The sequence below is a fragment of the Cinclus cinclus genome, chromosome 5 (genome assembly GCF_963662255.1).
Source record: "Cinclus cinclus chromosome 5, bCinCin1.1, whole genome shotgun sequence".
In the NCBI taxonomy this organism is placed as follows: Eukaryota; Metazoa; Chordata; class Aves; order Passeriformes; family Cinclidae; genus Cinclus; species Cinclus cinclus.
The window spans coordinates 13569707-13641795 of NC_085050.1; positions in this window are offsets into that span (position 1 = coordinate 13569707).

Below are 72089 nucleotides of genomic sequence, written 5' to 3' on the forward strand. Positions count from 1 at the left end.
AATTTAACATGACTGTCACTAACCAGAAGACCCTAGGATGATTTTAAATCATGACACTTTTTTTTTTTTGTGTATCTGTACCTGTTTCCAAGTATCTGTTCAAGAATTCTGAGTTTGTTTTTTCATTTTATTTTTTAAGTGTTGTTGAATTATGTTGAATAATTGGCTGCATTCTCCTTCAGTGTATGGTGATGAGTGACCCTGGATATTTGATGTTTGTCTCTCAAGATCAATCCCATGCTTATCAATCAGAGGGGTCAGCCTCAGGAATTCATACTTCAATCAAGCATGGCAGGACAGTGAGGAAAGAAGCTGAACCTAACACATTATCAAGAACACTGAGAAAAGGGACAAAGGCCTTGATGATCCAGTGACTGGGACATGCTAAGCATTACCAGCACCTTCTGCTGGTGCTCCTCTGAAGTCCTAATGTTAGGCTGAAAGCTCTTCCTTCTTGAAACAGATTTTTCCTCCAATGACACACCAATGCTGTTTGCACAACTCATTTGGCTTAGTTCAAGTAAGTGAAGACGATGGAATTATAAGAAAAAATATTATATACATATATTTATATATGTATGTACATATACACACTTGCAGAGGAATATATTACAGATTTAACTACATTGAATCCTACTTCATGGCAAATCAAACTGGGAAGGGTAAAATATTTAATGCCTGCAAATGTCTGGTCTTTTCCCCTCCAAGGCTTTGTGCCCATTTGGTATGGGCAAGGAAATGGGACATAAATACATTCCCTTATATTGAGCTTAGACATCACTATATCAAGCAAAACAAGATTGTAGTTTAACGTGGTACATTGTAAACAGACCGTTCAGATATTGCTATACATCCTGTCTGAAGAGGATAAATTCTTATTCAGTTTTAGGAATATATAAGAGTTACCGTAATACTTCCAGTCATCAAAGAGGTGGCTGAACACAAATGTACTATAACATGTCATTGTTGTCAAAATTACATTTAGCCACATTGAACTTCCAAACAGATCACTGCCCAGAAGTCATCTAATTTTTCTGAAGAATGTACCTGTGTGTGTTAGATTATATTATTAAAAGCTCATATCCACAAACACTGAGATTTAGAGAGTCACATTGGGAAGTGAGGAAATGATAATAAACTCGTTAGAAAAATGAGCCCCTTCCCTGGCTCCTCCCAGGGCTGTCAGAGGACAGCCATCAATGCTTTGGGTATGGCAGTCATCACCACCGGTCACTGAGAGTGCTTTCTGAATCTCTTCACAGGTTGTAGAGAGGAGGTGAGGTGAGGTGAGGTGAGGTGAGGAGGTTACTACCTACCAAGTTTGGGGGTCATTGTGGGATGCTGTGGAAGAGCTTCTTGGGATTACATGAGATCTCAGGATGAGATGTTTAGGGGAGGAACCAAAGGCATTGAATGGAGAAATCAGCATGCTCTGCAAAGGAACAAGCATGGAAAGAGAGGGATAAGAATAAAAGGGGCCAGTGGCATGTTAGCTGGCACATGTCCTCTGCCTGCACTGCAAGTCTCCTATGTTCCCATCAGACTCCATTTCTAACTATTTTATTGGATGAGGAAATCTATATTCTGGTGGTGTTGGCATTTGCTTGAGTTCAGATTTTTCTCTCCATGTTGTTCTGTGTGGCTGGCTGTGTGCACATGCACGTGTACTCCATGCAAGGGTGCCCAGGTGTGTATATCTGCATGCTCAGCCTCACTGTGGATGGACGTGAGGACACACCAATACAGCAGCTCTGCCACTGTAGGGTTACTGGATTTGGCAAGATCAAATGTTTTAATTTAACAAGAAACTAAAAATAACTTTGCTCTTAAGAGCTTCAATGTCTCTGGGGTCATTCATCACAGATTACTTCATGTGGGTATAGGCCAAGTCTTAGTAAGTTCCAGAAAAAAGGAAAAACAAAAAAAAATGGAAACAAAAGAAAGAGCGACATATCATACTGTCCCACTGAGACAGAATATATGAATATATAGAATAGAATATATGAATGATAGAATATATATCCTGTTAAATTGGCACATTAACAATGCATTTTCCACCAGGAACAAAGCCTGCTTTATGAACAAGTAGAAAAATATCTTTCTGTGAGGCAATACCATGTTTTGCCTGTACATGGTACAGGACCCCATAGTACAGTGGTGAAATCTTGTAGCACTGGGTGTCATGGCAAAAAAACCAAAGCAAACCAAAACAAAACAAAAGAAAAAACAAACCTAGAAACAGAAGTTGAGGGTTACTCTTTTGAAAATACATTATTGGGAGTTCTGGAAAGTTATGTGCATTATCATTAATATCTTGCAATTTCAATATGTAATCATATATCCTTGTTATTCTCTGGGTCAAAATAATAAATTCAAGAAAAGTGGAAAATTGCATTGAATGAATGTATTCTTGTGGCAAAATAGTTATGAGAACTGAAAGTCATTTACAAGACAAGCAAAGATCTGCTTTGTTCTGCTGCCTTATAAGGAGTAATCACAGCAAGGGATGAAATAGTTTAAATTGAAATATCAGAAAGAAAGGAAGTGCCTCTCTTCATAAAGCAAACACTTCATTGATCCCTTGAAATTGTATATCACAAAAGGAAAAGCTTGCAGCTTGAAGAAAACAAGTCTCATTTAAATGACTGTATGAGTGAGACCAAGTATTTCAAAGGCTTTATCTCCTTTATAAAGTTCTGTTGGCACAACTTTCTTTGTTCTTAATGAGTCAGATATCTAGCAGCAATGCCTGTAAAGCCTCAGAACGATGCAGCCATGGCAAGTAAAACTCCTTTTGGCAGTGGGCTTTAGTGGTGGCAGACTGATTTGTCTTCCTTGCATCAAACCTTCAGCTGAAATGCTGATAATTTCACATAACTTAAGTTTTGTAGCATAGTATAAACATATCTGCTGTATCCCAGTGCAGTGCTCTTCCATGATAGCTATGGTGGAAATATAGTTTTATCACAGAGGAAATAAGTCATCTTCAAAGTCAGTCTAAATGCAGAATTAACAAATTTCTTGTTCCAGTCATAGAACTCACATATCCCCCCAGGATAACACTCAAATCATTAGAACTACACGTGCCCATCTATCACTTCTAATTTACATTGAAAGAGACACTTCAACAAGAAGGCATAGAAAATACATGTATTTTTTACTTTTATTTGGGGAATCAAGCTGTTAAATTTTTCACAGGTGGTAGAATTGCATGTTTTCCTCAATTTTCTGGGCACACTCTGAAGCCTGATTTGCACAGGTGCAGAGTACACACAGCTGTAAGTGAAGTCAATGAAAGCGGTTCTGTGGACACATGAAATGGTCTATAATTCTAATCTGAATTGCATTTTGAACACTGTAACACCAATATTGAACTACTTCACTGGCTTTTTCTGGGATAAGGAAATGATGAGCCATAGATACACACCTGGAGTAAAATCTTTAATGAGAAATTGTTGAAATATGATAAAACTATATGAAAGCGAAAACTCAGGTTGTTTTATAACTGGGGAGTTTTAAGCATGCTTAAGAAAATGTGACATAGTCCCAGTCTGACTTATGGTAACTGTTCTCAGAATCCCTGTTGTTCATAATAAAAAACTTTGTACTCTGGCAAAAAAAAGTTTAGAGCCTACTAAATTAAGCCTATTTTCAATTCAAAACTAGCGGCTCAGATGTTTTCTTCCAAATATTAAAAGCACTTATAATATCAGAGAGGCTGACTGTCAAATTTACATCAGTTAATGGCATTTTATAGGTACTTAAGTTTAAAGAGATCCACATTCATTTTGCTCTGTCCAGCTCTTTGGGAGCCTTATATTCTCTCCTAATAAAAATTGCGTTAATTGAAGAGAGAAGAATATAACTTTTTTGTAAGGTAAGAAGCAATTGTCAGTGTGTTTAAACTATGTAATGGATTTTTAATTCTCATCCTTAATTGCAATTTATACTTATGAGACTCCTTCAAAAGATCAGTCATCTTCTTTGATAGTATGTAAATTTGATCTGTATATCTTCACCTTGCAAGATGATCTATGCATGCTCTGAGATTTGAAAATATGGAATATGTTTTCCCATAATGACATCATTTCATTGTTGCTGGTCTTTGATGAAGAGAATGGCTAGGACATCACTTTGGGCAAAGAGGGAGTTAACAAAATGGACTCTTGTAGAGCAAACTGCAAAAGAACTTTTGCTTTGGTTTATGTGGTTATTCTATAGTCTGCAGAGAATTAATTAGTATGAAAGCAGTATGGAAGTATGGAACAAGGAAGTATGGAATCCAATAATCTGAATTTCACAACTCAAAATTCCAGTCTAAGGTCCCTTGGGGTTACAGAAATTGAAGCTCTATTTTTGTGTTAAATGGTAGATTGCTTATATTTCATGGGATAAACTCATGGGAGGCCTGGTGATCATAATGATTCTAATGCCTGGTCTTACAGCTATTTTGTTCTATGGTAAGTTGCATGGTAGGCATTCTTCAGGCAACATTCAAGACAATGGACAGAAAACAAACTAAGAAAGGAGAATAAAAAATATAAGAGAAAAAGCAGGCAAACCAAGTCAAATACAAATCAGTACCAGTGGAATATACTAGGAGAATTTGCAGTTGTGGTAGGAGTACATAGTGTTATTATAGTGGCACAAAATACCAAAAGGCATCTCTTATGTATCTGTGTCTAAAGGGAATTAAACCTAAAAGAAGATGCCTCTTTGGGCCCTTTCTGCATCCAAATATTCAGGGTTAGACGGGACAAACAAGTTCCTTTAAAGCACACCCATTTGTTTCTTGTATGTAAGTATGAGACTTTTATGCAGTGTGTAACTATAATGGTTTTGAAGCACACCTTTTTACATAGAAAAAGTGCTCTGCTCCTGTTTGGAAGGCATAAACTTTGATTAGATTTTATTGTAAATACAGTCAGAGAATCATTTATTTAAAATTTCTTTTGGAGATTAAAAAGTGAATTTGCCAACAAATGAAAAGCTTTTTGCTACTCTTTATCATGTAATTCATTTGTCTTTTTAATTTCATGTCAGTGAAGGTCATATAGTCATATAATCAGAGTAGCCAAGTCAAGAGAGGGGAGGAAATACAGTGGGAAGGAAGAGGATATTTTCACTTGTTCATACATTCACTTCACTGACATGGAATAGTAGGCAACAGTTTCTTTATTTTGGAAAACTGTCAAATTAATCTCAAAAATATCTTCAAAAGGTATATCTTCACCAAAAGTGCTTTTGGTGTAGCCTGGACATTTCTTAAAAGGAATAAGGAATCATAACTCGTATTAATAATACTTAAGCAAATATTTGAGCATATTGAAGTATCAGTAGGAAATGCAAAATAATTTAAAACTTTTTTTATTTATTTCTTCTCTTTCTTTTTTTTTCTTTAAGAAAGCCTTAGTAAGTCAGGAAAATTCAGTAGAGCTTAAGCTAGCCAAGACAAGAAGAAAGGCAATTTACAGTGCAGATATTGGGAACAGTAAATTATAGGATGCTCTTGCCTCAGTCGATTTCCAGTTGATTTAGTAGTAAAGTTATCCTTCAAATGGAATCTAAAGGTATTGTGTTACTAATTTCACTTTATTTTCTACTCACTTATGATCTCTGACTAGTTATAGTTGAGGTAACTACACCAGCTTTAGAAAAAATTCCCAATGAGTTTATTTTACCAGGGGTGGGTTTGGAGCTAAAGCATAACATAATTCCTCTGGGATTCTGGAAGTCTAAGGCTTATTTTACTTTTAAAAGTAGAGGTGGAAAATACTCCTGATGTCTTTCTCTATCTTTTATTCTTCCTCTCCATGTCAGATTTGAAGTAGTAGGATTTTGGCACCCATTTCCATTGCTGTCTAAGCCTGACTAATAATATGGACAGCACAGAGATGCAACCTCTTCCCCAGGTAGATATTCAATCCCAGATATTCAACACCCATACAGCCCGGACTTCTAATTATTTTTGAAAAGAAATAATATTTGCAGATCTGGAGCCTTCCCCCAATGCCTAGGGCGAGAGTGGAGGAACAATGAGCTCTGAAATTCTGTAGTCAGGGCTAATGAGAAGGAAAAACGACTAAAGAATGAAGAGTGGTTTGCCTGAATTTTTTCTTCCTCAACCACCATGGTGTGGAGCCACAAAGTAGAATATCTCCATGAGAGTCACATTCTTCCTAGTTACAATGAGTAAATTAGGTATGTCTGAGCTGCCTGAAAGCTTCTCAGCACTGACACAGTGAGTGATACAGGCTCTACTGCTCTCCTCTGGATCTGCATCAGCCTTCTGTTCCCACAAGCACTGTTTTGCCTCATGACTTAGGAGTTCTGGTGTGGTAATTCCATATCTGAGATTAAGAACAGAGAACAATCTTTCATCTTTTTTGTCCTCTTCTGCCACCAAAAGCATCTTGAGAGTCACTTGGGACATGCAGTGCCAGATGGGGTACAAAACAGATGCCAAATTTTCCCAACTTTATTTTTTTTCACCTGGTCCAGACCAGTTTACTCCTTGCTTTGGTAGGAGATTTGGGAAATTCTACTTCTACTTTGAGGCAGCATCAGAGAGAGATGAGCTTCTTGAAAACCCAAGTCTCTTCTTCCAATTCTTGTTTGCTCTGTCCCAGCCCATCTGCCTCACACCTCCTGGCCACCAAAACAGTGGCATCAACTGTCTGGGTTTCATCAGATGTGAAGTCAGGTGTGATACATCAGTGTATGATATCAATGTATAGGGAGTATCTCCAAACTTTATATTACCCAGTTAATGCTCCCTGAAAGTGAAATTCTGTGCTTGTTACTCTTTCTGTGTGTTGTGTCTTGTGACAGTTGTACTCCACATTGCATTCCTCAGCTTGATGGTCAGAAAGGTATTGCCTCATGTCTACCTAGTGCCACCACCTGCAGCCAGAATCCTTGGGATCTATAATGATCCTTATGAAGTTTGAGTAGCAGAACCTCAGTAGATCATTATCTCAAATCTGAAACACAAGAAGTAATTTGAAGTGAAAATCTAGGGAATAACATTTTTGTTTTCCAAAGTGGTTGAACATTGGTCTCTGTTACCAAGGAAATTATTGAGACCAAAAATGTGACAAGATAAAAATGTGGCAAAATTAGAACAAGAATTTAAAAAAAAAGCCTGAATTTTGTATAATTGATATTAAAAGAATTTTGAGGAGACCTTAAACATAGCACTATACACTACAACCACTCTGAAGCAAGTGGTAAGCCATATATATGTCTTGGGGTTATTCTGTATGTTAGTTTTGTGGGTTTCTTTTTGTTTTAGGACATAAAGTGTATTAAATCTAATCCTATGATATCAATCGTTATGTTTCTTCAATGTGAACTTTTCTAGGACTTAGATGTTACCTTTTTGCTCTCCTTTTCAACAGTTTGCAGTGTTTACTTTGGTGTTTCAAGCAATTAAGAGACTGGTATTGTTACTTTCATTAAGTTCTACTGCTTTTCAAAGTTTAGAAGAAAGGACCCAGAGGATGAAGGGACTAATGGGAAGGAGAGTTGGAGCTTAATTTGTTTGTTATCACCCAGCAGTCCTGAATTCATTCATTATGCAAATTAACATCTGATCTTCTCTCTTTACAAAATGTTGATACTCTGACACATATTTGAGTGATGAACTGAATATTTCTTCAAGTATAAATATTATGTTAAGTTGCTTGAAAAGATCTACTTTTCAAATGATTTTGACTTTAATATTTGAAGACGCTACAGAATTAAAAAAAAACAAAAAAACCAAAAACAAACCAGCCAAAAAGCCAAACAAAACCCCAACACCATCACTGTAAGCATTTCACTGGGCAGTTTTTCAAATTAATTCAGTTTAACTATTACATTAACTTAATGGCTATTTTCCCCTACTTTAACCATGTTAAATGTGCCGGCAATAATGAGCTTCTAATGCTGTCTCTTTCAAGTCTCAGAGGCATCTTTAGAGCTCTGCTTATCTCCTGGATCATAAAGCTGCATAATTTAGTATTCAAACAATTAATTTAAAACTGAAACACTTTGAGTTCCCATAAAATTAATCAGAAAAAAAAATAAATCTTAGCATGCCCATTCTGTTTATCTCTATTTAGTAAATTTGAAAGTATGGGATGTGTAGGACTTTTCAATATTGTTTTCTACTTATGAATCAGCTGCTATAAGCATAAATTTATCTAAAACTATAAGGGATATTTTCAAAATATTTTGCAAAAAACTTTCTCGTGTTTATTAATCTAAGATGATTCTTTTGATGGAACAATGTTTTTAGATTTTTCCATACCATTAACTTAAATAGAAACATATTTAAAATAATCATTTCTAACCTGTTTCGAGATTTGCAGTACACAGAGGCAGCTGATGCATGCAATCAGAACTGCTACCTTATTAAGTGGCTAAATTCTAATAACTGTGTAACTCACAGTGGTATATCACTTAACATTTTCAAACATCTCTGCATTTAAATTTTTTATTTCCTTTGTTGTGCTTCTAAGTGGTACAAGTGTCCCTTCCAGGCTGGACTAAACAAGGAAGAAAATTGTAATAAGACATTTGATTTACTTCATGTCTGTATCATCAGTAAGACCTGTATCTAATAAAAGGCTGAGGTGCCTCATGTAGTACAATATCTTATCTAAGTACCCAAATAACAATTGTAAGTCCCAGATTTAGGCCTCTACTGCCATCACAATTTCCTGGGGACAACTAGTTACCAAAGTAACTTATCTTATTTGAGATACCTTTATCTGATCTATCTTTATCTGATCTAGTGTCTATCTCTGGTCCAGATTGTTGTGGAATGCAACTGACTTAATCTCTTTTGGGAAGATTATAGGTGACTATATGTGGTCAAGTGAATAAGTGAATCTCTATCCAGCAATCTTTTCTCTCCACTGGGAGAGTGTCTTAGTTACCAGGACACATAGGGATACAAGTTAAATCCTGTCCCTGTCCCTCAGATAAGCTATGTTATTCGTGGCAACAGCAACTCTGTGCACTCTGAATCTGAGTTTTCATTTTCCAACTATTTTTTTCAAAGGATTGAATAAGAATTTTTTCTATTTTTACTTATTTCTTGTTAAGTTTTTCCAGTACTTGTTTCATATAACGCAAGTAATCCTGAGTCACTCCAATACAAATATAATGTGGTACAGGCAATAAAATAACTAACTAGTAGCAAAGTCAAAACAAAGCACTGCATGTACAGTTCTTTGCCTAAGGAGAGAATGACAGAGAGAATGGATAAGACATGACTAAAATTACTTGGAGTGTTTAATGCAGTTCTGGAATCTGCTCTCACATGATATCAGTGGGGGCCCTGCAAGAACCTATAAAGTAAAGAAGTTGTTGCTTTTTATTCTTGCACCAAATTGAAACATCGTGTTTGTTTTCTATTTGTTATTTAGATTTCCCTGTGGCAATGTCTATATAAGCAAATAGCTTGATGCAAGAAGAAGAGATCAGTAGATCAAAGCAGTTGGTATTCAGCATCTCACAGCCACACTGCCTGTAGCTGGAGAGTTTTACTGAATTTCACCAGGTCCCACATATCCCAAATGTCTCCGTGTTCATCTGACAGCATGTGTCAGATGAAGCTGCCTTCAAGCTGTTAGCTGGAGTACATGTCCTCATGATCTCACATTTAGCAGGGCACCACAAGCCTAAGAGTTATGCACAACAGCATTTTGAGTAGGGGAGAGCCATGGTGAATCAGGGGTGACACATCCTAATCTGGAGAGCACAGCTAGATAATACAGGAGCTGTCTGATCACATGGAAACCACGAAGCTTCAGCAAATTGCAATGTTTCAGATGGCATCTATCATTAAATAATTTTCTTTGATTTCTTTATTGGAAATTAAAGACCTCAAAATTTAGCACTTTCAAAAGCCTTAGGAGAACTAGGAGGCATAAGCTCTAAAATTATTGTCTTTAAATTAGCAGTGAATATTTTGAAAAATATCTTGGATCTCGGTAACAGTAAGATAAACAGGATGGTAGAGAAACAACAGATGTTTATCTTAGGTCAGATAATAACATTTTAGGCTGCCAAAGTGTACTACGATTAACACTATTTGTGATAAAATGCACAAAATTAATATCCAGAAATATGCTCAGCTGTTAAATAGACCCACAGTATTAAATATGTGGTGGTTTCAACCAGAAAGTTTGCCATGCTCGTATTTATTGCGCTAAGTTATGGTCATGAGCCATACAGAACTATTAGAAAGCAAATGGACATTACAAAGATGGTGGAGGGTCTAGAGCTGTTGAGGAGCAGCTCAGGTCTCTCGGTCTGCTCAGCCTGAAGGAGAGGAGTCTGAGGGGACATCCCATTGCAGCCTGCAGCTTCCTCACGAGGGGAAGCACGGGAGCAGACACTGATCCCTTCTCTGTGTGACCAGTGACACGACCTGAGGGATTGTCAGGAAACTGTGTCTGGATATTAGGAACAATGGAACAGCCTCCCCAGGGAAGTGGTCAGAAGTCCAAGCCTGACGGAGTTCCAGAAGTGTTTGGACAATGCTCTCAAGCACATGGTGTCATTCTTGGGTCTGTCCTGTGCCAGGAGATGGACTTTGATGATCCTTGTGGGTCTCTTCCATTTCTGAATGTTCTAGGATTCTATGCTATGATTATTGTTTAGAACATAAAGAAAGGAGAATTATACTAATAGTACTAAGTGTACAGCTACCAAATAATTAGGGCAATCACCTATGAAACAAGACACCCAAAATGTATGTCCATCTAACAGAACATTTTCCAGTGCCCATATGTTCCCAGAAGGATATTTTAGCCTAGGAAAGAGCCATCCTACACCAAGTCTGTGAAAGTCACAGCAAAGAATGCAGCAGAAAGAAGAAACCAAACACTGAAGAAAAAAAATATTTTGGTGTTTGGAAAATAAGGATCAAACTTTTGATGGACTTTAGTTCCTGTGGGAGCTTTGAATACTTTTTTCTCCTAATCCGAGGAATTTAAACAATCAAAAGGATGAATTTAAAAAATTCTCTTCTGTGAAAATCTGAATATATTTACCATTTATTCCTGTCTGTGAAAAAACAAAGAAAAACTGGAATGTGTTATGGAGTTGAAATTGTAATTTGTATTCAGCTTTAGTAACCAAAAATATTGTTTATGTAATTCACTTGCTCTTTTCTGCTCAGCACCAATATTCCTCAAGTCCTTTTCCTTAAGCTTATTTGTATAGATAGAAAGTTTCAGATAATGACGAAAAAACTCAAAAAACAAAGTGAAAAACGTGTCTTTTCCATAATTTTGAGATTTAGAACATGGGTGAGGACAATGACAAGCAGCAGTTCACCCACAACACACACTTCTATTTTTCTTTCTGAATATATAGATTTGCAGTGAAAAATCAGGTGTGTCATTTCCTTCTTTGTCTTACAGACGCACAATTAAATTGATGCTTTACATCCAAAAAATACAGAGGAAGAAACATGGCTAGAAACTGCAAGTGAAAAGCAAAGGAAAACCATTAAAAAATCAAGGTTTTTTATTTTTTTTTTCCACCTAAACAATGTCAGTATGGCAAGTGCTCTGGGTCTTAAATTTCTGATTATATAAAACTTTGTGTTCCCTCTAAAATTGATGTTCCTGTCTGAAGGATGTGGCTCCTCTTGACATCCTTAGCTTTACTTCTAATTAAAAAAGAAGAAAAAAGAAAATACAATTCACTTGAATGCAGCAACCTTTACAATTGGTATTTAACTGTCCATAAAAATACTGATTCCCTTAATGAACCTGCTGCTACCATTGTTTACTACCTCGAAATTAAAGAGGGAGAAAGAACCAATCATTAAGCAAATCTCACTTTACTGTTTACCTACCTCTGTAGTCCCATTATCGTTTGTAATTACATATAGTTAATCAGTGCCAATATCTGAAAAAAAAGTTTACTGAATGGAACAAGATGAAATAGATGATACCTCAGTGCTCAAACTGTGACATATATCTAATGTAATTCCTCACAAAAAGTTAAATTATAAAGTTTATATTTAATTCAACCAAATGTCGCACTCTAAAATGTGCAGACCATCAAAATGTTTCTTAATGAAGGAAATTAATCAGTTGTCCAGATATTCAGGCTTGATTTAGAATAATTAAAACATAAGACAGAAAGCAGTTAAAGAGATTTTGCTAAATTCAAGTCTTTTCAGAGAATGTTTGACATGCATGATGACTAAATAACTTGCACTTCTCTATGGGAAGGTCTTCAGTGCAGGTTTCACAACTTTGTTTTTCAGAAACATCACTCAAGCTCATCTCACAATTCCTCCCAGGTACCACATGTATACAGTCAAGTAGGGCAAATGCAAAGCAACACAAAAACAGGAATTTAGGATTTTATTTTCTCCTCCAGTATCTTTTTTAATGAGAAAATGTTAACTGCTAGGAGGGTCCATCATGACAAGTTCCTATTTCTTTTTTACATGCCTACACATTTCAAAATTGCTGGCATGGTCCACTTCAGCTCATTATTGCCAAGACATTGCAATCATGAGATGATTCCATGGAGCTGCGGGAATCAGGAACTGTGTCAGATGGGGGACCACTCAGGGTCTTCATCCATTGGCATGGATGCAGTCCTACCATGCCTCAGCAGAGAAGGTCCAGTGATGGAAACCAGGGCCATCCAGCAGGACAGGGTTAGCCAGGCACCAGCAATACAGGTTATGACAAAAAGAACAGAGTTTAGGTTTGTTATTACAAAGAAATTTTTTACTGTGAGGGTGGTGAGGCACTAGAAGAGGTTGCTCCAGGAAGCTGTGGATGTTCCATTTCTGGATGTGTTCAAGGCCAAGCTGGATGGAGCTCTGAACAAGCTGGTCTAGTGGAAGGTGTCCCTACCCATGACAGAGTATTGAAACAAGAGGATCTTTAATGTCCTTTACAGCACAAACCAATCTATGATTCCACAGTTCAGGACCAAGGACAAGAAAGGGATGTAAAAACAGGGTCAAGGTCAGTGTGATGCTGGTGCAAGACAAGTCCCTGGAACCCTTCCCTACAGCAAGTTGCAGGTCCTGATCTTGCACTCGGCCCCAAGTGCAGGTGGAGAGCAGGAGGAGCCCCCTCAGTCCCTTCACAGCAGGCTGATCCAAGGTCCCACACGGGGCAGAGCTGACCTCCAGCACCATCACATGAAGCCTTGCTGGGGAAACACTCTTGGGAAGCTCATTACAGATAATGATGGTTACAACTCATCGGGGCAATTGGAGCTTGTTGGTGTGCTCAAGACAGCAAAGAGATTAAACAGTGCTTCAATCTTTGACTGAAATGACTACTCTTTTGAAATACAATCAAACATGAAGCTGAAAAATGTAAAACCATGTTTAGATGAAAAAAACTAAAATAAGAAAATTTATTTTACTCTGCTGAATATTATGTATTGTATTTTTAATTAACTTCTTCAAGATTTTGAATTTTCTTTCATAGTCAATATGGGTACTTGTTTGGTGTGGGGTTTTGTGTTTGGATGCTTTTTCATTTGCTCTCTACCAAACTCCTGATAAACATATGTATATTTTTATTTCATCAGGGTAATTACACAGAAAATTCTGGATAAAATATTTTCTTACAGCACTGTTTTTTCCCCTAACAGTTGATATGAGTTTTTTTAATGAATTTCTGCAAAATTTTGCATGTAGCTTTGCTGTGAGTAAAATGAACTGGAATGCTGACTCTGGCTTCCAGTTAATTGCCACACTTATAATTATAGAGTGGGTAATATAGTTATGAACTGCTTCTCACCTATGGCTCCTTTGTGGTTGCAATAACTGCAGAGGGATGTTTTTTCTTTTTAAACATGATTTTCCAGTGTAGTTTCAAAGCCTCTATAGACAAATCTGCAAAACACTTACTCTTACAACCAAAGATGAATCGGTATTTGGAACCTGTAATTTTGTATGTGTGTGTGTGTGTGTGTGTGTGTGTCTGTGTATATTTATTTATTTATTTCTGATCTTTTCCAAGTAAACTAAAATAATTTTTGTCAAATGAAAGCGATGAAAATTTTTCTGTATTTTGAGCTTTTTTTCTATACCACAAAGAGAATACTAAGAAATATGAACAAAATTGAATTCTGATAGCTTGGTTTATTGTATATTTAAAACATAAAAACTTACTTTTGTGGATTTGAATCTTTTGACTTTGTTTCTCTTTTCATGTATACTTGAATACAAACATCTTTACGCTTTGATGACATTTTGTTTCAATTTGAAACTCAAAGAATGAAATTGGTAGGTTATTTACTGGTTCACATACAATAAAGAAATATTTCTGTTCAAATTTATATTCACTTAATATTAATGTTCCCTTTCTTGATAACAGCTGTATATGATTAAATTTGAAAAGCAGTAACTAAAGTAAATGACTACGTTAAAAATCTTTTTTTGAATGTGTCATGGAAATGCAATACATTTTCAAACCAATCAAAATTCAACAAACAATAGAATTTCTCCAGTACTTATGCATTTGAAATAACTTCATTTAATTTTCTGGTGTCTATTGACTCTTTGCTCAAGTTACTGTTTTTTAAGCGATAAATAGACATGGAAAATATTTGTCCAGTTTGTCTCAGAATTTAGGCTCTAGCCAACACTGATGCTTCTTTTTGGGAAGGGGTGAAAATGATTTTCCAAGTAAATAGAATTCTTCAGGTGAGTACAAGCATGCATTTTTCTCTGGGAATTATGTGCTTCAGCCTAATACAATTTAAGAATATCAAGAGATCCCCAATAGCCACTGAACCACAGCTCCCCATGTTAGCCTCTAGCATACTATCCTTTTAATCATACTATAAAAATTACTAATAAAAAATTAGAATAAATATGGAATAGTGGGATCCATTTCAAATACTTTACATTGGACTTTGATAGAGAGAATAGCAAGAGAATTGTGTCTTCTTTATTCTGTATTTATTTAATGTGACATATAATTAATCTAAAACAGAGCAGCAAGTTTCTTTAAGTCTTGCTCTGCTGAAGCTTTGCTTGGCACTTCTGGTTGGTAAGGATAAGCAAGATATACAGCATACAAAGCATAGGACTTTTTCTTTTAACTGGTCCTCCACTTCAAGTGCCATCTCTCCTGGGTGAGCAGAGGTTTGTCCATGACCTGATCACTGTGTTACAGCCCTTGTTATCTATTTCTGACAGGCAAAGGTATTTACTAGCACTGGGACTTGAGCCTATATGGAAGGGTTTTCTACTGTTCCTGAGATCTTATGCCCTCCCAATGCAAAGCTGGATAAGAAAGGCAAAAAAAGGGAAAGAAGTCACTATAAAAAGCAAATTGCTGCAAGTTTTCTAAATATCACAAAGCAAAAGATGTAGCTGAAGTCCAAACAGACAAATTCATCTGGGTTGTCAAAATAGAAGCATTCTGTGTTGCAAGGACATCTATATATAGTGGCAAGGACTGCATCCTTTTTCTGTCACAACAAATACACTTAGCATTCTTCCTGAGGGAAAAACGTGTTAAATTTTGGATTGTTGTGCAGGGAGGTCTAGCTGACAGACTGTTTATGTATAATTTCTTATATCATAGATGCATATAGAACATCCATTAGCTGACAGTGAAACAGAGCTCAGTAAATATAATTTGCTGCAGGAGAGGAGCAGAGAGAATAATGGGACAGCAGTGAAGGTTTTCCAACATCCTCACGCCGTGTATTGGCTCAGCTATCAAGTGTTCTCTATCCACTTGATGAGCTCTAAAGGACTTTTGCTGTCCTAACACCTGTGTCTTGTAGGGTGGTACTACACTCAAAGAGAAGTTACCCATATCTCAGACTTCTCTCACAAGACCTTAAGAGCCCTGTCTCCACAGCTCCAACAGTCCTCCACTGATTTATACTGTTCTCTGCTACTCCATCTCCAGACCCAAGACTTCAGTGTTGCTTGTTACAAAGTGAAAAGAAATGAGGTTTCAAAATCCCTGCTTTTTCAGTTCCCACAGCTTACAGATGCTAACAGAAGCTGACTGAAAAAAATCTCAACTACTGTGTTTCAAAAACTTTAAAAATAGATTATTAAGGTGAGGTAAAAATGCCAGGAAGTTGATAACCTACACTCTAAGTCTCAACCCAGCATGAATCAAAATGACATTTATGAAGTCTTGGAAAATGGCAACTGTAATGAAAATGTCTACTGACCCCTGACTAATAGTGTCAGCAGTCCAGCAGTGCTTAATTATTAAAATCAACACATGTCCTGCACAGACAGCCCAGTGTTTTGAACTGTGCAGTTCTGCTGCAGAGGTGGAAACAATAAAAAAAAGTAACAAAATTCCCTTGCTGATTCCCTTCTAGAGCAGAGCTAGAAAGGTCAGCATGCCTATGTTTTTCGGGAGCTTGTTAGGCTGTAAACTGCACCTGGCTGTTCATGGCTTAGGTGGGCATGCTCATCTCTGGGTCATGAAGTGTCTGATGTCCAGGTCCAGAGTAGTGGTGAGTGGTACTGCATCCAGCTGGCAGCCAGAGCTGCTCCCCAGGGCTCTGTACTGGGCCAGGTTTGTTGAACTGTTTGAGGTTCAACAAGGCCATGTGGTGGGTCCTGTACTTGGGACACAAAAACTCCATGCAGCATTACTGGGGTTTAGGTATGAGGATATCCTAAAGGTTTAAGGATAGAATAGCTGGAAACCTGCCTGGTGGAAAAGGAAAAGGACTGAACATGAGCCAGCATCTGCCCAGTTGTCCAAGAAGGTCAAAGGCACATGGGCTGTGTCATCAATAGTGTGGCCAGCAGGATCAGGGCAGTGATTGTCCTCCTGTACTCAGTACTGCTGATGCCACACCTTGACTACTGTGTCCAGTTTTTGGCCCCTCACTGAAAGAAAGACATTGAGATGCTGGAGCAACTCCTGAGAAGGGCAACAGAGCTGGTGAAGGGTCTGGAGCACAAGTTTGATGTGGATTGCCTGAAAAAGTTCTAGGTAGCTAGAACTGGGGCATCATAATCTAGGGGAGGTTATATTTGATATTTGGAAGAATTTCTTCACAGAAGTGGTGATTAGACAATAAAAGAATCTTCCCAGGGTGGTGTTGGAGCTACCACCCCTGGAGTTTTTAAGGAAAGACTGGACACGTGCCGTGTCCTAGTTGACAGACTGGTACTTGGTCACAGGTTGGACTTAATAATTTCAGAGGACTTTTCCAACCTACTTGATTCTGTGATTCTGTAGTGAAATGGCAACACTCAAGCATTTACTGAGATCAATGGGTAAGTGCTGGATCTCATGGGAGAGCTAGAGCTATGTGCAGTTGTCAAGGCCACAAGAAGCACCCAAGCAGTTGCACTTGGACATTAGTAATGAGGAACCTCCTCTATCTTGAACAAAAGAGGAGACCAGCTGGGTCAGTGTCCCCTAAATCAGGAGGCACCCTTCAGAGCAAGTGGATTTGGGGAGGAGGCCCTAACTTCAGTTCTGCACTACAGGTATTCTCACTTCTGTTCAATTCTCTTTTAGGTTCCAGTCCTCAAAAACTGAGTGACAGGCTTAACTTCAATATATTGATTATCCCAGTGAGGCTGATGAAAATTCAAACTAAAATAAAATTTCTGGCAAATTAAATGCCATCTCCATTCACCCCTTATTCTGTTATGATATCCTCATAACAGTATCCTCCTCATGACAGTAATTTGAGGATGAAACCTGCTTTGTCACTAACCTTCCTGCAGGCTGTTTTTCTTTGATGGAAACACGGCAGGGGTCCACACAGATCATCCAGCAGCACCCTGGGCTTGGTGATCAAAGAATCTCATTGCTGAGATTCTCAGTTCCACAGAGAACAGTTATCTTGCAGTACAGATGCATGTCTTGAAACATACGCTCTGTAAAGTGCTTTTTGGAATTGTAAATCTCTTCTTAGAGAAGAGGACTTTAAAGCCCAAATCACCTGGAAATTTCCAAAAATGTCATCATAGATTTAGAAAAATGATAGTAAACTACTCTTCTCTTTCTGCTTTTCTTGTAAAGCAAAATATTAAAAATAAAACTCCCTTGTAATTTTGTAAATAAGGTCTTGAATGCTTTGCTAGAATTTGAATAAATGAAAAAAATCAATGTGAAACATAATAGCAATCAATTTTCTAAAATAAGAAAAATGTATTCATTTATTGTGCCTTTAAAGCATTTAAAGTTATTTATTGGCAAAGGAAATCAGAAATATGCTGTATCAGGTATGAAAGAACATATTTTGAGAAATATTGTAACTATTATAAATCTGGAGGCTAATTGTTACTGCAGCTTACAGATGCTTTTTTATAGTTTCTCTACACAAAGCAGGGTAACGCTTTAATGAACTCTCATTTATTTCTGTCTTTATCCATTGGAGCATAGTGTGGCTTTTCAGCAGTGGACTTATTGGTGAGGTGAAGGCTCTAATGGTGACTTCTGTTTTAATAAAGATTGTGTTCTATTTTTAAACTTGTCCTCAATTTAATACCATAATCTGCATTCCCTGTAGATGGAAATAAAGAAGTATTGCAATGAATATCACTAACAAATTCTATTAATTCTAGCACAAAAGGTTGTAGAATACTCTTCTATCTAGAGAATTGCATAAAAAATGAAAGGGAACCACTTTATCTTGCTTTAGCATTCTCTTTAATATGGTATTAATATAACCTCTCTGTAAGAGTAACTTAGTAGACACCAAGTATTTCCCCTTTAATTTTGTTTTATTTATTAAAAGATGCAGAATATAGGGTGCAAAATTTACCTGGTTTGTAATTCCTCTGACTTCAGTGTTTTACTCTACTGCTGAATTTGGCCCATTAAAGAAGCTTTGTGGTTTGTTACTGTAGAGCTGAATCTCCTTTCTTAAGCATTCTCCTGCAGATGACATGCATACTAAGCAATACAGCTGGCAGTCATCTGTAAAAGCTTGGAATTAATTTTCATCTTTATTGCTGCAGCTTATATCATTCTGCCTTTCCCTTTATAATACAGAAAAGTTTCTCATTCCTTGAGAAGCCATTGCAATTAGCCTCTTTCCTTTTATTGTTACTTGTCAGTAAATAACCAATGCAACTCTTATCATCTGTACACACTAACTACAGTATAAACATTGTCAGAAACGGTTCACTGAAATTATAAGTTAAATCATGACACAAAACAAAATATTTTCTGTTTTGCTGATGAAAATCTAAGCCATGAAAATAAGAAGAGAGGCAGAACATTACAGATGAGTATGCGGAGTAAAGGGATGATGAAAACTACTATATAGAAAAAGCAGAAGTCCTTGGGAAAAATGGCATCATTTTATTAATCGTATTATGTTTAAAAATATATATCTAGGACTACTGGGCAAAACTTATCTTTTCAATGGAAGAAGTCACAGATGGGAATAATTTTTGTTAAAAAAAAGTGTGGGAAAATGAAAAAGTAAGATTTTTTCTTATTTTTTTCTTAAATTTTTTCAATACTGATTTAGGGCTAACATGTCCACAATTAAAATAACACTTCCTCTGTGTTTAGAAAAAATAATGGCACTGGAACAGGGAAGGGGCTTATGTTTACAGTCAAAAGCTCTTTCTGAATCAAGCATTTCATTTTTATTGAACTTGTATTACTCAGATGACTTAGTGAAGGGACCATCTTTGGATTGAGTTGTGCTCTGGAGAGCACATTCTCCTCAGAACTGCATTCCATGGCAAAGTCTTCCATATATACATATATACATATATACATATATACATATATACATATATACATATATACATATATACATATATACATATATACATATATACATATATACATATATACACATATTAATTATATACATATATACATATATTAATTATATACATATATACACATATGCATATATAGACATATACACATATACATGTATTACATCAGCTCATATATGTGTGTATTGTCCAATATCTATTTCACAAGGAGGCAGATGAATGTCAGTCACTTCACTGATGCTGTGTTCTCCTTATGCTCTGACACCTTTACATCTTCTACTCAGCAGAAGTGGGGGGTATAAGAATAATTAAGACTGAGCTTGATAATGATTTTTCTTAGCTTTTCCTATCCTTTAGACTTCATAGCGACAATGACCGTGCTTTTCTCTATCAGCCTTATGGGTACAGGGTATGGCTGTGCATATTTTTAAGCTCTTTGCCTAACATTCTGGCATCGCTAAATCCCATTATTTTAGGTGAATTATCCTTGCTTGCCGTGGTATAGGAAGGCTAGGACTAGAGTTACTCCTGAGATGAGCAGAATTATATCTAAAATGTCAGTGCTACTGTGATATTTATTAATGAGTCCTAAGCAAGCTCCCACACAAATCTTTAACAAAGGAGGGAACTGAGTCAACTCTTTTCATCCTGTGTCTCTTCCTCATCTCCATTTCCACAGACTTTTCCTTGTAACCTCAGGCAGGCTGCTTGGCAGTACACAGGCTCTCCATTGCTGCACACACTCCTTAAGTGAGAGTTACCTTTTCTGTGCACTGACCTGAAAGAAGGCACTTTCTGCAACATAATATATTTCCTTATCCAATTTCAACTTCATAGTAATTTAGTATTAAATACTTTAACTTAGGTATGCTGGAACAAATAAATGTTTCCCTGGGATAGTGTTTCAAAATCACATCTAAACTGTTCTTTCTGTATTCTATGAGAAGCATTATTCTCATTTCATTCTCATCTATTGTTTTTACAAAGCCATGAGTGAGTGAATTACTAGTTTTTCTGAAGCATGACTGCATTTTTCTGACTGCATTTTCTGAAGCAAATACATCTTTTGCTTGATGCAGTGGATAATAACAAAATTATTGAACATGTTTGCACCTTGTCCTTCAGAGGATGAAAATCATCTCTAGATTCCAATGCTGAAATATCTCAGAATGCTTCCAGTGCAAATAAAAGCCTATTCTTTTTACATAATCTAGCTATATTACAACTGAAATCTTGTAAAGTGCTAGGACATTTTAAATTAAATATTATTTCATTTAACATTTCATTGTTATATATGTCACCAGACATGCCGTACCCATGGTGGTGAAGTAGGAGTGTTTGTGGAGGCAGGGGAAAATGCCATGGAAGGGATCAATAAACTGGACCAGGATAAAAGCAAACCAGCCTGCTGAACAAGTCTAATATATTCTAGTGCTTCCATGAAATCCCTGCAGATAGTGGTTGGCACATATGAGACACTGGGATTTGGGTCTCAAGACAAAGGAAATCAGAAACCGATTACAAGAAAATTTCCCCAAAAGAATATGTATCAACTTATTCCTCAGATCCACACTAGGTTTTTCCATGCTGTTTGCTGCCTTTAGCAGCGCATTCCATTGCTTTAGTTATCACAAAACTGAAAGATATTTAATTCCCTCATTATTCAATTGAAGCAAAACGTGGCACTTGCATCTCACAGTTCAAGCTGATAAATATTCCCTCTCTCAATTTCTGCTTGTCCCGTGGGGGTAAGCAACACTATCATCTCTGCTTTTGTTAACCTGCCCTTCTGCTCTTCTCACGCCCATCACATTTTTTTTTTCTTTAATTGTCTCATATTTCCTCAAATTTAACATAATCAAGAGAAACTCGGAGCAGTTTTCTGCAGTGAGTATTTAGCCTGAGGTGGTTGCATCTGTTCCAGATCTGGAGAAGGCCTTGTAAGCCTACAAGCTTGTTTGCTTCCTACCAGCTGTATCAGTTGGTCTAATAAAGATTATTGCAGTTCCCTACAAATATAGCTCATTTATGCACTTAGACAGTCTTGGCAGCAGCACAGCTACTCATCAGTAAATGTATACATAAATATGTGGAAATTTTGATGATTCACACAAACACAAGCATATGTATAACAAGCATTTTCAACAACAAACCAAGCTAGAAAAAAAAAATCATCGATTTGGAGCCCAAATTATTTGCTTCATTTTCTGATCAAATAAAATTTATGTAATATATTATTTTAATTTACTTTGGGCTGGTTTTACTCCTTTGAGATAAAATTAGCTAAAGTCTCTGAAAACTTTAACTGCTTTGAGGTATAAAGTATCAATGCTTCAAATTGAAATGTGTCAGGATTGGTTTGTGCTGGAAGCTGTCTGAGGAACATTATCCAAATTAGCTTATTTGAACTAGGATTTTCAAAGGAAATAAAACCTAGTTGCAGTCTAACAAATACTTTTGGCCAACTGTTGATGCTAAGGGAGAACAGAACTTCTGCTGATGTGTGTATAAAAGGTGTTATAAAAAAAGGTGGGGAAATTGTAAAATTTTTCCATCAAAAACATTTCTTGTTTGTAAGATGGGATTTTCCTGCTTCAGTAACAACCAGCTGAGCTTCAATGAAAGCTTTCTTTAAGGAAATAGACCTTGTTTTCCATTTTGTCAACACTGAAGGTGATTTTCTGCCAGTGGCTTAAAGCTGGAATTTTTTCTAATGTTTTATAACTTCATCCTAAAATAAAGAGTTATCAAACAAGTAAATGTTAACTTCTGGCGTTTTTATATACAAGTGCTACAATCTACTCTTCAGCCCTCAGTGTGCAAAACTATCTGTCAATATTTTCATGTGAATTAATGTGTCATATATAAAGCCACAACAATGCATTTAAAAAGTGAGGAGTTGGAGGAAGACTGGTTGCTGAGATAAGTCTGTTAGACTGAAGCTCTAGTAATGAGGCTATATCAGTGAAGAGCAACGTCATTTGACACTAATTTTTTCAAGGAAAGGGCTTTTATTGAGAAAGATTGCAGTCAGTCTCTCAATTAAAATGCTTTGTCCTAGTTAAGTAGTAGACATGAATGACAGCCAATTCCCAAGACACAGAAGATATATTCAGTCAGTCCTGTCACTGTCTTCATTCATGCCTGTTTTTCTGACAAAGCTTATACTCCTTATACAGGCCCCAATTACTGTACATAGTTTACTGTAATAAGATCGGTGATTCAACAAACAGTCATGAAAATATATAATAGCTGTTTTTTAACAGCATAGAACTCTTTGGAAGATAGGAAAAAAAGTATAATTCATACAGTTCTCCTTGTTCTCTTTTAATGTCATTGAAGCTATGAAGAAATCAGTGACGGGATACCTGCCACTTAAAAGAAAGCAAGTAAGAGTATGAAGAATAATGTATATACATAAATATTTGTATTACATTATGTTCTGTCATTTTTCAAAACATCACAGAAAGTCAGGTATGCATGTAGATGGCTTTTCAAAGACAAGTAGAACTTAGAGTTGGGTACATGAAGTACTTTATGCTAAACAATACAGTACACATTTTCTAGTTATTAGGAGTATCCTTCAGTGAAATAAGATACTCTGCTTTCAAAATATAGTAATGGCATACAAGAGCTAGCTCACTAAGGTGCTTGGCTTTTGGGACTGGAGTTACCATAGTATTATGAAGCTTCAACTCATCTCCTTCATGTACTTTTGCATAGACTAGACTAAACTAGGCTAGAATATTTCAGATGGAAGGGCATACAAAGATGTTCTAGTCCAACTGCCTGACTTTTTCAAGGCCAAGCAAAACTTAAAACCTGTAATCAAGGACATTGTCCAAATGCCTCCTAAACACTGACAATTCCAAGCATTGATCACCTCTAGAGGAAGCCTGTCCCAGAGTTTGACCACCCTCCCAGTAAGGAAACATCTCCTAATGTCTGGCCTAAACATCCTGTGGCACAGCTTTGAACCGTTTCCATATGGGAATCACTGGATCCCAGGGAGAAGAGATTGGCATTTCCCTCCTCATCTCCCCTCCTCAGGAAGCTGCAGAGAGCAATGAGGTCACCCCTCAGTGTCCTTTTCTCCAAACCAGACAAGCCCTGAGTCCTCAGCCACCCCTCACAGGACTTTCCTTCCAGCCCTTTCAGCAGCTTTGTTACCCTCCTCTGGATGCATTCAGAGACCTGAACATCCTTCTTAAATTGCTCAGCGCTGAGCACAGCAGGACAGTCCCCTGTTCTGACCCTTTGGCTGTGCTGTGTTTGGTGCACCCCAGGGTGGGGTTTGCCCTGGGGCTGCCAGGGCACCCTGCTGGCTCACATTGAGATGCTGTTGGCCACACAGCACCCCCAGACCCTTCCTGCAGGGCTGATCTCCAGCTGCTCCTCTCCCCATTTATTCTTGTGCCTGGTGTTACTCTGTCCATTCCAGATACAGAATCTGGCATTTGGTCCAGTTAAATTTCATGCCATTGGTGCGATTGGTTGATGCATTACTTTGATGTGACGTGAGGCACCCCAGTAATGTAAAGGCAAATATTTAGGTGGAATATTTGTGGTTCACTGCAATATGTACTGTGCATTGTACATTCAAACCAGGAACCTTGAGCAGTAGCATAAAACCTGCTTAGGAGAAGCCAGGGGGAGCAATGTTAGACCTCTGCAAACAATGCCTGCCAAGTCTGGCGCCAAGTGAGCACATAATGATGTAGCCCAATATGGGCCTAAAATAAACATGCCATCCAACACTGAATGTTCACTTCCAAAGTAAGCCCCAGGCTTGCAGGACACACAAGGCTACATCACTGCAGAAACTATGAAGCAGACCTCCACCCAGACTGTGACTGACACTGTTCAGCTGAGATTTGTGACTGTTATGAGAGAGGAGGTTATTTCTCTTTGGTTGGCAAATTTTTCATGGGAGTGCTGTTACAGAGTGAATATCTAGATGTAATTTTGAAAGGATCTAAAATGACAAATTAGAAAGTGGAAAGAAGTCTGATGACTTGACATTAATTTCTATAAGCATTTGAGTGAACAGACCAGAGTGTGAGATTAGAAAACTTCCCAGGAAATATCATTCACAGTTTTCTGTGTTTTGTGTATCACATTTAAACCTTTATTTAACAGTAAAGAACATGTTAAACTAAATTGAAAATGTCTTTCCTCTTGAGAGAACAAAGTTAAACAGAATTACACTAATCTCTTAAGGTCAAGAATTAAAATTGTACACGCTAAAGGTGTGTACAATTGTTTTGCATTACCGAAAAGGTCAGGCTTAACTTCAAAAAGCATCAGCAGCTTGTCTCTTTTATTAATATAAAATATCTTTACTAGCTTAAAAAATTAAGATCAAATTTTCAGCTTTCAAAACCCCATCTGGGTTTCATAAGGGTGTTTGTGCTCCATACATACTTTTAGCAATATCATACTGGATTGATAAGAAAAGCAAGAGAAACATTTTCCAGCCACCTGTAAAGAAATGGGTTTTAGAAAGCAATACTACAAAATATCACTGTGTTGCTGTTATATAGATTTCTAAAATATATCACACATCATAAAGGAATTAGTGTTTAGAGAAAAAAGAAAATATTTTCTTTTTGCTGAATGTGTCCCTTCACATGGCCATGTCAGACTGACCACTTTTTTAGCTGGATCTCTTGGGCTGCCTGGAATCAAGATGTAAAAGTATGCAGCAATATACTTTGTTTAAAGGAAGCTTAAGGATGAAGATATTTTCCTCATGGATATTGTCCTTTCTGGAATATTACAAATCATGGGGCTTCAGGCTGCCCCCAAAAGCCCTTAATTCACACTTCCCTGATGTCTGCAGGCCTGTCCTGGTGCCCTGCCCTGGATGCCAACAGGGATTTCAGGCAGGATAAGCCCCTTGGAAGGCTTGGCTTGCTGTGTGGGGTCTCCAGATGAGATAGCACTGCTGCTGCCTCTGCCTTGAAACTTCTGACAAGGTATGGAGGGCAGAGGACTGCCCACACTACAAGTACTGCATAGGGGTGATATTGCTTTATGGTGCAGAACTGTGTGAGATGTGAACTCCATGGTCCAAATCATGAAACTGCTAATAGTAGGGGAAGAGGAAAAGGGAACTGTTAGAGCTCCATGCTGGTCTCCATGTTTCCTCTTCTAGTGGTACTGTCAAGGTTAGGGACCAGCCTCTCCAGCGTAGGGGATGCTATAGCAGTAGACAATATTTAGTGAGTTCCACCTTCTCCTGCAGGGAAGGAGGCACAGGCGACGTGAAATGTCATAGTGCAGGTTAATTGCACTGCCTTTTCAGTTAGCCCAGTTCTCCTAAGAGATGGGCGTTTCAGTTTTCTAGAATTTTCATTTGTAACAAATACAGCAGCACCTCATTCTGGGTGGAAGCATGACACAGACATCAGTACCTGCAGAAGATTGGTCTTCTACTAAATGAAAAATGTCAGTGTACTGATTCATAGTTGCTTACTCTGATTTTGCTTGCTTCTTGATTTTAAAGGATTTTGCTTTGCTAGAAAATATTTTGGTTTTAATATTGTAATATTTTAAAATGTTATGTTTATTTTTGATTCACAACAAAGTGTGTTTCACTTTAAGGAAAACATGAGGCAACCAAAAAATGTTTCCTGTGGTCCTGCAGCTTTGATGGTCTTCTGGCATGACATTTTATTCAACACTGCATAACTACAGCTAGCATGGAAGTGCTTGAATTCAAATTTATGGAATTGCACAGGTATAAAACTGAATCACTCTAGTGATTAATTAAACCCACTGAACTACAATGAAAGCCAAATCCAGGACTCTGAAAAGGACTTTTGTTCAGGAATAGTGGCAGAAACACACTTAAAGGAAAGATCAGTTTCATCAAATAAGTTCCTTATTTGAATTGAGTGCCACACTCACAGAGAATAAAGCACTTTACATTTCAAGTTATCAGTGGCAGGAGATATAAATTAAAGACTCAGACTGAAATATACTTCCATCCCTGTTGACTCACATACTCTGTTCCTTGTGACATGTTATATGACAATGTTCTGAATATTACATTCAGTGCTGCCAAGTAAGGAATTAATTCACCAAAGTTGTTAATCTTTTCTACAAGTTCTAGGCAGCCTCTTCTTGGTGGCTTTGTCTTTTTTTCTTTTGTTCTTATTTTTGTGGGTTTTTTTCCCTTTGTTTTTGTTTTTTGTTTGGTTTTCAGTTTTTTTTTTCTTTGTTCTTTTTTTGTTGTTGTTTGTGTTTTTGCTTTTGGGCTTTTTTTTTGTTTGTTTTTATAATCAGAGCTCTGAAATATTCTTATTTTCTTTCTGCTAACAACAATAAATAATTACCTTCTAGCACTGCCGTTTTATTCACTGACAACTGACACTTCCTTCTGTTTTAGCATCAGTTCATTGTAAGAATTCTTTGTTATGTTTTAATTAACCTGGCATGATGATCTCAGTACAGTCCCAAATAAAATTAGCATCAAACACTCATACGGAATTGTTCTAGGAAATAGCTTGAGTGATGAACATATACCATATGGTAGTCTTTAAAAATAAAACCTGCCAAGTAGCATATTTAATGTGACTATCCTGGCATACCCATAAGGACTGTAAAAATCAAAAATAATTTTGAGCACTGCTCACTTCAAAGGATCACAAAATATTTTATACAAACTATCTATCTTTCTGAAATCAGCTCACCTACCACTTAAAGCAGTGCAGTGAAATGCAGCAGCTATTGCAGTAAAGCGCAGCAAATTGAAGCAGCAATTTTAGGGCAGGTAATGAAGACAAATGGTGTATCTTGTTTAAACTGCAGGGGCAGAAGGTAATTACCAAAATTTGGAGCCAGCTGAGATACCAGACCTAACACCTCTCTCACAGAAAAGTGTCAGTCATGATTTTATAGCTGGGTACAATTAAGAAGCTAATGAGCAAGGCCTGGTATTAAAGACTGATCAGGTAAACAAGTTGAATTCTGGGGGAGAAAAGTTCCTGCTCACATTTATGTGTGCAATAAAATCAGTCATGTCTCTGCTGTGCCACATTGCTGGTTAGATGAGAATTTAGAATTGGTTTTAGGGGCATAATCTGAAGTCTGCTGAAATCAGTAGAAAAATGTTGGTTGGCTTTGGACCAGGTCTTCTTTCAGATCTGGTTTTCAGAGAGAAGAATTGTGCTTTGGTTTATTACTTTATCACAGTGTGTTGTATATGGAAATATGGCAATGGTAGATTTGCAACAGCAAAATAACCAATCAAGGCAGAAATTTTTTCTTTAATGATAGTCATCATACTTTCCCAGCATTTTTCTGCAGCAGCTGTTTGGCTGGACTATTCCAAATGTTTTTGTGGCTGCTTCTGACTAATGTGCACAGCTCCTTGCAACATGTGTACTGTTAGGGTCCCAGGATCCAACTCACAGTGGTTTACATGCTTTCAGATCTCAAGAAAGAGAGAGGAAAGGGATTCATCCTATGCAGAGTTGAAATAACCCTTTGGAGCTGCTCCTTTGTAATAACAAAGGAAGGAGCCACTATTGCCCTCTGTACTAAATCACCTGTTCTGTTAACTGCCTCGTGCTCCAGAAAGGAACACAGTCCTCAGATCTCTCAGCAGTTTGTTGGTTGGTCTAAGCTTGGGCTCTATGATGGTGAGGGTCTTTTCCAATCTAAATAATTACGTGATCCTGTGGGAAGAGTTAATTCCCTTCACCTTTCTTTACAAAGTAAGAGACTTGCATTATCTAACCAGTTTTACTTGCATTGTCAAAAGCTGTGGTAGCTTTAAAACTACTTTTGAGAGTTTATCAACATTTCACACATTTCTTCTATTCTGATTAAAACATGAGCACAATGACCTTCTTCCCATCTTAAAATATTCTGTCCTTAGCTTTTCTTCAAATGTGATTACCCCCGGGAAAAAAAAATAAAAAAACCAAGAGAGCGAGAAAGAGAAAGTCAACTTAAAATCTACCTTTTTGCATCATGGTATAATTCACTTTTTAAAACAAATCTCTCTAATTGATGCAACCAAGTTCCTGACTGGCTTTGAATAACAAAAACAGAAGCAAAATTTATGATTATTTTCCATATTAACTCACCTCTGGATACAACTGAAGGAAGAAAAGTGGTAAAAAATCATTTCAATGAATTACCCTAGCAGTTACAATTGTCCTCTTAAGGGACAATAACTAACCATTAAGGGAGGAAAAAACTCATTGTGCTCCCTGAGGTTAACCTCATTAAAGTTTCTTTCCTGATTATTCAGGATTTCTTTAAGTACTTTCTACTTAAACATTTGATGATCCCTGTAGCTGCCAAGAGTCTGAAAGCTTTACTGATTCTCACCCCCATGGAGAGCTTAAATGTTTTCCTTCTTTTCAAATTCAAATGGTATTTCATAGCTAGACAGGATTCACCTTTAGCCGTTTCCTTATTTTATTTTAAAATCCAAGATACACAGACTGACACATACATCTTCAGTCTCACTAAAACCAAGGGGATATGCTGATGTGGAGTTTCACTTGCAAGGAATTGGATCACAATTGATCCATTTCTGTCTTTAACTGCCCTCATTTATATGCCATAGGTAACACCAGAGCATATATCTTTTTTGCCTCCCTGTTCTAAATGCCATCTCTTTAAGCCTGATTACACTAAGATTTCTGGTCTAGTTCTGTCTCTGGTAGAAACATAAGTGCAATGCAAAGAAGACCACCCCTCTGAAGGCAGTATCTGGCTTTTGCATGAATTAGGGCAGCTAATATCACTGCTATTTAATTGCCTAACTATTTTATCAAAGATTTTAGTAATTTAAACACACACACTCATGTTTTCAAAGTACAGGGCAAGCAGGGTGATCTAACAGGAGGGCAACAGTGATGTAAATATACATCATGCCAAAAAAGAACTAAAGTTTTAAGTCTTAGTTTAGTTCTGTTTTATTTTATTTTAGAGTAAAAGGATGTACTTTCAACCCTTGCTAATGTCCAGGACAGACAACAGCAAACTGCTAAGTAGTGTTTGTGATTTCATTCTAAGAAAAACTTTTTGGAAATTGTCCACACTTTGCCAATTCTTAGCAGTATTACCAGTTTGGATCTAAATCCTGTAGTTTGAAAGTGGACAGGTTTGCCTTCTAACAAAAAAAGTCTGAAATTAAAGCCTGGTAGAAGCTAGTATGCATTAAGTGGGACTCTTCCTTAATCTGAAACCTAGAACATCCATAGTCTATGCAAACAGGATTTTAGTTTCAGCCTCTTTGGATGAGTAGGAAAAGAATGTTCCTATTAATCAGCAACTTCCTTTCTTGTGCAAATTTGGGAACTTGAATATTTAATGTTTGTGAAAGACTTGAAAGGTACTTTTTTCAGAATTTAGTGGCAGAAGAACAAAAGATCAGGTGTATTGAAGATTCCCAGGGATTCTATCTCTCCTATTAATGTCATCTAACTGATATATATTTCAGATAGCATGATGTGAGTGATTGTGTTTTGCTTTACAATTCTCCAAAGCAAGCATATGCATTGGGTCCTGTAGGAACCCAGTCAACACTGACTCCCCATTGCTCATTGCTCCTGACCCAAGCAGCAGGACTGTGAAGCAAAACAGGGCTTGGCAGCATTTGGTTGAAATTTATAGATTAGATGTTTAAGCTTTGAACCTTTTCAGCTTTTCAGCTTCACATTTTTACTGTACATTCTTTTCTCAGTAAAAGCAAATATTCCATCCCCGTGTAGGTGGAGTATCTTCATACTTTTTTGTATTTTTGTAGTAGAAAAAAAGGGGAAAACACCCAGATATATATGGTGTCAAAGAACTGGGAGTGTAGCTAAGCACTCTCTAAAAATGTGAAACAAACAGCCTGAAGTACAAATACAGCCTGTATCTGGGCAGGAAAGGGAAACACATAGTCATAAATGAAAGTTCTTTCAGTCTATTTCTTTACCTAACTATATCTAATCGTGCTTGGGTTTGTTTTACAGAGTGACAAATTAATACCATGTGATTTCAAGCACTGGCGTTTTGCCATTTTTATATTTATTTCATAAGAATCTGTGACTAAAAATATAGTTATCCAGTTGGGGCTTATTTTTAACTAACTTTAGAGTGATAATGATTATGCTAACATATTCTAAGATTCCCTAGTTTTGAATTTCAGCCTTAATATAAGTATAACCAGGAAAAATAAACCAAACATATAGAGCTGCTTACACTTCATTGTAACTGATGTAATTTTAACAGAAACGACATCTAGCATAATAAAAATTACAAATTTGGTCAAGAAGGTTGCTGATTAACAGATTAGCGTATGCTGACCTAAATGAGACCTCATTTTAGTGAGCTGGCTCTGGCAGCAGTGCTGCTGCAGGCACCCATTCAGGAAGCTGATGCAGTGGATTTGACTAAACACAACCCTGCAACAGCAGCACTGGTTTATCACCTGTGGGATTGCCATGGCAAATACATCTTCAAAAGAATATCCTCTGAAAAGTTTAAATAATGGCCCAAGAAAACTTCTGACAGAACTTCTGAATTGCACAGGGAGAAATATATCTTCTTAGTGATGCCTCAGAGGAAGTTTCTAAAGAGGTTTTCTGTATGTTTGCCAAAAGGATCCTTTAAACTTGTGCTCAAAAAGAGCCCAGGGACTTTGACCATTAGGTGAACTTAACATGCTCCTATCTCTCAATGCCCGGCCACCACAGCTGCAAGCTAGAGCATGGGTTTTGGAGATTTCCAGAGTGGCTTTGGGTGAGGATGGCACTGGAGCCTGAAGCACCACTCTCTCTTCCAGGTCTGCTGCTGGGAGCAGAAGAAAGGGACACTGGAAAATGATGTTAACAATGGCCTGTTCCTCTGTGATTGTCATGTGAGCTTTCATACAAAATCAATCCAACAAAAGATGTCAACCTTGGAAGACTGTGCCAGTCTGGTTATGCACTCTTTTTTATATAAGAGAAATATCTTATGCATTGCAAATAACTCTGAAACTATGCAAATATCAACAAGAAATTTGTTTGTCTTTGGGGATTTTTAACAAATAAGGGGATTTTAAATGTTGTAATTTTTATGATTTACAATATCAAATATTTGAATTGGTTGGTGAAATTTTTTTGCATGTTTTTTTTTTATAGCTAATAGACATCTAGAGAAGGAAGATGATAAAAAGAAACCTCTTTGTTTCCATAAATTTTCTGAAAATTATATCCCAGTTTATAAAAGATGGTCTAATGGTCTTCAGCCCTCTCAGAAGAAGGCCAAATTATTTCTAGGCTAAACAGATGGACGGGGATACAATTCAGCATCATAAAGGACATGTGGGCTAAGCTGCATAAATACATAATATTCATATTAATCACATTAATGTAAAAATAATTATTGCATATGTTACATATTATGGGTTTTATATTATAGACATAAAAATAAACATACATGTGTTATTTATGTTATATTATAAAATCCATAATCTAAATTCAAAAATTAATTATATTAATAATAAGAATCTATAGTATTAGTATGAAATAATTAATATAAATCTATTTTCTGCACAAAGCAGGCATATATAAATCTATTTACTCTTTAGAAAATCAGATTTTTTCATAAAAATATTTTTGAGTTAAGAAAAATTCAAATAAGAACACAGGCCCACAGGGAATAGAGATGATACACAGTCAAAATATGACTCCAGTGATAAACAGCAGTAGCTGATCAGAATTGAAATAGTTTCATTTTCTAGAGCAAACATTTTATCTGGACATTCATTTTTTTTTTACCAGCTCCTTACCATTACACACTCTTTTCTGTGATAAATAGAAAACTGTCACATCAAGCCACTTAGAACACTTCAGACTTCCACCTGAAAATCAGGTCAAATGACAAATTGCAACATGATCCTAATAGATCAGAACATATGGGGTGGTGAAAGCTGGCTGGGAGAGAATGAGTCTGTGTTTTTGGTCTTCCATTTTGTAATTAGTTGTGGAAAACACAGAGAACAGAAGAAGGAGAAGAACTTTTGTTGGATTGGGCATCTGTAAAGCATCTTGAGGAATATTGGCTGTGATATGTAAAGGCTCTTACGTGATGTGTTTCTGCATGTGTGTGTTTTGGATGAGTAATTGTCCTCAAAAACCCCATGTCCACTTGAAGTGAGAAAGATTATTAGTGTTAAATATCTCTTGTTTATACTACGAGTGATGAAACTTCATCAATAAGAAAGTAAGAGTTCTCCATCCCAGCCAAACAGAAGTGTAAATTCTATGCTCTTTAAATAAAAAGAATATGGAAATATATAGAGTTATTCCTCATCTGTCTGGATAATAAAACACATCCCTTTGTATATCAGAATATCACAGAGTAAATAAAAACTCACTCCTATCACATAGGCCCTGTAAATGCATTGTCAGCTTTGAAAAATCAAGACAAAACAAATATAAATAATTGTGAAGTTGAAATTGCCATGTAGCATACTCAGTTTCATTTATAAGCAAACAAACCATTAAATTTGCAACAGTGAAAGGTATATGCTTGAATTTAGAAAATGTTTTAGTAAAATCTTTTTTAATTAATTTCCAGTCAATTAAATATTGAAACCATATGGAGATTGGTGATGTATTTATACACCTTTTCTTTTGTGCAGCAGAATGTAAAAGAAAACAAAAATGCTGGAAAACTAAACAACTGCCAAAGCATTTATTTAAATATCTGTCTGCAGGAGGGCAGGGTCGTTTGTGTTTATATTAAAAGTTTCTTTATTTTTAAATTTTCATGTGTGTACAAAGCTGGTTGTGGCTAAATGAACTGTAAGAAAGCTGTAACTAAAATGATAATGCAGCGCTTTCACTCAATCTGAACAGAAATTAAATGTTCTATAGACACCTCTGAATGAAGAAGAAATTGTGTTGGAATTTTATTGCCCACCTAATTAATGAACTACTGAAGAATTTATACATTTATATTGGTGAGACAGGCTCAGGACAGTCCTTAGCAAGCAGTAACAGTTCTACATCAGTAACCCTCAGGACAACAACCAGGACTGGCTACAGTGAGGCATTGGTGATCCCCCCTGCTTCTGCCTATGATCAAGTCAGTGCCCTTTCCAGCAGGTTTTCCCTTTCCATGATTGCTGTCTGCACACAAGTCTTTTTGGAGTCCTTCAATGGACCTCTGGCTTTCCCAAGAAGATGTTCCTTGGATGAGATGGATTTTCTGTGCATGTGAAGGATGTGCTGCTCATCCATTGTAAATTGATAACTCCAAGCTGTTTGCTGTTTATTTACACAGCAATTCACCACACTATGCTTATTTAGCCAAATGTCCCAGGTTCTTGATGACACGCCGGGGAGAGCGAGGATTTACTGGGTATGGGGGATACTGATGAAAGTTTAGATAATGCTGCAGAAGGTGCAAAGAAATAGAAAGTTATGCTGGATGACTACTTGAGCTGTGGGACCTAACAGAAGGAAGAGAGATACGTGGTAGCCTTACAATTGAAAAGCTTTTTATACATTTTCAGTGTCTCCTGGCAGTTCAGTTCTTAGAAAATATTTTCCCATATTTTTCAATACCTTTTTCATATGGAATGCATTACTGGGCCCCCAAGTGTGATCTTTAAATCTGCCAGTTCATAATCTTGATAATTCAGAATAACAGCTTATCACAAGTTATGAAAGAATTAAACCTAAAAATTCTGCTGCTATTACACCAGCTTGTCACTCTAAATGGAATGATGGATTTCAGTGCACTTCCTTGATAGAAACTTAAATATATAAAATTGGTATCAATTATCTCTGTTTGACACCATCGTATTAATCTTCCTACTGACTACTGAAATAGGCTATCCTAGACAAGTTATACCTTTGTACTTCTTTCAAGAATGTGCATTGTGCAAGAGCTTTCATTAACGTTATCATGCCCCTTGAGCCCACTTCTCCATAACTCAATACCACCCAATTACTGACATAAAAGTCCCTTACTTTATTTACAACTCAGGAGAATCTGGAAAGGCAGTATTAGATGTGCGTAATGGAAACAATCTCTGGTCTAAATTGGTAGGAATGTTGAACTGACCTTGTGGACATACAATTCTCTCAAACTATTCATATACTTGTATTTCACCATTAAAGAGTCTAATTACTGCTTTTTTTCCCTGCTTTTTGAGACATAAAAATTTCCTGCTCACTGGGTATGAAAAGTAACACTTTTCTTTCACAGGCCTAACAGTAGTCTTTGTAAAGGTTTCTCTGCCTTTCCATTAATTTGAGCAGATCTGCCCCATTTCCTTTGAAATGTCAACTTAGAATTAAATTAAAAGCCTTACAAATTCCCATTTACAAGACGTCCACTTACACCACAATTTGGCTATGATGTGCACTCGCTTGATATGTAAAGTGTCTCAGGGAGCATAAGCACCTGGATGAATTGCATTTTTATCTGTTTCAGATCAATAGGTAATATTTGGATTGAATAAGCCAATTCTGAATTATAAACATGGAGTTGCCTGGAAAGAAAAAAAAATAAGGAAAGTTAATCTCTGGATGGTTCAGAGGCAACAACAGACAGCAGAGATAAATGGGAGAATATATTTTAAAAAAAGAACTTCTGAATGAATACAGAAATTTGGTAATCTTTTGAAGGTAGAAATTATTTCAGCAATACTCACCAAACTGACAGATTTGCATAAGAGCTGCTAAAAGCTCTGTACAGAAAGACCATATTTCACATTTCATATTTTGGCCTAAAAGACCTTTATTTATCCAAGAGAACTCTTATACTGTTAGCTCCATAATCACTTGTTTAATTTCTTTATCTCCAGTGAAATCTTTGTCTTTTCCCCTCTTTTCACCTCTAATAGTTACTGTAATTTGCAGAGCAAAAATAACTGGTACTTTGCATGATATAATGATTCAACAGGTTGTAGGTTTTGGGTTGTCACTGTGTTAGTTGTCTTTTTCCCACTCCAGGATCATGCTTCTTGTTACATGCAGAGATACAAAAATTATACAAACTCCACTATCCCAGCTGAGCTCCCATCATGAGTAGCTTTTTACTTTCCAGCAGATCTAACAGTGTCTCATTTCTATTTTGAGTCTGAATGTTTAAAAATCCACTTTTATCGTTAGATTGCCTGAATGCTTGGATGAACATTCTCTGGTATGCTCATGCTCTGGTATACAGTAAGACATTTGTCACCCATTCCAAATAAGATTCCCTAATGTTTTCCTCCTTTTTAGGATCAATGTATGTGGAAACCTTGGTATATTGTCATTTGAGGTGGTCTTCTTTACTCAAGTCACAAGTAAGAAACATTTTTGTTTTCCTCTGCTGTTTTGCTCACCATAGGGAAGTATCCTCTAGTCTGGCTATTGCAGTCAGATTCCTCCAGCTAATCACTTTCACATTCCTAACTCACTAAATCTTCTCAAGTTTGGTCCAAACCTCAACAAAGTCTAAGTTTAAACGAACTTAGGCTTATATAAATAGTTCTCATTCTTTCTTTTGAAGAAGGAGAAGGAAAAAAATTAATCTTAACTAATGATAGATTAATTACTTTGCAACTCAGAATATATGGGGGTGTGGCCTATATATTGTGTTTCCTTTTCAGCTGTCTCTTCTTTTTTCTCAACTTGATTTGTGCTCTTTATGCTTCACCAGCTTTACAGTTAAATTGCTAATAACAAACACTTTCCCTTTAAATAGTGCACTAGACCATTCAGGTATTTGCCTGTAAATAAAAGCAATAAATCAAATGGAATCACCCAGGGAAACAAAAGGCAGCTTGAATAAAACCACTGTGCAAGCAGGTTGTCTGATGGCTGAAATGGAGACTGCAGACTCCAAGCACCTCCAACAGCCTTTGTAAGGAAAGGCAGTCATAGTGCCCAGTGATTGGATGTAAGGTACTAGATGGTACTAGATGTAAAGTACTAAGATACTATTAGATGTAAGGTACTGATCTATGTTCAGAAGGGGCTCTGGTATTTGCAGAATCACAGAACATGCTTAATTGGAAGGGACCCACAAGGATAATTGAGTCCAGCTCCTGGGTTGGCAGGGCTTTGTTGACTCACATTCAACTTTGTGCTGACCAGGACCCCCCATGTCCCTTACTATGGTATTGCTTTCCAGCAATCTTACTCTCCAGTCTGTCCATACATCCAGGGTTGCCTCATCCCAGGTGCAGAATCCAGCACTTTTCCCTGTTGAACTTCCTATTGTTGATGGATCCCAGCACCTGCAAAAACATTTTCCCCAGTGGTCCTTCTTTACTAAGTCTCTGAGTAGCCTAAGTCAGCTCTCCTCATGTCCTGAGCTGAGGTTCTACTGGCACATTTCTTCCTATCAACAGATTTTAAACTCGCTCACTTTGTGGTCATTGCCACCAAGAAGACCACCAATCTCCACTCACGAGATCCTCTCTGTTGAGAAGCAGTACAATGAGCCCTGCTATCTCCTGTGCTGGAACTCTTCTGCCCCTCCAAGTTAGGTGCATCCTGTCTGGTGTCAGTAGACCAGGTATTGAGTAGATCCTCCCATGGCTAACAAATCAAATATTTTGGCTGGCACCAGTCTCAGAGTCACACATTGACCTGATTGATCTGCCTACTCCTATCAATATTATTTGTTGATTATTTGCTATTACCAGAAGAATCCAAGAAATCACTGCTTGTGCTCTTGATCCCTCTACAGATTTTCTCAGACCCTGTAGTAATTTCTGATTTCCTGTGGACTTTATATTTTCATTGCACCATCCCTTAAGCTTTTCTCAATGCACCAGGCAGTTAATACAGGTCTGTCAGACCATGGAGCCCTCCCAAAGTTTCTCTTCATCACAGATCAACAGAATTTCACTTATCCCTCTCCCCCAGGGTGGAGACTGAAGGTTTCATTCCTGTCACAGAACAGAGAAAGACTGAAGAAAAATCTGAAGACATGTGATGAGGCCAGGCCAGTAATTTTTTTTTCTCCTGGATGAGGTCCATGGCTGAGCCCGTAAGGGGCTCTTTCCACCCTTTAGGACTAACCACCATGTATCCTAAGCTCTTGTTGAGCAGTAAAGCTAGCTGGGCTCTTGTGTAAAGGGGTCTCTGGTTTAGGAAAAATGTGGAGGTAACTTCCAAAGGGGTCCCTCTAGAAAGAAGATTCAATTGACCCCTGCCCCTACTGGTTTGTGAAAAGATTTCCTTGGAGAAAAGTGGAAAAAAATCTTTATTTAACAAGCAAAGTATCCAGAAGCCTTAAAAATTAATAATATTAAACAATAAAACCTCTTGTTTTTCTGAAGAGATGGCAAACCCAGAAAAACCCTGTCATGGTGCAGTTTGGCTCGCTCAGTCTCCATCAGTCCCTCCTGCTGGAAAATGCCATGTCCCAGGTGTGAGCTCCAGATGTTCCTCTTGGTTTTCAGTACAGAGCAGATTTGAACAGTTCCAAGAAATAGAAAAAAACACAGTCCAGTAAACTTCTCTGCCTCAGCTAGCTAAAAACTAACCAAAAGCAAAGGAGAGCTCTGTCCTGCTGTCTGTCTGCACTGCAGACGCAGTCCAGGAGCAGGAATGCTGAAGCTCTTATCTCTGTGTTTTGAATAAAGCCACCTCAGATATCCCACCACTTCTCCTCCTCCCCCTTTCACTCTCAGACCTAGTTTTAGAGGTGCAAAACTTATTTCTGGGCTAAACAGATGAATAGAAATACAATTCAGAAGATAAAATCACCCCAGGCCAAGGGGAGAGTAGATAGCCTTCACATCCTGCCTCCTCAGTACAGGGAAGAGCCAAACCACTCTCTTGCAGTGGCCTACAAACCATGTGGGAATGAAGATGGCTGGATAACTTTCTGCATCTATAACCTTATTCCACAGAACATGCAAGAATATGCATTTCCTAGAGTTTATATCAAGCCATGGTCTTGCCCAGAACAATTGCAGGGCTGGTGCAAAGGGAAGATGTGAAGTCTTATGATGTTGGTCAGATAAATGATCTGAAGGTCCTTCCAGCCTCAGCCTTTATGAGTCTATTATATCACACTCTTCACAATCATAGACCTAAAATATGTCAGTGCCCTACTACTGATAGATGTACTGAATGTTTTTATAACCTTGCACAAAGCATTTTGACTGCAGACAATTTGTGATTTAATTCCCCGTTAGTTCTGTTTCCATCAAATCAACTTCAGTTTGAAAAAATAGGTCTATTTATGTTGAAGGTCACCCCTTCATAAGCAGTGATTAGTTGAATCTTTTCTACAGTTAATCCATCAAAGACCTTTATTTACTTTTTTCTTTTGACTTTGCGTCTTCAAAATTATTTATTAGTTTGTTCATTTAAAAGCACAGAACCAAATCCTTCTGTCCTTAATGCAGAAAAGCTCTCTTAAAAGATTGAGCTATTTTAGAACCCCAGATTTTGGTACTTATATTACTTCTTTCTCAGTAACCATTAAAACTGTAAATGTTTTCTTATCAAATGGTAGACTGTATAGAAAAGAAAGACCATACTTCTCTAGCTACTTTTATTTCATACCTAAAAATGTTAATTGTCAAAAATGTTATTAACTTGACTGTAGACTTCTCTTGCATAGTATATATAGTTGAATTAGCTTTTATCTTTCCAGTTTATTACAGCATGATCACCATATCTGTCAATGCAGTAGGTTTTAATACTGAATAAACAAAGTACAGAGGGGTTAATCTCCGTATTTGTGTAATATCTAATAATGCATTCAGTGAAGAATCTTCAGAGCAAGAAAGCTCTTTCTCATTTACTTAATAAAAAGATACATGAAAATATGTCCTCACAGTTTTACTCAGGTATTGACATTGCAGATAATGCATGATAACAAGGATATAGTCTGTGTTTACATGTGATTTGAAAGTGATTCCAATTTATTTTTATTGATTTTAAGGATTAAAATAACTCTACTTATGGCTGCTGCAGGCAGCTATAACAGGAGCGGGCCAGCTAGGGAATCTGTGGTGTAAATATCTAGTGAGACAGGAACAATGGGGTTACCAAAAAATAAAGAACTTCTAATGTATAAAATAACAAAAGTTGAAAAACCTCATGGTACAAGAGGCAACCTCGAAAGACCTTGAAACCCAGAATGCACAGAGGTATATAGATGGGGTGGTGGGTACAGGATAAAATCAATAATGAGGATAAAGAACAAAACCATATATGTAGCTGGCAGCCAGCCAACCATATATCGAAACTAAGAACGACACCTTATTTTTAAAAAACTGGTTAACATACTAGTTCCCAAGAGACAAGTCTTCTTTCTATTCTCTCGGCACGATATAAAGGATGTTCTTCCTCCTGGCTCAGTGTCTCCCAGGGTTTGAAGCTGAAGCTCTCTGCATCTGTGAGTGAAGCCAGCTCCCTGTCTGCCCCAGTTTCTGCATGTAGCCTTGCTGAATCTTGTGACAAACTGCAAAGATTTTGCTTTCCTGGTTAGGCCATCTACATCAAGAGTTATGTTCCTGGAGCAAAGGCAGCCAACCAGTTACATGGGACAGATGGTGGGAAAGGATTCCTGTGGGCACAGTTATCAGGCAGGAATAACCCAGGAACTGTGCATTGAGGCTAAAGCTTTCCCCATTCCCTGTGCCCCTCCAAAAAGCACTGTCAAATTAATTAATTAAGCATGACTTAATGAATCCCAGTTTAGTCCTGGCCTCATGTGAGGCAGAATCCCTAAATTAATCTCTTTATGCTAGGCCTGAGATAATCCTACAACCCAGCCCATAGATGTGTGATATATACATTTTTAAATGAAAGCAGTTATAACTCCACTTATTCCCTTCCAGATCATTTAGATACTCAAATTACCAAGGTTTTAATGCCAGAAATTCAATGAAAGGAGCAAAAACTCTGCTGTAAAAAATTTTAGTATTTAAAATAGCTTAATAAAATGAGCTTCATCTCAGAAGTGTTCCTTGCAGTTTAATGTGTAAATTTTAATTATTTAATTCTGAATTAGCAGAACTTGTTAAAAATGTTTGATTGTTTTTTAGGACAGAGTGAGGTATCTGGACACTCTCAAACATGTTCAGCTTGGTACTACAGTCCATTTCAGGATGAATTGAAGATGCTTTACAACTGCTAGTCCCTTACAGGTGTTTGAATACAAAAGTGAATGCTTTACTATTCAGTACAGACAATTTTCCCCAGCCAACAAAAGAGAAAAATCACTAAAGCAGATGAGAAAACCTCCAGCCCCAATGTATCTGCCTTATATAAAACTGTTCTTATGCAGTTCTGGCAAAAGAGAAATGTGGGAGGAGAGTCATTCCTCCTCTAGCAGGACTTCAGTTTTCCTCTCTGCAAATGTAAACATCCTGAATGTTGTGTAAAACAACTACTTTCAATGACTGTATGAAAACCAGGGATTTTTCAGGGATTTTGTCTTTTTCTGTTGGTTTGTTTTTTCCAGCAGGTACAAATCCAGTGCTTAGACCTCTGGTGTTATTACTGTCCTTAACAGGTAAGGAGGTGTAGGGTGGTGAGTGATTTGCAGGATGAACCTTCTTGCAGTACCACTGAGACACAGCCCAAGACTTCAACCAGTTTCAACCCAGCCACAAGCAGGGACAGACAGACTTCAGTTGCTCAGAACGTTGTTCATTCAAGTCCTCAGTATCTCTAAGCATCACCTCCTAAACAGAGCCAACCTAACACCAGTGACAGCACTGCAAGTCTGTTTCTTAGACTCTGTGTTTCTATTTCTCACAGATATCCACTGCATTTCCCTTGCAAAAGTGACAGCTGGAGCCTGATAATTGCTGGAGCAGGGTGAAATGGGCAAGAGAGGTTACTGGTAGGTATAAAAGTCTGTGAAGGGAGCCTGTCTCTGATATGAAGCTGTATCTGCAGAGTGACATCTGACATGGACAGAGGAGCTCAGGGATAGCCTTCACATCCTCCTCTCTGAGTTCACCACCTTGTCTCTCTGACCTGTGCTGGTTTGTCCATTACCATGGAGCTCATTTCCCTTGACACTGTTGCCCCAATGCCCTGGAATCCTACCCAGAAATGAGAGACCTTTACGCACCTATGCACCTATTGTGCACGACCTTGGGTGCCACAAAGATCATACAGCTCTTACAGAAGATATAAAGAAAGATCACAAAAATGGTGAAGCCATATAAGGAGCAGATGAGGTTTCCTGACTTGTTCAGCCTGAAGAAGACAAGAATGAGGGAAGATCCCATCACAATCTACATCTTCCTCATGAGGTGAAGTGTAGGAGCTGATGCCAATCTCTTCTCTCTGGTGACCAATGACAGGACTCAAGGGAATGGCATTAAAGTTTTTCAGGGGAGGTTTAGGTTGGGTGTTAGACAAAGGTTCTTCACCCAGAGTGTGGCTGAGCACTGGTGCAGGATCCCCAGGGAGCTGGCAAAAGCACTGAGCCTGAGAGAGTTCCAGAAGCATTTGGACAACGCTCTCAGGCACATGGGTGACTCTTGGGGATGGTGCTGTGCAGGGCCAGGAGCTGGACTTTGATGATTCTTATGGGTTCCTTCCTCTGTGAACACCTGGGTGCTGCACACCGGCTGAACATGCCATTTATTGGCAATCTGAAAAGAGCTTAGATGAATACAAAGCCTTTGTGTATCTTTATCAGTTCTGTGCCTCAGACTTTGTGCTAATAGAAAAATGTAAATCCCCACCAATTAACAGCTTTTTCTACATTAGCAAAGCTCCCAAGGTTCTGCTATCTCCATTTGTCTTTAAACATTTTATTAGAAACTTGACACCAGTGATGTTCTAATTAAAATCCATTTCCTAGAATGAGGTATTTCTATATACAGCACTGTGGATTTATTCTTTTAAGACCACCTCTAATTTCCAGCTTGCTTACAGCAAGTGATACAAATAGTGTTATTTTCATAGAGAGAAACATTATTGACATGGCGCTTAGGCTGCATTTCTGAAAACTGTTGATTTCTCTTAAGATCTAGTAGTTCTCAGTGGACCTCATTTAGATACCAATGCTGTGTGTCTAAATTTGTTTCTGACTTTGCACAGTGAAGTTTTGGTCACATTTGTGGAGAGACACTGAAAGCCATGCTGGGGATGAAAAGATAATTTGTCATAAAATGAAACTAGAAAACAGCTTGTATCTTGGATATCAACAAGAAAAAATAAAACCTTTATTTGAGTTATGCATTGTTCTATGGAAGGTGGAACACAATGATTTGAATTAAGTAAAAAGGAAAGTATTTCTTTTGAAAATATCTTGGGGGCTAAAGAAAATATTTTTTTATGTGTTAACTTTCTGTAATCTGAATGACATTAGAAGGGAATGAGACACATTCTTGACTGGATTTGTAATTTAAAAAATTTAGGAGTGGAGTTGTTATTCATGTAACTGTGGGATGCAAACTTTTTATCAGAGAAGCATTGTCTATTCATTTCAGTGAATTTGAAGGGAATTCTATGTGGGAAAGGACTTCTTCCTAAGCTTGCTAGATGTAAATAATTTAAGATGGCAAAAAAGTATCCCATTTTATAAACCATTTAAATAATAGTGGCAGCCCTTGAGATCCATAGCTCATGGCTCCTAATGCAGAAGCAAAGACATGCAGTTATTCAGTAAACAAATTGGAAAAACATTATAATAATGGTTTATATCTCTTATTAGCTTCAGCTGTAATTCATCTCAAAGCTCCTCTATAACGAGGCTTCTGTGTGTTTTTTGAGGTAAGATGTTTTACAGTTTTCAGTAGTCCACCAGGCACTTATACATGCTGTACTGAGCTCTAAACAGATGTCAGATACTGCAAAATACCACTCTGGTATAATGCCTCATATTGGTCTTGGGATCAAACACAATTTTGTTTTTTTGGTTGTATTTTCATCACTATGAATGTCTGAGATACTGACAAAATAATTATGTTTATTATGTTGAGGATTTTCACTGGTCCATATTTTGGTAACAATTATGTTTCCCCAGAATTTTAATAGTCAAAACATGAAGTCAGGCTAAGAATTAAGCATACAGAACTCTGCTGTGTATTTTACTTCCCCTCTGTTATGGCCACATTACGCATATTGTTTCAAGCCTGGTAGATATAGAGCTGCATGAATTCAAGTTCATTCTAGGTGCTCCTGTGCAGTGAGTTGAGGTCTCTACATGTATGACATCTCTAACGTGTGATGCAGTCTCCCCCACAGAAAAAACACTGCTAAGTGTCAGGTCCTTATAGTAGGAGCTCATTTATGTATGCTGAAAAAAAAATACAAGGGGGTCTCAGATAATTCTTCTGCTTTGGTACTATAATCACTTTAATTATGGGAGTTTCCTTGAACCCAGCTTCACCCACGGTGTGGGTTATCTACTTTTCATGAGTGAAGAGCTGCTTTTCTTTTCAGTTTTCTGGAATTTCGATAACTGTGAGTACTACAAGGCATTCAGAGCATTAGTTCAGAGCACTGCCTTGAGCAACGGAGCTCTTCTGAGTTTGTTGGTGCAAATACCTTAACTCACATTAATTCAAATATTCTACCATAGTCTGTTTCGCTTTAGATACGAACCCGAAGGAAGCATTTGTCACACACAGTTAAAAGTGTGGAAGGTTCACTTCATTTTTTTTATTCCCTGTTAAAACCTGAATACTGAATAACAAAATACTGTTGGACAAGGTCTTATTAAAATTAGCCTACCTCAGCAAATGAGCTATGTGCCTTTTTTTTTTGTGTGTGTGTGTGTACTGCCTAATTTGAGTGATTCTTTTTGTTTATAACCTCATGGGATCCTTATAGTCTTCTTTTAACAGAGAAGTGAACTTTTGAGCTTCTGAAATGAAAATCCCCTGGGATGTAAAACATATCTTGTGTGAATTTTGCATAACTTACATGATTTGGAAAAAAAAGTGCTAAAATTTTCTGTAGATAAATCTTAAGTAGATAAAAAATTGCTGTATTATTTCTTGTTGAGCATTTATTCTTTACTCACATCCATTTTCTTCATATGTAACTGAGCTTCTGCAAATATATTTTCTTTCAGTTAGCTATTATTACTTAGCACATTGATTTTTTGAAGATGAATGTTGGTTTCAGTACACAGATTTCTGTACTTGGCATTTTGTCTAACATCATCTGTAACACTGAATGATGAATGACATTTCATCATATAAGTATTTTATTTTACCACATATTTGTTTATCCAAAGGAGTCCAAATATTGGATATCTGAAATGAAATATGAGTGGAAAACCTCTAAATATGCTTATTGCGTAACAATGGCTAACACCATGATTTATTTTCCCTCAGAAAAATCCAAAGGTTCAATTTGATTTTTTTTTTCCAGAACATTAAAACAAAGAATAAGATATTGGCTCAACTGCATTCATCACGAGCTTTGGTGTTATCGAAAATGAGTCTGTGATTTCAATCCAAAGGAGGAAAAGAGGGGTGGGAGGGCGGGATGGAACGCAGATGCTGTAAGTCCCTGCTGTCACCCAGAGCCGTGGCCCCTCTGCAGAACAGCAGACTGTGAGGAACAGTGTAATGCACAGTGCCTTGTGCACCAGTGGCTGATTAAATATTTTATGTGCTAGGAGAGAAACAAGCTCCCTTCTTTTCCTAGGGAGTGACCACACTGCTGAAGAGCTTCAGTTTGTTTATCATTACATTACAGTGCCTTCTGAGATGCAGCAGTGGAAGACACCAGCCTTCTCACCTGGATTACAAATATTTTCCCAAATTTTCTTAAACTCTACATGATTTTTGTCACCTTTAATACTACACTGAAATGTGAAATCATGGAAATTATGAAATGGTAGTTTAAAATTCTCCACTTTAATTATTTTAGGGGGGCAGGGTTTGATTTCCTACAAAATTTAAGTGTTTGCAGTCAGAATTCTGGACCATATTGTAAGAAGGCAAAGAACAATCATTTGGGGGGTGATAAAGGGTTTCTGTCTATAACTGTTTTCTATATTTTATACTGTTTGCATATATCTGTAATTTGTACTTTTTGCAAAGTCCAAAGGTAACCCTGAATGTTTCCTGTCCCATTTTTTTGGCTATTTGTCTTGTCAATTGGGAAGTTTTAATATGCTCAGAATTCATCCTTATGCAAGTTATTTTATTTTAAATTGTTATCTGAGTACAGCAAATATGAGTCTGTCCACACTTACCTAGACTATTTTAATTTAGAGGGCTACATTGTAATGACTGTGGATACAATCAGACAATGCAGAATGCTCCATATCTTAACTGCATGTTAGTCCCTAGACTGTTCTTCTCCTCACTGTCATTTCTTAATTGTGCTGGAAACTAAAACTGGATGAATGACTGGTGAAGTTTTGGTTTGTTTTCTTTTAGTGGAAGGTGTTTTTTTAAATTTATTTTACATTAATGTAGTTCTCTAAGAAATATTTTTCACCAGCCTTGATTACTTTGAACTTCTGAGACTTATTAATTTAGAAGTCTTGTCTGAATATAATTTGCAGATGTCACTGAAGAAGTTTAGGTGACCTACCACTGAAAAAAATACCTGGAAGTGTCCAGTGTAGAACATATAGAAAAGAGTTAAGGTCTGTTATGATATAAGGCACCAAACAATAGCATCTTTCCTTCAAGACACAGTGCTGAAAATGCACAAGTGAATAGATTTTGCCTGGCTGAGAAAGGAGTAACAGACTGTTCCAATGTATTGAATAGGATCAAACTAAATTTCTAGTATGTAGACTTAACATTATGGTCTTTTGCTCCTTAAATCATAGCCTCGTAGTAAACTTCAGGTGTTGCAAAGAAACCTGAAAATTGAGCAGGCACAGGAGAGTAATTAATCCCAAATTTCTGTGCTAAAGACTGACTCAGAGGCTAAGAAGAACAAGGAGGTCAGACCAGAAACCACGTTATAGTTAGATATTTTGACCAATTTGTTTTTTATTTAACACAACGCCCTAGCACTAACTTTTACACTCAATTACTTGAAGCTTCCCTCTTACAGGATAAAGCCCCAGCATAATGGTGACCAGTTCTGCTCTGGCATGTGAAAGCCTTGTCAAGGGAAGAAAAGTCTGTCACCCAAATACGGCCAGCTGGCTGTGTTTGGCGCAAGGTGAGAGGCAATGGTGTGGCTCTTTGGTGGAGAACAGAAAATGACTAAATGAAATCCCATCTAAGGGTGTCAGAAGTCAAGATCTGATATTTCAAAATGTGTAGGGGGCAGAATAAAAATCCAGAGTCCTAGACCTGGGTAGTTGTTTGGCTGGAAGATTTTCGTTAAAATTTACACTGAAATCAACATTATCTCTTGATAAATTTTAACTTTTTCATACTACTACATAGTGATTTTTTTTCATTTTGAAATTTTAGATTGCGTTAATATACATTTTTCACTCCCATCTACACAACTCACTAGAAAATATATTTGATTGGACATTAAGCAGTGTTAGTAAAAAAAAGTGCAGAGGGAATATCCTCATACTCATAATAGGCCATAAACATACCTATTAAAAATAACATTGACATGTCATAAAGAGCTGTTTAGAAATAATAGTATATAATTAAATATGGACATATTAATATTTTTTCATCCTTTTCTCTTTCTATGCATGTTTATTTAGTAAATTATAAATGTAGAGGCACTAAAAGCCCACACAGCCAGTAATGTATCTGTGTGCCTGCCCAGCCCCTCTTGTGAATGTGCTCTACCCATTTCAGCAGCCTGCACACCTGGCTGATCGTAGCTACTTACCTCCCTTCACCTACCACAGATAAGAGTATTTAGTTCTTGTTTACATGCAAGTTTATGGAGGTAATTTCTGCAAATGATAGTTTTAATGCCTTTGACTCTGCAGCCTAAATGTATTCAACTTGCCTTCTAGAAGAAAGTAAATTAGAATAAATCAGAAAGAACATTCTGTTTTCCTGACATACTAAAAATATTACCGGAAAACCATATTATACATGTAATACAACTCAGAATCAATTTGAAATTTATTAGAGCTAATCTAAACTAACCCTAGGGGTCATAAAAAATAATTCTGCTGGAAAGAGAATATTTTTGTTTTTTTTTTTACACAGACAAACATACAGCGTTTGTACTATCTGTCAGTAAAAATGGCAGCAAAAGCAGTGCTTAGACATGGCAAATGAGGAGTGATGCTGCACTAAGTGTGATTGTGGAGGTATGGTTGCACCAGGCCAGCCTTTACAGCCACCATGTCAGTATGGCTGTGATTGTACAGTCAAGTTCATAATTGGAACTGAAGTAGTAGTAGGACAAAATTTATTTTTTTGGTTGGTTGTGATCCTCTGAACTCATTATTTCATGAATATTGAAGTGTTCAACCTTGTATCTCCACTCAGAACAGGAACATTTTGCAGCTCAGTATGTAGAACATTTTAGAATAGTTAATTTGAAAGAACAGTTTCTAATTTATGGTTCTAATTTAACCTTTTCTACATAGGTTGCCCACTAATGAAACAGAGACACAAAGTTGTATTTACTGTAACTGATGCAGTGTAGCAAAACATTCCACAGTGCAAATCTTCACTGTTATTTGGTCTTTTCTTTGGTCTTTCACTTTCTTTGGTCTTCAGACTGAGAGTTTTGAATAAAAATTTTCTCCGTCTTCAGACTGAATGACTTTTGAATAAAAGTGACTTGGAGTCTGTATCTCAGACTGGCAAGAACTGCTCAAACAAGCCAGAAAATTTCTTAATTGTGAATAGTTAACTAGTTCCATGCTGCTATTGCCATCAGATATTTCCCCATTTCTCTTCTGCTTCAGTTTTCTATGATGAACAGATATGGATAAAGTCAAAGTCTACTTATCTGCATGTGATGACTATGGTGGGGATTTCTATGACTTCATGCCTTGAATTTTATCTTTCCACTCATGAGTCATAGACTGATCCCCACATACCCCTGGATGACACCCTCAAACTCCTTTTTGTTCACTTTATTACCACAGCAGAATAAAAGCCTACAGTATTTCAATTCTTGTTACTGTTGTTTTTTTTTTTTATTATTACACTGAGCACAGAAGCCCTGACTACACAAAGACACCTGTTATAAAACCATATATGAAAGACAATCTCTGTGTGAAAAGCTTGTGCCATAAACTAGGAGGGGAACAATAAGTAAAAAGGAAGTAAAAGTGACATACACAAGGTCAAAAAGGTTTCTGTAGACCTCAAGAAAAACAGAGACCTGTTTCTCGAGTCTTATCTAAGGCAATTATATAAAACCTGGAATATTGTGTGCACCAGATTAAGTTGCTTTATGACAATTACTTTGAAAACAGAAGATGTTCCTACCCACACAGTAATCTTTCAGAGAGAGACTAATGAGGATGTGTATGAAACATCTGCTGCTTGCCTTCCATTAGATCAAACATTTCTGAAAATGGGAAATCCCTCTTAGTCAAAGTAAAATGGGATTATAATGACAATGATCATCTGTGAACTAGAAGCAAAAAACTAGTGAGGTAGACAAGTCCAATGGCATTTTAAACATCAGCCACTGAAAAGACACAGAAGAACCAGTTACATGAAACAAATGTAACCGATGTTTCAATGTTAGAGGAAGCTGTCTGTAATGAAAGATGGACTTGATTCAAGGTTGATTTCTGTTGTGAATGGAATATGTTATACCCTTCTTATTGGAAACAGCTTTGCTGCACCTTCATGCAGAATTTCCCAGAAGCTCACTGAAACTATCTGTGGACTGTAGTGTCAGCCAGTGTTCGACATTACCTGCTGAAAACTCAGGACAAAGAAAACTTAACTGCTGATAAAAGTGCAGCTAAATAGCTGTTCCTGTCCCCAGACCCACGGGCTAACATGGTTTGGGTAGTGCCCCTGGCCAGTGACGTGCAAAGAAAGGATGAGACCAGCACTCTGGGCAGCTCTGATGAGCAGGCACCCCTTTGCAGAGGCACAGGATAGACACTGCCTTTGGCATCAGCTTTGTTCAGGGCTTGAATTTGTCTCCAGAATCTGTCATGGGACCTGATAACATCATTTCTGCTTCTAGTAAAATGCATTATTGTTCCATTGATGTTCATTTTTACATGGAAGGATTGAAAGAATGTTGTTGCTGAAATAGCCTATGAAATTAAACAATATTGTGAGATTCATATTAGCTAACTGATTCTTACAGTATTCTGAGATACTTTGGAAAACGTCTGGAACCCTAATTTAGCAATATCTGTTTGGTTGTGGGTTTTTTTTCATTGTGATAAATATCCAAACAGCATATTTTATTTTCATGGAATTCACTAATTTTGAATATTTCTTATAAACTCTCCCTAAAAATAATGTTAGCATTAAAAGCATGTCCTTCAGCAGCTTTATGAGTAGTTCTCTAGTTTGTTAACAATTATTACTGAAATGGCTGTGATCTTAGGAACCCTTATTCGTGTCTGACATTCTTTCCCTGTGACTAATTATTTTTCAGGCCATTTTAATTGCAGGGTGTAGGAGGTATTTTTTATAGCTGCTAAGTACTAGAAAGGTACACGCTCTGCAGATCATTAAATGTGCTACGAGGAATAAGCATTTTTCTGAGACCAATGATATTTGTCAAAATTAGTCAACATGTTTGTTGAGGGCAAGAGGCCATCTCCAGGAAATGTCTCCCAGTAATTGCTGTCATAGTTAGAGCTGTTAATTATTTAAGGTGATATGGAGACCATAGATCTCAAGACAAATGGATTTCTTGTTTCTTTTATTTACAATCAGGATGCATTAAAAACCCTGAGTTAATTGCATTTGTTTTTTAAACATACCCAGACTGAGAATTTTTTGGTAGCCTTCGAGCATTGCTAAAGAGAAGGCAAGTAAGAGACATCAAAATATTATGCATATTTCATGGCTTCCTATCAGAACATAAAGTGATGTAAAATAAAGCTCTTAAAAGATTTGAACATCTATGCTCAACTTAAACTAGGCCAACATCACTGCGTACTTTCAAAGTCATTCACTAATGAGACAACCTATAAAACCTAGGTGAGAGGTATTGCTTTGCAATGCTGTCAGGTAAATCTTTTGCTTTCATTCTATCTGATTTTGGCAAAACAAGAGGGTCAGGCTCTCCATGAGTGCCCTAAGCCCCAGGTGACAAGAGCACGTCAGGAGTGATCAGGGGTCTAAAAACCTATGAGCAAATATTGAAGGAATTGGGACTTGTAGCCTAAAGAAAAAGAAGATTGAAGAAGTGATACAGTAGCAACTTTGCTAAGTAAAAAGATATCCCTGGAGGGAGCTACCTCTCTATGTCCAGGGTAGATAGACAAGAAATAATGGGATCATGTTACATAAAACAAGGTTCTGTTCAGAAATAAGGAAAATATTTCTAAAAAAAAAAAAAAAAACAAAGAAAAAACCCAACCAAACAATCAAACAAAAGCAAACAAACAAAAAAAAAACCCCAACAAAACAAACCAAAACAAAAACAATCAAAACAATGCATTGGAATGAAGGTTGTCTAGTTTAATTTGAACTATCACTTCTTAGAGATAACTTAGACATAATAGTTCTTGCCTTGAGGGATGTGGCTTCATCAGGCTCTATTCTAGAGCTTTTTTTTTGCAAGACATTTATGGAGGAAATCCACCTGGGAACTTAAATAGACTTTCCCAATGAAAATTTAATCAAACCAGGTCAGATACTAGTAGAGTGTTTCAAATATTTGTAAATTTTGGGGTGTTTTCTTCACTTTTGGGGTGGGAAGCGGGGGGATGTTGTGTTGTTTTTTTGGTTTTGGTTTGGTTTGGAGTTTCTTTGTTTTGTTTTGTTGGTGTTGTTTTTCTTCAGAATAATCCTAATCACCAGCTAAAGAGTTTTGTCTTTGGAAGGGTCCAAACCCTTCCTTGGATCCCCACTAAGGGGTCGGGCATTACCCATCACTGCAGAAGGGCAGCAGTGCCAGGCACCCTGTGGTGGCAGGTCACAAGCACCTCGTGCTTAGGAAATTCTACCTTGGTTTACCCAGAACTCCTGGCATTATGCTATCCTAGAGCCTGGAGTTTGGCAGCATTGCTGGCTATATTTGTGTAAGCTAAGGGCAGCACTCCGGGTTCCTGTAGCATTCTGGGTTCCTGCAGCACTCCTGGTTCCTGCAGCACTCCTGGTTCCTGCAGCACTCCTGGTTCCTGCACTCCTGGTTCCTGCAGCACTCCTGGTTCCTGCAGCACTCCTGGTTCCTGCACTCCTGGTTCCTGCAGCACTCTTGGTTCCTGCACTCCTGGTTCCTGCAGCACTCCTGGTTCCTGCAGCACTCCTGGTTCCTGCAGCACTCTTGGTTCCTGCACTCCTGGTTCCTGCAGCACTCCTGGTTCCTGCACTCCTGGTTCCTGCAGCACTCGTGGTTCCTGCAGCACTCCTGGTTCCTGCACTCCTGGTTCCTGCAGCACTCGTGGTTCCTGCACTCCTGGTTCCTGCAGCACTCCTGGTTCCTGCAGCACTCCTGGTTCCTGCACTCCTGGTTCCTGCAGCACTCCTGGTTCCTGCAGCACTCCTGGTTCCTGCACTCGTGGTTCCTGCACTCGTGGTTCCTGCACTCCTGGTTCCTGCAGCACTCCTGGTTCCTGCACTCCTGGTTCCTGCAGCACTCCTGGTTCCTGCACTCGTGGTTCCTGCACTCGTGGTTCCTGCACTCCTGGTTCCTGCAGCACTCCTGGTTCCTGCACTCCTGGTTCCTGCAGCACTCCTGGTTCCTGCAGCACTCGTGGTTCCTGCACTCGTGGTTCCTGCACTCCTGGTTCCTGCAGCACTCCTGGTTCCTGCACTCCTGGTTCCTGCAGCACTCGTGGTTCCTGCGGGGCCGAGCGGCGGACCAGGGTGCAGTACCGGGGCCGGGGACTAGATGGCGCTAGAGGCCGGCCAGAGGGGACCGGCTGCGGCCGGTGGAGCCGGGAAAGGAGAAATTCCGGGATATTCTCGGCCTCTCCTGCTTCCCACAGCACCTCCAGTGCTCGCAGCACCTCAGCTGCCTCGGTTTCCGAAAGGGTGTTTCGTTCAGATTTGCCCCACATCGCTAAGATCGCATATTTTATGTGTTTTTACAATGTTCTCTATTTACAGCAAGCCTGACTCAATGTATTTTGATGAGGAGACGATATACCGAAAGCTGGCATTTTGGAAAGACTAACCTTATTCAGGGGGAAAAAAAAATAGAGAACTGTTAAAATACTTTATTTCAACATTTTCAGTGGATGGTTACTTTAGTTCTTTTTTTTTTTCCTTCTTTTTTTTTTTTGTTCCTAAAGACCATATTTACTTAAAAACTTCTTGCTTTCACATCTGCTTTTCTGAAGTTTACTTGACGAGAGAAGGGAGAAATAAAGTAAATAAAATCTAAAAGTGTAAAGTGTGCACTGCACCAAAAATGGATTGGAATGGTTCAGATAAAATGAAAAATGATTGTTTTTTTACTTTTCCTGGTTTCACAAAGCAAATAATATAATTAAGTTAACACATATTATGTGGAATATATAATAAATCAAAACTCACTTTCCCGTAGTTTTGCTTCTAAATGTACACATTCCTTATTTTCACAGTTACAGTAGCTACAATTTCCAACACATTTTTGTGTGGTTTAAGTTCATCCTTTTGTGTCTGCTGAGGGCTTTTTTAAGAGACCAATGCAAGTTTTAAGACATATTGAAGAGAAAAATGTTTTGTCAAGGGAATACATTAAAAATACTTACAAAGCCTATGAAAAATAAAAGTTAAAATGTACTGCATTTCCTATGGGGAAATTTGTGGTGTCAGATAATAGGTAGAAGTACTCAAGGAATAAAACTTATTTGTAGATTAATAATTTAAGTATTTTCAATAAAAAACATAAGAATTATTCTCAAAGTCATTACCTATTGTTTATATATTATGTAATGTTGAAAATTGCTTAAAATGATAAAAAGTTGAAATTTAATTTGTTTGATGACAATAAATTCTGGAGTAATATTTATCTGAGTATTTTGAGGGAATTTAACATTAATTGGGGTTTTAACTAGGAAAACAACAAGATTGACTATAATTCTGTGGAGATAAGTTGTAACAAACATCTTTGTAGGTCAGATTCAATTAATTTACAGCCAGAAGAGCATGAAACCACACTGTGATTTAACAAACCAAAAGTATGACCGAGTTTCATTTGTGGAAGAAATTGTCCATCACCAGCATTATTAGATAGCATCCTTTTTTTCTGAAGCATTTTCTATTAATTGTTTCATTGTTTCAGGCATAGAACAAGATGGTCACTTATATCTGTATGTTTCATGCACCACTGAAATTATCATTCTTGTCCCTCTATGGTGTAGAGTATGTGTCAAAGATGGGACAATCTAAATAGCCACAAGAAGAAAACTGCTCAGAGAAATTCCTATAATAAATGGACACTTTTTGGTAAGTGGTGGTTCCTGTGAACCTGACATCCAAGAGAGGGAAGAGTTAAACTCTGCTCATGCTGGGACCTGGTCAAATACCAGTTATTGATGGGTTTCCATGGTCCCAGGTCCAAACAGGGATAACAAAGTCATTTTGGGTTTACATTGGAATTTAATTTGCATGGCAGCAGCAAGTCTTTGCCTGACATACAGCAGATGTGTCTTTTAACAAAAAAGATTTTAATCCTTTTGTGATGAATGAATTCTGTATTCAGCTGTGGTTGTATTTTGTTTATTGACTCATGAAATGTGATAGCTCACACAAGAGTCATTGTATTCCAGTAAGGTCAAGGTAAACTTTTCCCTATCTATTTTATCATGACTTCAGTCAAGGGACAGTGCTGAGGTCAGTAGAGAAGACTTGAAAATGAATCTTGATTACCTTAAAAATTTTTATAACAAAATAATTCTTTACTTTTACTGGGGGAAAGTCCATGGGCTTTTTCTTTGCTCTGTTCCTTCTAAAAAGACATGTTTGTTCTGTATTATGTATTTGAGAAACCACAACATGTTCACCTGAGCACTTCAATACCCATCTCTCAAAGTCTCTGCTTTGGCATGCTTTTTCCCTCTTGATGTGAATTTTCACCCAAATCGCTTTGCCATTTCCACCTGACTGGATGACCTCTGCTGAACCAATCACTTAAGCCACTCTTGGCAAAGCCCTCATGGACTTCTGTCCCACTGATTATTTCCAGATTTTATGTAAGGAACGTAGGTGTGATAAGCAAAGATGCAGTAGAATAAGGACTAGGATATGGTTCTAAGTTATTTCTGGCCAATTTACTGCTGCTGACCAAATGTAGTTCTCATTTAAATACTGAATTACTATGTCAAACAGACACTTCAGTGAGAGGAGTCAAGAGCTGTGCTCCCCTGTTTCCTTTTCCACCCAAGCAGCAGCTAGCTGGGATACTGGGATGCTTCTTCTGGTGTCTGGGCATGAGTCACATCCTTAAGAGAAGCATCTCAGAACCAGAGGAAGACATTGCACCCTGCTCTGTGTCTGCCTGCGTGACTGTGCTGAGAACTGATCCAATTCCCATCAGGGCCATGGAGGGACGGTCAGCAGCAGAGGTTGGAGTGCTCCTTCATGGACAGCCCTCAGCCAGCAGCCCCCTGAAGAGCTTTGGAGAGAGCCAGACTCCCAGAAAAAGCAGATGAAGCTGTTTGTGAGCAGCCTCACAAGCACTTTACTAACACTGAGCTGCTAGACAGGGCTGGCTGAGGGCTTTGCTTCCTCCACAGCAGGGCAGTACCTATGACAGCATGCTGAGAACCACAGTTTTCTCAGAAGAATTGAAGGTGTGTGGCTTGGCACTTAGTACCCAAGACAAGGAACCTACTCAAATGGTAATTCCACAATGTGAAGAAAAACTTACTTGTTAGAGATGATCTACCTCTGGATGATCTGGACTTTTCTCAAGAAAGGTCTTGATTGACCTCAGATAAGGTTCATATTTACAGACTTTCTACTCAGCTCAGAAATTTTCTGTAATGGCCTTTAAAGGTATGTGTTTATCAGTCACTTTTATGTTAGGTGTAATGTGAGTCTTTGTGAAAAGGCTACATAATGACTCTTGACATTTGCTGTTTCATAAAGGTTTCCATGAACTCTGGATCTATTTGGAAAGTAAGAGTTATCATGATTAGAGTTACTATAAAAATATCTTCTTTTCAGAGAATATCTACCTGCATAGGACGAAAAGAGAAAAAATCTCTTTTCTATAAAAATCAAAAATATGTCCAGTGATAAAATGTGCCATAGATAAATAAAAGTCAAAAATTAAGTGGAAGTTTCCAGGTTAATGGTTATATGTCAATAGTCAAAGTAGGTTACACACCATTCACTTTAAAGCGTATTTCAGTGATGTTGCCCTCCTTAGACTGTGAGAAAACCTGTGATTTTGGGGAGGTTTGAGTGTTTGTAGGGTTTGTGTGTGTGTGTCTGTGTGTGTGTCTGTGTGTGCCATTTCCACTGCTGGTGCACTGCAGATGTGTAACTAATAATCAAGCCCTCTACAAGTTTAACCTTCATTACAGAAGTTGCCTGGAGCACTGACATTGACACATCCCTCCTGAAAAATTTCCCATAGAAGTGAAATCTTCTCATCTCAGTTCTGTTCCAACATGTATTTTAGCCCCACACTAAACTTGAAACCTTTAAAAGAAGAGATTTGCTTGCTACAGTTTTAGATGCTTTCTGTAGCAGGAAATTACAGTGCTTCTAAAATGCAGTGAGCTATCTGCAGAGCACATACAGTCTGCTCAAAAAGCATAATATTAGAGCAGCAACATGCCTCATTTCAGGGCTATGTCTATCAAAGTCTGGAGAAATGATGTTAGAAAGTCCTCCACTGGTAGGAAAGGTAATCACCTCTGAAAGTGTAAACCCCTAGAAATGCTGAGCTAGGGATTTTCTAACTTTGATTTCAATCTCATGATGAACAAGACATGAGACCTTCTGTACTTGTAAAGTGAGCCCAACACCTTGCATTTGGTTGCAAGATTGCCGCTTGCGTGCTGTCAAGGAAAGAGGTATCAACAGAGGCACAAGAGAGTTCAGCTCTGAGCTGTACCAGAGAAAGCTGTAAAGACTCACAGCTTATTTATGTTAAAATATTTTTGGAGTAAGATAAACAATAGTAAAATATGAAGAAAGTAAATGGTGAGCAGTTTGTTTGGGAGCTGTGAAAGAACTGAAGAAATGCCAACCTTGGATTAATTTCTTATTAGCTATGTTTCCTATCTTAAGAATAGAATAGAAGTACAAGCCACATACATCTCTTTGAAAAAAACAAACCTCGAAAACTAAAATAAAATCAATTAGTCTGAGCAGGAAACACTAATATCCAGGAAACAGTAAGAGGAATTTTGCCATAGAGGAAGGAAAGCCTCCTTCAGATGACCTTAAAATTGCTTGTGGAGGCCAGAATGGGATGGATGATAGGGACAGAAAGGATTGGAAAGGGAAAAGACTTATTACTTTTCTCCTACATTTTATTTGGTGTATAATAAGAGTGCTACACACATAAAAAATTGCTCTGCTTAAAGGACTAGTCTTGGGTAAAGTTAAATCTTGGAAGATACTAAGCTTCTTGCAGCTTTTGTTGGCTGCAAAATGGGCATGCTGCAGCCTTTTTTATTTTATAGCTGGTCTCTGGAGAACAATGAAAATAAAACCAACAAAAATCACACCAAACAATAGCATAACAAAGCCGGACAAATGCAAAACAGGAAAAAACTGAGCATATACTGTATAACTCTTTCACAACTAGACCTTCTGTCTGCTCCCATCCTGTCCTGAACAAATCAAGCTCATAAATTATGCAGAAGGATGCTCAAAACTGAGAGTACTTGAATTTGGCTCACTGCCGTAAAAACAGAAGTCAAATTTTCTGTGTACCAGAGTTTGTGTTAAAGCTCCAGTAGGAAAAAAAAGAACAAAATCCTTCACCACATTAATCACCTTAGGAACCTCCTGGTCTTTAAGCACTTTCTTGTAAAATGTGGTTGAACTGAGACGGTCATAATTCAGTGAATAGATTTAGTGAAATCAAAATGACTATTTTTAGAAATGCTTAGCAACTGGAGCAAGGGAAAATCTTCCTAAAAGCAAATGGATTGTCTTTTTCAGAAAAGCACTGGTGGCTTTTCTATACTTAAGAACCATAAAGGTCCTTAAACAGAGACACAGAGGGCTGCAGAGACATTTTTCCAAATATATACATTATTAATAAATGACTTTTTATCCACGTACCGCCTGGATGAATGAATTGTTTAACTGTGCCACCACTCATGATTCCCACAGGAGAGCAGGGACGAGAACCTGTTTTCTCAGAAGTGTTAGTCGTGGTGGAGATCCAAGTGGCACTCTGCATGCCAGGTCAGGCCTGTAAGGACATTTCTGCCCTCAAGTAATTCCACATTCAGGTCATGCCAATAGTGCTGGTTTATGAGAGAGCTGGACGGGGAGTGTTCTGCCACCAGCACTTTGGATAAGTGAATGCATAAGAAGCCAACTGCACAGTTCATTTGTGATTTTCCCAAACACTTCCTAGTAGTCACAACATCCACAACGAAAAATTGCACAACAGATCCAGGCAGAAACATCAGGTATTTTAGATCTGTGTTCTTGCTTTGTGTTGGACCAAAGAGCAATACTCTAAAAATGTTTTCACAAAAACAGAAACACGTTGAGATATCTAGTGTGAGGGTTCCTCATTTCACTATGTACCAATGGTGCAGAGCTCTTTGAGGGAGAACTAATTCATTCCTCATATGGAATGCTCTTGTTCAAGTAGCCCAAAATAAAACTTAGGGTTCATAGGCAACTTATATGTGTTGACCCTGGCCAAGGACACACCAGAAAGAGTGCATGCGGGTTTTGTGTGGCATTTGTAAAAAGTTCAGACTTAAAAAAAAGAGCATAGAATCTGCTGAAAGTTTTCAAAGCAAAATTCTTCTTCAAAACAAAGTGTGCCCTAAAATGTTGCAGTTGTTGTTTCACTGGAAGCATTCCTACTCTGTCACTGGTGGCCATGCATGTGAAGGACTTAAACCTTTTCTAAGTATGTCCAGGAACAGAGACAATAAACAGGATGCTGTCCCCAGCTTACTCCTTTCTGCCTTAATGCTTGGCTGACTGGAAGCTTTCCAGTTTCAGGCTTAGCAAAAACAAGTTAGTCAAATTAATTTCATCCAAAATAACCTAGTCAGCTTGAATAGCCATGAAATTTCTTTAATGTCTCAACAGTGTATTATTGTTTGTAAGAAATGTAACTAAACTTCAGCATATTTTAACTACTTTTCAATATATAATTATTTTGGTTTGAAGTATGTGAAATCAATGGCAGTGCTGAAAACAATTCTCATTGACTCAAAGGTAATATGTAGTACCTGATCATTATAATGTGAGCAGCAACTGAAAGGCTGCCTACAAGATCAAATGGTGACTAAAACATAGATTTCATTTTTGAGTTAGCTCATAATTTTAATTATGATTTTTATAAAAGTATTTTCAAGTAGGAAATTCATTGCTTGAATACAATCACTACATATTAGATTTACCTTAAAAAAAGGAAAAACAGTTTACTTTTTAATGTATGCCACAAAATAGATCATCAGGAAAGAGCACTGGGTTTATTTGCCCTTCATACCCTGCTCTGCTGAATTCTACTTTTCTAGCAATGCCTTATAAACAGCTGGTTATAAGGCATCGCTAGCAGAACTTTTCAACTCCTTTACAGATAAGAAGACATTCTTGTATTTTCAACTTCCTGGCAATAAGTTTTGTAAGAAAACTAAGTTTGATTGACCCATTTCAGTAATGCATTAGAAATTAGATAATCTGTCTTTGTTCCATGTACAGGCTAGGGGTTCTCTCTAAGATGTGCTATTTGTTGCATTAGAAAATTGTAGTCAGCTGACTGAAAAGGCCTTGGAGTACAATTAATTCAAGTTTTCCTTGCAGATTTGACTTTGGAAATGAAGTACCCTGGCTGGGAAAGTCACTGATATTCAGAGGGCTGAAAACAGAAGTCTTTGAGCTCTCTGAAACAGTTCTCTGTTTTCTCAACCATGACAGCATGATGCTATTAAGCGGTGTCTTTGATCTGCAATAAGCATATCTAATTTGAATTCACTTGAAATTACTGCTAGTATCAGCTAAGCCTTTGTGCGTCTTCCAGATTGCAGGAATATTATAATACAAAGAATAGCTTCAGCCCAATCAGGAATATTTGAGTCATGCTTTTTCTCTTCAGCAAATGTCATGTGCTACAAGCGACAACACTTCAGACTACCACTAAACCAAAAATGAAATGTGTCATTCACTCACCTGTTCCAAGCAAAAAATAAAATACCCCAACCAGTTTTAAGGACCCTATCTTCCGGGGTAAGAAATTTGCATAAAGCAAAATATTGCATCATTAAAGTTTCCTCTGGAGGAAATGACTCAAACGTCTTTTTCCTTGAACATTTGCTTATAAGTATTGCTGCATAATGAATATTACCTTACCCAATACTCCCAGACTATCAGGATTTCTTCAGGATAGTCATGCGTCTTAGTAAATGACATGGAAGAAAAAGAAATAACTGATAGAAATTTCCATATCTTTGTACTATTTTATCATATAATTTTTTAAATTCTTCCAGATATGTACCACAATTCTCTGTCAAAATAATTAACTCTTAAATATTAACAGGCAATATTTATTTTCTCCTGCCTCTTTTCACTTTCCAGTTGGGAGATTCTTACTGGGAACTTTACTACTTTATCTTTTTGTGACCTGCCATAATCATCCCAGTCTTCTGTTTTCAAACAAATTCACTTCCATCAGTCACTGCATTAATGCCCTATTTCAAGCTTACCCTTGAAAACAGCATTAACTGGTGCTCATTTGCTACAGACACACATTGTAATGTGGGGCCTGATCTAAAGTCTGTGGCTGGGTAGCCAGGGTCTTCTCAATCTTTTATAAGATTTTGATTTGGTCCCAGAGCCTTCACCTCTGTAAAAGCCAGTGCAGCACCAATGCATAGCTCCTGTTAATACAACCAGTACAGCTGTTAGCACACAGCAAGGAATGCCAGAGAGGTGACCATGGTGGAACAGCTCATGGAGGTCAAGAATGGAGAGAACTGTGTGCGTGCACCATCTTTACTTTCATGAGAAAACTAAGGATGAATCTACAGGACACCACAAAGCTTTGGCCACAGTCTTTGGACTTGACTGAGAAGTCAGCATACAAAGAGTTCCTGCAAACCCACCAAGACAAACAGCACTGCAGAGTTTTCCTCAAAGTCCTTCCTGTTATTTATAATGCATCAGCTTTTATGTCTCAGAGGATCTCCCTGCTTGTTGGCTTCCTTGGTGAGGTGAGCAGAAGACCCTTGCAGTCACACCATCTGACAGGGAAGCAGGGGGAGTGTCCCCAAGATCAGCCACTATTCCTGCTCTGAAATGTACCTGGGAAACCGGCGATCTTTTCTTACATGGTAGAAGAATATTTAAGAGAGATATTACATGTTCAGTGATGAAAGGCATTCCAGACTGATGTGAATACCCTCCTGAAACATTCCTAGTGTATAGTACAAAACTATAAGAAGGTATTTTTAGAGACTAAATACTAATATTGTCCTGGTTGGAAGTAGGGGATTCAGATTGTGAAAAGCTTTTCTACTCTGATGGAAACAGAAATCTTAATCTTCTCAGTTTCTTAAATATAATTTCATGAGAAAGATAAAAGAGGACTTTTTTATGCAACAAATTTTTATCCGTATACAACCATTTTTCAGTTCATTAACTGGCTAACTGAGCATCAAGAAGCAGCCTCCATATCCTGTATTATTCAGTATGGGGTGTACCAGAATTGAGAATTTCCTTCAAAAATACAGACAAAAATGGAAACTGTCAAGAAACGATGTCAAAGGAATTTTCTACTGTGTCTTCAGGCCGGGCTGGAGGCTACACAGATGCATTGAAAAATCACTGCTAGCTGACCACGGGTCTTCATAAGGACCCAGGAGGACTCAAGATTTTGGTACCCTAGAGAGGAAGCTGAGTGATGGTAAATTTTAGAGTATCCATAAGAGAAAAGAGAATATGATCATTTCTTTAGAAAATTTGCAATAATTTTGCTCTCTCTTCTGAACTTTTATAATTTTAATTTTTAAAGGCATTTTTAACATAAAGATGTTACAAGTTATTTCTACAAGGTATGTGGGCAGTACAGGAGACAGGTAGACTAAGTTTTAGTACCTAAGTTCTGGTTGTGGTTTGATCTAAGATTTCATACTTATGAATAATAGAGTTTTCAATTTATTTCATGAAGGAATCTATGCTCAGATATTTTATATTCTTAATTCCCCCAAAAGTTCCTTTTTGATTTTTTTCAGATTATTTTTCCTTCACAGTGATGTCATGCCATCCTCTAGAAACAGTGATAGCACTTTCCCTTTTCTAGACCTGATCAAAGCCCTTCCAACAGCAGTTGCTGTGTTTGAGCACAGAAAAGTTTTATAGCTACATTTCCAGTGCTATTCCTCTTCTAAGACTCCATGGAAACAATGTTTTTCTGTCTAGTGAATATCCAGCAGGAGGACAGTGAAAGGAGAAAAAAATATTGGGCTGACTTATCATGCCCTTTCCTGTCGCAGTCAAAATTCCCCAAGAAAAAAAATTACAAGTAGAATATTCAACATATTTTATGGTGTAGGCCACCAGTGGCTGGAACTAAGCAGCTTTTCAGTGGATTTGTCTTACTATGGTGGTGGCAGAATTTTGGGGAAAGCTCATTGCTCCTCTTCAGCTCAGTGAAAATGTGCCTTCACAGCAAGATCTCTCCTTTACCATACAGTCCCCAACAGACATTTCCTCAGACAAAATCCTCTGATTTACTCATAAAATTTGTTTCACCATAGAAGTATGGTCAGCAGTAAGGCAGACACTGTGGAATATCATTCTCAGTAATGAAGTATGTAAGGTAAAGGAAAGAAATGTGAATGATGTGGTTTTTTTCTAGATATCAGTCTTTACAAAGTATACTTTTTAAATAATTTTTGACACAATAGGAATAGTGAGAAATACAAAATAAAGTCTGCTGCCTGATTGGCATTTTAGAAAGGCAGCAACAGGTGAATAAATTCAGTACCAGGGATGTGCAAATTGACTTCAGACTGGAGACAGGCATACACCAGTCCCCTATTAACTACAGTGCTCCTCTCCCAGTGAGAGCACAGACTGGCACAAATCATAGAAGAGTAAAAAGTCTGTGAGTAGGTGTGCAGGAAAGTCAAAGGCCTTTTCCTGGTTAAATACAGAATAAGAGTATAATTTGGTACAAACCCAACTTATGACATCTTTAATTAGAGATCTGATTCTATTTCTCTGTTCTTAGAAGTTGCTCAGAGCTTTTTACCAGACAGACAGAAGCTACAGCACAGGAAAGCAGTCTGAGGCACATCAGGGCATGGAGCTGGATGAAGAGTTAACAGTGCCAGGTCTGTGGTGGTGTAGCTCTCATGGAAGCCAAGACCAGCCCTCTGCCATCTCCTTTCCCTTATATTGCCTCCTAGCAGTCCTGGGGAGGATCCTTGACTTCATTCAGTCCCTCTTTCCTGTCACCTGCTTTCATGCTCCAGCTTCATCACAGCAATTCCCTTGCTGTGGCACCCAATATTTATAACTGCTCATTATCAGTAAGAATATTTGGAAGAATTTTTTTTTTTCTTTTTAGTTCCATCGTAACAAACAGAATAAATGCTTTGCCAGAACTTCTTCTCAAAAATGAAAAAAAATAGCAATAAAAGAAATCAAGGACTTAAGGAGACCTTGGTAGAGTGAAGGTATATATATCTCGTCTTCATTGCTCCTAGAAATAGTTAAATCTGCAATAACCCAACTTCTGCAACATTATGCACTAAAAAAGAGGAGGAGAATCCCCAGCTGACGTTGTCAGCAAGACAAATCTACCTGTGTGATTGGAGACCTCTGTCATTTTTGCTAAAAAAGAACTGCAGTATGTGCTCGATATAGATGTGGCTTGTAACACATGGAGCTGTACTAAAAAGTTTTCCATTGCATATAGAGTTCCAATATTTATTTGAAATTGGCAGTGCTTCAGTTGCAGATGAAATCTCAGGCACTAAGGATAGACTCTGAAGCAGATGAAGATTTCCAGCAAGCTTCAATAATACATAATGAAACTGCTCTCAAGCTACACAGCAGAGAACCAGCATACATGCACTGCACTTTACAAGATCGTCTTTGCTTTGTAATACCCAGTATAGGAAGATTTAAAATACAATCAATTCCCTCTTCTTGAACTGCAGAAGCTCTGCAAGAAATGCAGGGATCTCTTTTGCATGGAGGTGAATTTAGGGAAACAAATAGTGACATTTTCACCAAAGAGAGAGAAAAACTTTGAAGTGCAGAGGTTTCCTGTATTCAGATCAGAAGGCAATACCTCTTGTTCCTTCAACTTTTAATTCCTAACAAGGAAATATGTAGAATAGTTGTTTATACATAACATTATACATATATATTGCACATAAATAATAATTCTATGACATCCCTGAGGAACCAGGCACTGATGGAAGAGATCTCTGAGGCAAGTAAGAATCAATTCGATGAAGCTCCCATTTAATTATCCTCTCTGCTGGAGTTCCTCACAAAATTCAACCAAAGAAGTTCCTCCACCTTGAATGACTTTCACCTACCAGAAATATAAAAAATGTCAGTAGACAGAAAAGCATCTATATGTGTAGGAGAGAAGTAAAATTTAGTGGAGAAAGCCCCTGAACACTGTTGTGAGTCAGACTGTTGACAACAAAAAATGTATAGAAATTTCAAAATAAGAAATTAAGCAATATCTGTAAGGATCTTGATTCTTCAGGAAAAAGGATTGTTTTCTAAATATTTTTAATCACTCTTTTTCCTATCCCATCTAATTTTTATCTGAGCCTTGTTGAATGTAAGACAATTTAATCTCGTGGAAAATGTGAGTTATTACAAGATCTATTTGTTGGAAGCATTATTTCTGCTTTTAAGTCAGAGATATTTTTTCTGATCCAGATGAGACTTATTTAATCAAAGAATTACTTATATATAATCCAGGAACTTTATTGGAAGAGAGAGGTTATTTATAAGTAGGCAGCTTTGGTTAGAATGGAGATCTTTCACTCACAGGTAACAGCCTTCCTCCAGTGTCTGACTGAAAAATAAACAGAGAGATGTCTTGCTCCTAAGACTTTTCCAGATTAATTTTCTAGCAGCAAGCACGAAAGCACTTTTGGGAAGGCACTTTTGGGAAGGCACTGTTGGGAAGGCACTGTTATGAGCACTGATGTAAGTAACCTAGGTATAGATAAAGGGTGTTTTGCTTTGTGGCATTAACCTTTCTGTGTCCCATGGGGGTGTGAGGGTCAGCTGTAAAATCACCCAAGGACCTCCACTTCAGCCCCTGTGATGAGATGTGTTAGAGAACTGCCAGAAACAAACTGCAGTGAGGCTGTTCTCTGCAGGGACAGCAGGAGCTCAGCACCCACCCTGTGATCCAGGAGATGTGATGAGCTCCGGAGCAGGAGCTGAGCCCTGCAGCAATCACTCCAGCTGCTGCTGTTCTCGTGGCATCAGGACTAAAGTCTGTATTTCTTTATGCATGGACATGTGCAGTAGTTCAACCTGGAGAAATATTTCCAGTCTAGGAATATATAGGTGCTTATTAATCCCAGCAGTGAAGAGAGAAATTAGAAAGAGATTTGAAGCTAGGTATTACACCTTCAGGTGAGTGCTTTGAGAAGGATAAAAAATCATGGCCACAAATGTGACCTTTTCTTGTGTGTGGCACAGAGTCAGGAGAATACTTACTGAATGAATCCTTGGGGAACTTATCAAGAGTATCTGACCCGATTCATAACTATATGCAAGGTATAAATTGTTGCCAATTCTTCCACTGCTTCACAGACACCCTGGAACAAAAATGCAGATACTAAAAGCCATTGGGCATCTTCAGATTTAAGTAGATTGACATTAAAGATGTCAAATGCACCTAAAATCAGATTTCGATATCCTAAGTAGTAACAAAACAAGCAAACCAATGTACAGGCACATATCTAAATAGTTAAAACAGAGGAACTGTTTTTTTTTAATAAAGCATATGCCTGATGAAGTTGCAAAAATGAGACCTTTTGAAATTCCTTTAAAATGTTGCCAACGGGAGGGACCAAGAGTCTTCGGAGCACAACCAGCAGGGTGCAAGCCCTACCAGGTTGTCATTTGTTTATTCTGGAGGGCTTGGTGGGAAAGTAAGGGACATGACAAGCTGTGCCCAGGCTCCTCTGCAGTGGCAATGCCATGGAGCTGACTCCCCACAAGCAGGCACCCTGCTTCACATTTAGCAAGTGGGGGAGCTGTGTGCTTTCCTTGGGCTTTCCCCAGCTCAGGGCCCGCAGCATTCCCTGGATCTCCATGAGGCACCACCCCGTGCAGTGCAGATGTAAGTCTACATGGAGAAAAGATAGAGGGCACAGAGCTGCATTACCGTCAGCCGTGTCTGTTGTGTTTTCTGATCTCCGGGTGAGATCCAGCACTTTGGACTAGACTTACTCCTTCTGACTAACACCAACACCATAACTTCTATGGTGCTACTGTGTGTTTGTGCTGGTGCGAGTGACTGACAGTCAAGGTCTGGGGCTGGAGCCCTGGTGTGGCTACTCCCATGCCTACACCCAGCAGTGTCCCCGAGGCTGCAGGGTTGCCGCACGTGTTCTGCTTTCTGCATGGACAATCCATTCCCACTGCTGTCACTCCACAGCTGCAGCCTGCAGCAGGAAAAAGCCTGGCTTGGCAGCCACAACCCCGCGCTTTGTTCTAACGAATGTGAAGCCTTGTAAGGAAATGTGAGTTTAGAAGATTATCAAAGTGGTCCAGCTCCCAAGAGTCCTACACCGAGGATAAAACCTGCTGTTGAATCACAGTAAAGTTTCAATTTACTAAATAGACTAATATGTTTTATATAAATGGCCAATAATTTTGGAACAAAACACCACATGGAGCAGGCTGGGGGGGGAAAGATAAGACTTTGCTGCCTATTCAGTATTTATCTTTTTGATTATTTTTAAACTAAATATAGTGCTATAATACAGCTTGATTATCACTGTGTTTTCCACATTCTGTTTACATTAAAAATTTAGAGAAAAAACTCAATCTAAAAGAATTTCACATACAGTGCACTGGAATAAAAAAATCAAAACCCTTTAGTGGAGAAATTATGTTCGTCCTGAAAAAGAAGTGACTTTGCATGCTATGAATGGCAGTCTTTCAGTAAGCCACCTAACAGACTTTGATAGAATTATAATTTATGTTGTATTAATTGGACAAAGCAATATTAATCTTTTATCCCAGAAAAAGTTACCCCAAGCTTAGCAAAGTAATATATTTCAAACTTTATTTGCCTCCATTCTCAGGAAAAGAAGTCTTGTTTATATTGTCAGTTGGAAAATGGCTCCTAAGAAGTAAGTTTTCATAGTACACTTCATTTCTTGTATAATTTAAACTCCTCTACTTTAAAACATATTTTTAACTGTGCTTTCTCAGAGAAAAATATTAACTATTACAACATTATCTGAAACAGCCTTTCAACTTGTATAATACCAGGATTCAGTTAATAACCCCAAGGATTCTGCTTGTAATGTTCTAGCAGTTTTATGAGAGATCCGTTTTGAAAGTGTATTTACAATTTTTAGTAAATTTTCATATGCAATAGTGGAGAAAAATAACACTATTACTAAAATTTATATAGCAATTCATGCACCACATTAGTTGTCACTTTTTATATTCCAAAATGTTTATCATACATGATATGTACCTCAGAGTGTGTTTAACCAAGTACTGAAAAATACCTTAGTTTTCTCTCATTAAAAAAAATATAAACTCAACCTGTATTTCTTTTTTCTTTAAATCATGAAAATTCATTACTTTCAGAATGTTGCTAATTAATAAAAGCAAAAATTAAAAAAACCCAAAACATAAACAAAATTGACTAGATTTTTTTATACATACAAAGCTGTGATAAAAGAGATAACGAAAACTTTAAAATGGGTTGTCATTATTCTTAAGTCCTGATAATGAAGTAAATAGTGTTCCAGTCAGTCTCTCTGAAATTTGCAAGATCTTTATTTGCTAGAAACAGCCTTGAAAAGCTTGCTTGCAATTAAGCCCACTGATGGTGTTCATAGGACACAAACCTTTTTCAAAGGGAATATGGATCCATCACAGATATTTTCTTTTTTTTGTGGCTGGGAATGGAATTTAAATATTCAGCCTTACTTACTGTGCATAGTCAAAAATTTAGAGCCAGACTGTGTGAGTATCATAAGGAAGAACTAAAAATATCTTTTAAAGACCCACACACATTTTCAGATTTTGCATTTGCCTTTTGGATTTTGACCTTTTAGATGCCACACTTTCATTGTACCTCTGAGGACAGAGAACTTACTACAGCCACAAAGAGGTAAAGGATTTATAACCACATGACTTCAGGGGCTTTGGATTTTAGAAATACACCAAATATCTTTACTTTGCAGTGTAATTGGATTGATGGCAATGGCATCAGGACAGCAGAAAGCATAAATAGAAATATAAATACAAGGAATGACCTGACTTCCCATTTCCCTTATTTCTATTTTAAAGCTCTAATGTATCAGATCAGAGAGCAACTAGGCTCAGGTGGATCTTCATCCCCTGCCATGGATATATTTGTTTTCACCAACCCTCACTTCAGTTGTGTCCTCAAAAATTTAAGATTGCATTGTACTGGCACAATAACAAAATCTTAATTATTCTGTTTGCATTTTGAATTATTTGTTTCTCCTTCCACTAATACCTGAAACAAAGCAACTAATCCATCAAAACCAAAAAAATCACAGATGAGTAATAAAGCCAGCTGTCTTCAATTTGCCCACTGCAGTGTGAAATTGAACAAATGCAGCTTTTTGAGGGGAAGGTGTGTTCTGTGAAAAAACCCACTGTATTAACATGTTAAGTGCTCCAGAGTCACACAGAAAATAGAGTTTGTCTTTTCCTCCTGTGATGTTAAGGTGTCCATCGTGTCTACAAACATCAGTGCTGCAGAACCACTTTCTGTAGCTGAGGAATTGATGCAAATACCAGACAGCATTTAATGTCTAGGGCATGATTTTCTTTAAAGTGAGCCATGCATGTACTCAGTTTCTGTTGTGGTTTGCCACCCATAGAGTTTTAAAAGGGAATAAGTTGTTCTTCCTTTAATGTAGCTCCATATTGTGTAAGGCTTTTACCTCTGGAAATTTACCTGCTTTCCAATGGCAGATTTTTCTCTCACATCTGTAGTGATTAATTAGTCCCCACAGATTTTACATCAGTGTTTGCAGGGTGGATGAGAAGGAGCACTTGAAGGTTTATGTCCCTTGTGTGTCACTTGTCTTCTAATCTAGTTCAGACAATTAACTGAGATCATTTAACTAGGATTTACTGGTGCTGCATGAAGTAAAATCTCTCCCCCAATTCTGCTGTTTCTTCTGTCAATTTATCATAACTTACTCCTTTTTTTTTTTTTTTGAGCATTTGCCATAAAATCATTAGAAATGAAACAATTTCAGTTCTGTTGTTAACATGTCCTTCCCTGCTCTGACTTGAGCTCAGGGTCAGGAAAATTTCTCTAGGATACAATAAAAAAATGCTTACATGAGCTAAAGTGAGATCAGGAGATGGAAAATAGAGAGTGAAGACACTGCCTAGCTAAACCCTCGGCCTCAGTTCCAGGATAACCTGATTTCAACACTTTGTTTACAGCTCGGGGTAGGAGAAACCTGCTTCTTCCATGCATTTACATCTTTGTATTCTTCAGTCAATGGGACAGAAGACAGGAGCAGAAGAGTTCATTTGAGCATTGCCTTTAGCCTTGGGATTTGAAGAGCGGAAAATCTAGGAAAATCACCAGTCGGTGGATCAGATTTTAGGGGAATGAAAAGTCATATTTACCTAATAAACTTCATTCAGGAGAAATGAGCAGGGACTTCTCCAAATCCTCAGTTTATATATTTCATATAGAGGAAATATTATGGCCCTTAGGATGTATTTATCTAGAAATAGCTAAATACCTTTTTTATACCGTTGCTTACATCTATTTTGTACAATGATTTAATTCAGTTCTTTGTAGTCTAAACCAATTTCCTCCACCACAGAATTTTATTATTTGCTGATTGTCTCTAGGTAGCTTAATTACTAGTAAGAGGATAATGAAGTGAACCTGGAGCTGGTATTTAAGTAGAGTAGAACTACTCGAGTGTGATGAGCATTTTAAATTTGCCTTTTAGTACTTTGTAAAGACCTATAACAAAATGCTTCCTTCCCTCCTGCCTTGCCTATTAAAAGGCTGTCAGGAGTTGGTGCACTGTGACTAACACCGAGGGGCAATGTGCCTGCCAGGAGCTGGGGGTGGGTGGAGGGGAAGGAAGGCTTGCTGCTGGCTGGGCTCTTCTGGGGCTCCATTTGCATCATGCTCTCATAGCATCTTCAATGTAATAGAAAAGCAGGAACACTGGGGTCTTAAAAGGTCTCCTGGTGTTTCTTTTTTACCTCAAGGAGACCATTATAAGTTACTATTGATGTCCTCAAATATTCTAGCGAAGTTCATTATTTTCCATCTACTTAAATAATTTCCATAATTTCAATTATATCAGCCAGACTTCACCCTTAAAAGTTTTGTTTTTCTTGCTTGTTTTGCAAGTGGGCTTCAAACCAGAGCTGACTTCATTTCTAGTGGAAAGAAAACTCCCTGTACCCTCTCCCACATGCTCTGAGGGATAACAACCCCAGCAAGGAGTGGCTCAGGCACTGGCATGCTCTTGCTCGTGGCTGGATCAGGGAGGCAGCACAAATCAGGAGGGACTAGGTATCCTCAGTCTGAGTATATCCAGGTTAAAGAGCAGAGGATTTAACTCTCTTTGTTTATCTGTTTTTTCCTCTTAACAGCCAATTCAGAAAATGAGTCCTCATGTGCTTCCTTGACTGGGTAACTCAAAGGACTAAGTTGAAATCTGAATGATAGCATCTCTTCTGCACTTTCTGTTATTTTTGGTTTTCATGGAGTAATTTAACCAGCTCGAGCCCTGTAGATGAGGGCAAATGGTGTTTCATTTCCATGTACAGTAGAACTGTCAATTAAAGGTGTTGAAATATACTCATTCACAGAATGGACCAAGAAATATTTGGGGTCCTTTGTGAGTTTAAATCCTTCTGAGAGGAGAGGACAATCCCTGTTACCCTTGCCATACGGGGATATTGTGTGCATCATTTAAAGCAGAGCAGAAGAGTGCAGCCCTGCAGCCACTGCCATCATTGTGAGGTTCAGGCAACTACAGATTTTAAGGGTAAGTTTCTGACTGCTGATGGCTCATTGTGTCTCCCCAGCTTGGCCCAGACTTTGGATCTGAATTGCCTCAGCAGGATCAGAGCATCTTCTCAGCCTTTACTATGAGGTAATTAGGTGGTTTGGCAAGCAGTGATACTTGATGCAGTTTTAGTTCTTCCCTTTCCTTAGAAGGAGCAGCAAGACTGATTGCTGCTAGAAAGAAAGGTGATTAAAATGAAATGTTGCAGTTCTAATCATAGTGGATTTAACTCATTGCCACAGGGCCTTTAAGAGACAGGTATATCTGATGCTGAGCCTCCTACCCCTAGTAAAGTGACAATTAGCCCTGACTGTACTGCTCAGCTAACTCCTGTGAAAACAAGGCCAAGTGAGATAATGTTTTTAGCACCAGATGAATCTTTTGTCTATGAGCTGAATCTTCTTGAATGATGGTGTAATATACATCTAGAACATTATCAGTATGCACCATAAATAACACAGCTATAAAAACATACTTGGCTGAATTCTGTCATGGTATATCAGGCACAGAAAGTGTGCAGAATTCAACAGATCCTTGTCCCATGTGCCCCAAGAGTTAATTTGGCCTGTTATCTTTCTTGTCCTGTTAACATTTATTTGCACCTAATATGGCACAAAGTCATTACTTGTGGTGTATGTTTTAACATTTAATCCCATGGTGTCATATTTTAATTGTACAGAAAATGTCTCTAAATTATTCTAATTCCCTAAGGATGTGGTTATCCAGTAATGATCACAAGCCTTGAAGGTCCCTTATTACTTGTATAGAAATAAAATCCTTCATGACTGAAATACTACATAATTTTTAAATTGCATCAAAATGAATTTGATGGTTTAAAAGAACAGATTGCAAATTTAGTTCATACAAGACTGCCCATAAGTAATACCTTTTAGAGCACTTTGACATACCAAGTGCCTCAGCTGTAAAAGGTTAACGCTTCAAACACTCAAGAAATGTGGCTGAGGGCACCACATCTTCATAGGGCCCCTGAGGGGTCCGTGAGGCTCAG